General features: G+C 38.2%; 1 protein-coding gene and 1 long non-coding RNA gene across 3 annotated transcripts; one reads left to right on the top strand and one right to left on the bottom strand.

Moving 5' to 3' along the window:
* Positions 1–460: 460 nt before the first annotated feature.
* LOC127013662 (uncharacterized) lies at positions 461–23967 on the bottom strand. Its single transcript, XR_007766104.1, has 4 exons — positions 23664–23967; positions 3983–4171; positions 3315–3471; positions 461–756 (listed from the first exon to the last, which is right to left on the bottom strand). It is a non-coding gene; the product is annotated as an uncharacterized LOC127013662 (long non-coding RNA).
* A 203-nt stretch (positions 23968–24170) lies between these two features.
* On the top strand, positions 24171–50398 carry DYNC1LI1 (dynein cytoplasmic 1 light intermediate chain 1). 2 transcript variants are annotated; one of them, XM_050892314.1, is made up of 13 exons: positions 24171–24338; positions 24640–24713; positions 35829–35945; positions 37603–37833; positions 41186–41355; positions 42517–42610; positions 44289–44424; positions 44796–44907; positions 46343–46402; positions 46524–46568; positions 47580–47700; positions 47876–48034; positions 50240–50398. In XM_050892314.1, the coding sequence occupies exons 1-13, from the start codon at positions 24178–24180 to the stop codon at positions 50350–50352; spliced, it is 1593 nt and encodes a 530-aa protein (XP_050748271.1). In that variant the 5' UTR covers positions 24171–24177; the 3' UTR covers positions 50353–50398. The 2 variants fall into 2 exon arrangements, with proteins under 2 accessions (XP_050748271.1, XP_050748272.1); XM_050892315.1 differs by lacking the exons at positions 35829–35945; positions 37603–37833.
* Positions 50399–53741: the final 3343 nt, after the last annotated feature.

Below are 53741 nucleotides of genomic sequence, written 5' to 3' on the forward strand. Positions count from 1 at the left end.
GAATGTACGTCTCCCTCCCTCTTGGTACAGTGTTTATCACCAGTATCTAAGCAGTAGTCTGCTTGTTCTGGAGTATGCCGCATCAAGATGGGCACCACAATGAATTTACTATTCCCTACTGTAGCTTTTCTTTAACAATCTTGTCAAAGTTCATTTATGGCAGCCCTGGTATTCAGCTTCTCATCTCTTCTACATCATGACATCTAGAGGACAGTCGTAAGAGTTTGCTTTATCCATCATGCTATGATTTTACCACAGGGCTTGTTTACCTGAGGCGTACTTACAGCAATCTTTGGTATTTCTTCCAGCATCATTTTGCCATGTTTGTGGCTTGTAGTTCCAAAATAATTTTTTTTTTCATTTCTAAGGGACAGACAAAGCAGTTTTTGTCAGCTGGCCTTTTTTCTTTTTTCAGTATGGGTGATTTTAAAAAGGAACTTAACACAAATAAAATCAGGTCTTCTTCCCCTTAATAATCAAATCTTAATTGCTTATGAGCGTGGAGGGTACTGAAGGAAGCAAAGAGACACCTGCCGTTTATTACAGTTCAAGCATACAGTCACGCAATCAAAAATGTTGACATTTTTCCTTCAAAAATATTGTGATAGCATCACTACCTTCCTCTAAGGACAGGGGAGGGAGTTTCTTGACTACATGTATGTATCATTTGCACTCTGCCTGAGGTATAGTAGATTTTGCCAAGTGAGCAGATCACAGAAAGAGTCTCTAGTCTCAGTGAGGCAGGTACGCCATCTGCTGTGGAAGATACAGAATAAAATCAAATACCATTTGAGAGAATAAAAAAAGTATGTGAAAAAAACAGTTCCCCTAAAATATTACCTCTCCTGGAGTTCTGGTTTTTTCAGGAAAGAAATTACCACAATTCAGGCTTTTAGCCCAAAACTCAATTTGAAAAAACAAACATGGTACCGAGACGGGCAGATTTTTCTAGGTTTCTTTTGCCTATTTCTAGGCTAAATCAAAAGAAGCCAAAAGGAGCCAACTGTAATTTGTAATGTGCAAGGCAGGGGGGGAAGTTTCAGGAGGAATAAAGCATATCTGCTCACAGAGCGCAGTCCCAGCATCTCATTCCTCCCTTGTACAGTACCTTCCTTTAGTAGACTAGATTAAGTAGGTGTCCTGTTTTCAGCTGGGATAGAGTTAATTTTCTTTCTAGTAGCTCGTATAGTGTTATGTTTTGGATTTAGTATAAGAATAACGTTGATAACACACTGATGGTTTTAGTTGCTGCTAAGTAGTGTTTATACTAAGTCAAGGATTCTTCAGCTTCTCATGCCCAGCCAGCAAGAAGGCTGGAGGGGCACAAGAAGCTGGGAGGGGACACAGCTGGGACAGCTGACCCCAGCTGACCAAAGGAATATTCCATACCATATGACGTCATGCCCAGTACATAAACTGGGGGGAGTTGGCCAGGAGGGGCGGATCGCTGCTCGGGAACTAAGTGGGCATTGGTTGGCGAATGGTGAGCAATTGCATTGTGCATTACTTGTTTTGTATATTATAATTCTTTTATTATTATTGTTGTCATTTTAAAAATTATTATCATTATTTTCTTCCTTTTCTGTCCTATTAAACTGTCTTTATCTCATCCCACGAGTTTTACTTTTATCTCATCCCATGAGTTTTACTTTTTTCCAATTCTCTCCCCCATCCCACTGGGAGAGGGGAGGAGTGAGCAAGCAGCTGCGTGGTGCTTCGTTGCCGGCTGGGGTTAAGCCACAACAGTAGGCCAGGGTTTCCTCTCTCATTTTGGCCTCACAAAGCAAACTTTTCAAGGCTCTATTTTAAGTTCTTTCACACTCAAAACCAGCAAGACCGCAATCTGCTACCCGGCCTTGCAGCAGTAGGTGTAGATAACCTCTCCACTGATCATACGAGCAAGACCTGGCTAGTAGAGGAGAAAATGAGGATTTGTGACATCCCCAATCACTGCCAGACTATGGAAGAGAGAGAAGAGTATGGCCAGCTCCAAAGGTAACTGTGAAAGTTACAATTCTTTTGCCAGATACAACAGTATGGAAATCTTGGCCGCACTTTGTTTGCCTGGTAAATTCCAAAATACAAATGATTTAATGTAAGAAATACTTTCTCTGCTATTAATAGGGCTTCCTATCTTTTGCCACTCTCAAATTCAAAAGCTTTTAAGCCCTAGGTGGCACTATACAATAAAGGAAGGCATGTTTAAGTACTATTTTCCCCCTACAGATGGAGTTCTTATTTAAAATGTAAACTAGTGTAAATTTGAGTATGTTGAATGCAGCTATTAGTCTCAGCTTGGTAATCCTCTTTTTCTGAATCTGTCTCTCAAAGTCAATAAAATATACTGCTGTGAATGTCATTTAAATACAGTATTTTTGCTTTCAGAGTGCTATGGAATATATTTTCCTGGAAAATTATGGTGCATCACAAACTATTACAGTTTTCGTTCTGTCTGTGAGCAGTGAATAAACCAGCACAGGCTGTATTTACTTCAGCAATTCACTTGGAGTAGCAGGGTAGACGGACAGCTGTAAACAGCTGGTGCTGAGGTTCCTCACATCTCCAGTATATTCTCACACAGAGGTTATTTTGCATCAGGTGGGAACTGGCCCGGTACCACACATCTTCATTACACATTTTGAAACTCCCTGAAGTAAAGCTACTCACAAAACTTCCTCAACCACAGGACTTCTAGAAAGCAGCAAGTTCCCCTTTCACCTGTCTCATGCAGATGTGTTTCACACCAGCCTCCACTGTCTACATAAAAACTTCACAGGCGGAAGGAAGCCCCCTAATTTTTCTCACTCCTGCAGTTTCTGAGTGACACTGTTTTACTTGTTTCAGATCCTGCTCTTCGCTCTGATGCTGGAACGTGCAGTGCTTGGTGGCGCAGGGGAGGAACGTTAGCCTTCACCCTGCAGCCACGGTAGCAGTGCCAGGAAAATACCTTGAGTAAGGCCTTCTTACACCTTGCTTTCACAGACAAAAAAGAGAGGCAGAATATCTTTCTGACAGTGCTACCACTGTGACAGCTTTGCTCACAGTCAAATAGAGATGCTGAGCCTGGGAGACAAGCTTAGACAGACAGGACCTCATCAACATTGGGCTGTGAAAAGAGAACAAGTGGGTGCAAAACTTCTGAGAGCAGGGGCATACCACTGAGAAACATAGAGAACAATGGAGCATAAGGGACTTAGAGGAATGATGCCACAATATCCTCAATAAATTTCTGTGATTCCCCTTTTGAAAAGAGGTGCTCGTCTTTTCCTCACATTATAGTACCCGATAAATAACTCCTTCATGGCATCACTTACCTCCCCGTTCCCTCATTCTAGATCTGCTGTGATTTTGCTTGTATATGGTATTGTTATGTATTTTCCCTCCATTTGGCTCTCATAATAGCACCATTATCTTTTTCTGTTAATGGGCTTAAGTCCAGGGATCACGCCAATTGTGCCATGTAAGGCTTTCCTAGGATAAGAAACAAAAAATGGTTTCATATTGTCTTTGTTATTTTTCCCTTCTGGTGTCATCCAGAAGAAATTTGCTTACCCAATTACAATTACTCTGGAAATCAAGGTGGTTGTGGAAGGATAACTATACATACATCACTATACATTTTGGGTTGTTTACTTTCCTGTAGAGAAGTCTAGCCTAAAGCTTATGGAACTTTGGTTTCCACTTAAACACTCAAATTGACAGAAAGCCTTTATTTCAACAGAAGTATACTAAGGCCCAATCCTTAATTTGCAGAGGGGCAAAATTTCCAGTGTTACACAGTTAAGAGCAAAAGGATCAGGTCTCTCAAACATTTTGTGATTACATCAGTGCCTTTTAGCACAAGCAGGAACTGACATATTCAGAACAGTAGGATATCTGCATGACATATGTGTTTATGTCCAACGTATCAAGCACTACTTTATGCCCTTCTACATTGCAGAGCGCTTTGACCCTGAGATGCAGAAATAGAAAGCGAATGTACCTGTGTCGAATCAGAGGCTTTGAGTAAACGTCGGTTCTTTCAGACCAGTCTTAAGAATTCTTCCTGTGCCAGCCTAAGCTGATACATATACTTTGTAGGGAAGTCTAATGCTTGATGTCCTTGGTATTGCAACAGTTAGGAAGCTGGAGTTTATTGAGAAATTATGTTATGTCTCCAGGCAGGAATAATCTATAAATCAGAAAAGAAAAGTTCTTACTAATTACTTGTTTATGGTAGTTATTATTCTCAGCATTGCTCCAGACATTCAGAAAGAGATGGTTTCTCTCTTGAGAAGTATAAAGCAATTCTTTTTTCACTAAAGATACAAATGAAGTCTTTCGCTGATAAAGCCTATAAGAGATGCTGCAAAAGCCAAAGAATGTGTTCAGTACAGTTTTTCTACCTTCACACAGTGCAGTAGAATCTTTGTGTATGTTCTCATTATGCTTCCTTTTTTTTTTTTTTAAGTTCTTACAGGCATTTAAATAAATTTAAAGTATTTTTTCCTCCAGAACTTTTAGGAACTTAAGAACATAAGATTGAGTGTATTTTGTGTGTCACACAATTTGCTAAAAGATGTTAAGACTATTCTGATGGAGTTGTTTTTTTAAGAGATAGGAGGTTTATCTATTATTTGCCTAAAATAGTAGGCCTCTGTAAAACTTGCATCTAAATGCTTTCATACTGCACATCTGCAGATCATATGAAGATATCCAATTTTTTTGTTTGTTTGTTGTGAAAACCAACAGGAAATACCCTGTTGGCAGCTACAATTGTTCTCTGTGAGAGACTGTAAGGTTCTGACTCAGGCGGTCTCCAGTTCAAGTCGAAACCTCAGTATTTAATGATACATGATTAAATACAAAGGTTTTCTCTTTTTTTGGATTAGATTTTAACTTGTTGTGTTACATACCAGGAATAAAATATTGTATATAATCCTGCATGAATCCAAGACAAAAATCCCAATCCATAAAGTGTTTTCTTTACTTATAAAGATCAATGTAGGCTTTATTTTGTTTCAATAGTTCCTGTTGGCTCTTCAAGTTCCAAATATATTTGACTGCAGTAGTAATCTCTGAAAGCTATTTTAGCTTCTTTCTGTCAGTCCTTTCTGCCTAATCTAAGTCAGTTGTAAATGCATGTGGCTTCAAAGGAAGGAGAAAAAAAGCATAATGAAAATAGTCACATGTTCCAAAATGTTAAAAAGATGGAAAGCTATTTAAAGAACGAAACATGTCTCAGGAGCTAGAGAATCACTGTGGACTGACATATGGTAATCGTATGTCAGCATATGCCTGTGCTGCATCTACAGCATATATCCATTTGCTAAATTCTATTTGTGTCCAAATTTGTAGCAAGAAGATCAAGTTTCAATTCAGTTAGAAAAATGTAGAGGCATGATGATATGTTTAATTCTTAATTTTCTGTAGAAGCAATCTTGCACATTATTTATTCTTTCCTTGCTCCTTTCCCTGACCTCACAGACCATCCTGACAGTTAAAATAAATTTACCCATCTCACCCCATGTTAAATTCTCAGTGTCAGGAAAGGTGGGTCCAACACTAAGATTAACTAGAAAATAGGCACTACAGACTTTCTGAAGTTTTTACTTTTTTTGGCCTCTATGTGAGAACAAAACTCCGATCTCTTCAAGTTGCAGGGGAAAAAAATTCAAAAGATGCAGTGCATACAAAGATGTGGAATTAGGAGAGGGGAAACAGTTTCAGCTCCCTACTCCGAATCTAATCATTTAATAACCTAACCAGTGAGTCATTGTGTGTATTTGTTTCTGGTTTCTAGACCAGAAATCCCATCCTAAACCTGAGAAATCTCCCTTTGGAAAATTTTGCTGAGGTTAATATAATTTTAGTTTCAATGAAATAGAAATATTAGAAAAGCGCTGGGAAATTTCCAATGCTAGTCAGCTGCAGACTAGCTGCGAGATATGAGCTAACCCCAATTCTCATGTTGTTTCCCAAAGAAACATTCCTTCCTCCATCCCAAAGTTGAGGATAGCTGTTTGTTCCAGTTTTAGAGCCCATATTAGAGCTGATAAATTCATATGTTTGACTATTGTGGCAACTAGAAAAGTAGGTTATAATGAGCCGCAAATAACATCGACAATTAACAGTAATAATAGTGAATATTGTGTAATACTTGATGGGTCTAAAATTTCTTCCATTACTCAAGTGTAAATGGAAAGTAAACATTTTACTTGAGGGTACTGCATGATTGTGAAATGTCTGAGTGAGAAGAGAGACAAAGCTGTAGAGCTTCCAGTGTTGTTTCAGTTACATAGATAAAGTAAATGGAGTATGTATTTCCTTTCTATGCGGAAACATGCAGTGAAGAATTTATATTTCTAGTCAGAAGGTCAGGGAATGGATTCTCCTCTCAAGATAAATCCAAAATAATTTTGCCAAAGGAGTATCACTGGATTGACACGGCTATACTTGAGATGAGAAATTCACCCGCATTTTTGAGTCTCAAGCATGAATGAACGCAGCAGACCAGTGAAGCAATCATTTCATCGTTTGGTTTCATTAAATGGGACACAAGGTAACTACATGCGTCAAGAGCTAGAAAAAGGAAAGCTACTTTTAACATGCATAGGTCCTGGAATTAGACAATCGCCAGAATTTCTGCCCAAGAATTTCTGCACTGAAATCTACTTAAGATTATTATCATAACCAAACATGGTGGTGGTGATGGTTGAGGAGAGGCTGTGTGATGTTAACTGCAGTTTCTGCTTCACTGCATTACCTTGTAATGACATTAGCACATATTTTACATTCTGTGAAGGGAACGCTTCCCTCTTCCTCTCTGCCGCTTAGAAACAGTGAGGAGATGAGATCTGACACTTGAAAATGCTATAGTGCTGTGACCTTGTCAGGGTATAAGATCGTCTTAGTGGATGCAGAAAATTCAGCTGCCCGGAGAGTATTTTTGCTTTGTCCAGCTGGTGTCCTACCATCTCCAGCACGATCTAAAATACAAAGCTGCTTCCAGACAGCATTGCTTTGTTATTCACTTGACTTTACTAGCCTTGTCAGAGTTAATTGGATTTGTGACATGGTCAGATGTTTATTTCTTGATTCTGTTGTCCCTTGCCTTAGAGAAAACATATACCAGGGGAAACTACAGTACATCTAGCAAATACTAAAAATATGAAGAAATACATGGACATGCTGTCAAAATTTTTAGGAACTAAAATTTAAGGAAATGTGTGCTTAAAATATATTTTTTTATTCTAATCTATGCCAATATTGTCACTTAGCTCCTAATTTATCAAGACAATTAGAGCCCTTACAAATCTTTTTATTTAAATATATCCATAGCTCTCTAGACAGTCTAATATCACACTCATTAGTTTGGTCAGGCATAAATGCCCAACTAAATCTTATTGTAGATGAATGCTATTTTGGGGAAGAACGCACATAAATCACAGAAATATGAGGTTACACTTCTGCTAAAATCTCTTAGTTTATTAAGTATTAGAAAAACCTATATTTTTTTATTAAGCCGCTGTCTACAGCCATAACTTTTATGTTTTGTATATGAGATGACAGTCACAGGCTACAAAATAGCTCTTGTGCAATTCACTTTCTAAATCTTTGCTGCTATTACTAATGTAGTATTTTGCTGTAAACATTTTTAAATACAATGCAAAACAAGTATCAATAACTGTGATAAGCATTAAGTGATTTAAATCAAAAGCCACAAAAGAGGACTTCATTTACATCTACTGCAAAAAGCATGAGTGTGGGAGCAGATTCACTACAAAGGATTTATTCTGAAATGCAGTCTATCTGATTACAGAAGTTTTGGTTAGCCAAGAGGCCCATACACACTGCCCTTTGAGAACATATACACACACACACACACACACACTCACACCCAAAGCATACCACTATGGAAGTCACAGTGGATACAGTCTTTTCTTTGGGTTTGGAACAAGAGTAAATCAACCACATTTTGGGGTACAAAGAACGTATAGAAATAGCTGAACATTCATTCGTATGTTGGCATGAGCCAAATTTCATAGATTTTGTATTATATTAAGAGCAACAAGAGAGGGAGAGAGAGACAAATTGACAAAGCAGTTAAGCACGGGCTTAACTTTAAGTTTGTACCTAAATCCTCATGAAGTCAACAGCTATGCAGTTGGAGCTATGCCAGTATGTAGCTGAAGATACGACCATCATAGTCTATTTTATATAAGCATGTTGTTATTAAGTTTGTAAGCAGAAATGGAGTTAGGCAACTACTTTTAATCTGTAAATGTTGTGAAAAACATGTTAGCAAAATTTTTATATTGACTGGTGCAAAAAAAAAAAAAATCAAAGAGAAACTACTTGTCATCATTTCAGCAAGAAACAGTGTGTATGATTTATCTCTATTTCATTCTAATTTTATTATTAGCGTAGCTCCAATGCTTTCAATACACACAGAGCTGGAGTAGCACAGAGGCAAATCAATTGAGCTTGGTTTCATTTTGGACAGCTCATTGGAGCATCTGCTAAATGCACAACAAGGCCAACATTCTCCACTCAAACATATTGTATTAGCTGAGAAACAGGAGAGGAATTTTTTTTTTTTTTAATTATAGTGCTTCCATCCTTCGTACTGATTTTGATGAGCCATTGGCCGAATCAAAGAAGGCAACATTTGATTCTTCAGTTCTTGCGCTGCTAGATAACACTGTATAAGCAAACAGATTATCCACCTAGATTCTGAAACCATTATTCTACCTGACTAGGAGCTTCAGGAATGGACTTACTAACTTTAGTGGGGCAAGGTATGAAGTAAAGTTACTAAGAAAAGTTGCTGAAAAAGTTACTAAGCTGGAGAAAAATCTATCAGAATGTCACCTTTTATAGTATCATCGTTTCTATTTGACAAGTTAATGATAAGAAGCATTAATTATCTTATGCTCTAGTGTATTATGTTAATTAAAAATTCTTCATTAAATTTCCTTGAGGGTAATTATAAAAAAAAGTACCATTTCCAGCCAACAGTCTATAAAATATTTGGTGCATCACAGTTGCTTCATTACATTAACTCATCTCTTTCAATATCATTATTTAACTTCAGTAAAATAGAGATCTATTTATTTATATGGCATCTAGTAGCAATCTACAAGCAATAGCTGGAGCAGAAAAAGAAGTTCTTCTCCAACCATGCCTACTATTGTGGAATTGATTTATTTTTGGAGTAGAGCTCCGTTAGGAAAGATAAGTTTTCTAACAAGCTATTTAAAATGCAGTGAACTATTAAACAATAATCAGAAAAAGAAAGCAAAATTGCTTTGTATGCTTTTATTATTTATTAACCCGTTTGAGTAATGGTTAGCACGTACTTTTATACAAACATGAAGACTTACAATCCCCAAAATTTCACTAGCATTGCTCTGTGCTATTAAATTGTACTGTTCTCAGCACTAAAAGGATAGGAGAAAAACTGTTAAGGTCAACAACCATGTACACATCAACATAAAGCTTATCAGCTTTTATTTATTATTACAGTCCTTCCACAATATATTATTAACACCAAGGGTGTATTAACTACCATGAATATCTAACTAATTAGAAAATTGCATGTTAGTCTACAAGATACTGCTGAGGTCTGGCTGAATCAAAAATAAGATTAGATACTTGCAGGAGAAACAAGAATGTCTATTAAGATAAAAGGAAAAGCCAAAACCCTAACAAAACCTAATGCTCTGTCAGAAGCCAAATTCCAACTTAAAAAGCAACATTCCTCCAGACATGCTGTTGCGTTTTGTGTCATTTCTACATGAACCTTGGAAGCAGGACTGCTACAAAGTGATGTGTTAAATGCATACATCCCTCTTTTCAGATACAAGGTCTTCCTCAGTGACAGGATGTCCACTTATAAAACAATTTCTTAGAAAACTACTAAAAGCTGGCACAAGATAAAATATTTCCAGATCTGAAAGTTCCTTAGTTTACCACCCTGCCGGGAGGCTGTCTGCACAGCACATCACCCCACAACGATGGGGTCCCTTTGGGTGGTACCTCAGAGGAAGTCCATCTGGCCACCCGCTCTGGAGCCTGCAGCCCTGGAAGTGCTGCCACCCTTGACGTGCAGGCAGCTGCAGCTTTTGGAAGGCTGGGCAACCTGCCAAGTGGATGGGTAGATGAGCTGGCAGGGAACAAGCAAGTTTCTGGCAAAAATCTGACAAGCTTGGGTTCCACAAGATTTCTTATTTAAAACATAAGAATGCTAGTTTCTATTCATACCAAAGTACTAAACAGTTTATATTAGGAAGTGCGTTTTGTTAAAGTCCATTTTCTCCCTCCAAAATAGACATCGAATAGAATTTAACGACAGTTTTTCATGAAGTTCAGATAAAAACACACAGTAAGCAATATATGCCTAATTAGAAAAATTAGCATTGAAATAAGTAGAGCCATATAATCTACCTGGTAAGTCCATGTCATCTATTGCCTGCATAGTGCCATTGTAGAAATTCTGCAACTAGTTCTAAGAGACATTGCTGAAATATCACAAGCAATGTATCTGCTTAACCGTGGCACTTCCTCAGGTAGGCTAGGGCCATGCATGGGCAGACACTGACTATAAAAATGGTTTAAAGTGTTATCACTCTCCCAAGTTTGTTGACTTACCTTAGCTAGAACTAGTAAAAAGGATAATGTGATCTCCTGATTTAGCTCAGTATGAAGTTGCCTCAGCACAAACTTTAATCAGTCTCCAAAAGTATTTTAGACATAAAGTAGCACATCTTAATGTTAACAGTTATATTGCTTATTGTACCCGAGCTAGAACCTTCAGCTTGGATTGTGCAGAGTTTGCTTACATATTTAGAAGAGCAGGGAAATCTACAGCCCTTCCATTGCCAAACAGCATAATAATTAAGTAATTAAGTAACAACTACTTAGCTCTTGCCATAGCTAAACTCTAAAGAAGTTTAGCAGCCTTTCTGTGTAAAACATTATTTTGGGACTGAAGGTTGAATCCACACTGATGAATCCAATTTTCCTTCTGCACTTGTGTCAATGCTTTACCCTCTGACCAGGTGGCTGGCAAGCCATGACCCAAGTACGTATTGCTTTACAGTCAGGAGTTAATTATAAGGGATGCTGACAGAGTTGCCCCCTGTGAGTACCTACATCTCGCTGCATTTGGTTTTCAATATTCCTCCTTCATCATTTCGGAACAAATGCAGGATTCATGCACCCACATAAGTATTATTTAGCCTGAGGCCTATCGCTTGGGAGCCAAGTAGCTTTATGCCATGTTACGTTCCGTCAGCTCTTAAAACTGCTAGAACCAGTTTCAGCTGTTATGTACACTCTAACTTCTGCTTTTTTGCAGGAACCTAAAGAATCTGTTAAGGAAGGCAGGAATCACTGTAGCAAAGAAGGATCCACATCAGGTATTCTGTCCTTTGCCAACAAGAAAATACCAGCATGTATGATACCCTTTTGCAACCTGGAATTTCTGTTGTACCAGTATGAGACTTCAGAGAGAAAATATCTGGCAAAAGACAAAGAAAAGTGAAAAGCCTTGTCTCAAAGTTTCCGTTTTATATATTCCACATTTTAAATTCTTTGACCAAGGAAGAAGGTGAAGGCCAACTCTTTTTCCCTAATAGCCAGCAGGAATAATAGAGCATAGAGGTAGTCAGTAGACATTTTAATGTACTGTTGTCTCACGCGCTCTCTGGAGCACCAAGAGAAACTGTTCATTCCTTGTAAGGCTTCCACTATAGTGAATCTCATCTGTTTGGCTCCCTTCCTAATAATATCTAGCAGCATCCAGCATACATACTCATACTGTGTTAGAATATAACAATAACTCTGTAAATGTGGAAAAGATCCACATTTTCTGAAGTCAATGACTGCAGCTAGCAAAAGCCATATCATACATAAAGGACTGCACTGCAGGAACTGGTCAGACCACCTTGTGTAAGTCATGGCCTTTTCTACAGAGAAGGATACCTTTATTTTATGCATTGGTATTAAGCTGCATTTCTTTTTCCATCTTGTATGTCCTTGGTCACTGGCGTTTTTCATGAGACAAAGCAAATGCTGATTCTCTATGGGCTGTAAGGGAAAACAGCTGCTAGTTACAATGGGGGTTTCAAGAGCACTTGGTCAACCTGAATCTTCATAGAAGGTTTAAGTACCTCCAGACTGTATTACATCCGTCAAAGCAGCAGCAAATACAACATAAAATGTAGAGCAGGTCCAATTTTTAGTGTGTCAGTAGAATCAGCCTGCAGTTATTTTTAACTGCCTTGGAAAGCTTAGCAGGCAGATACAGTTAATCCTTTAAAGGATTTGCAGGTATTCATAGCTTAATAAGTAAGCATAGTGGATTAAGCCAATAGAAGATTGTAGACAAAGACAACCTTTACATGCTAACATTCAAAAAATAAAAAGAACAGTTTCTTTTATATACTTTTTCCTGACAATCACTCTCAATTGTCGGTATGTGCTAGAATCCCATACTCTGATGAAATAAAAATGTTAATTAGAGCCATTAAACTCAACATGTGTGATAATTAAATCATCAAATAGCAGTGAATTTCTGTTGTCTTGTTTTCCCATTATCCTATGAATCCTTTGAAAAGCAGAACTACATCGTGAAAATGAATTAAAAATGCATCTACTTATGCAATAAATAAACAATGAAACTAAAATGGTAAAAATTCATTTTAGGAAGAATTAAAAAAAGGATGAGTGATTTTTATAGGTCAGATTTTATATTGCTTGTATTCTTTTCTTCATAAAGAAATATTCACTCTAAGAAAGTATTAGGATTCACTGTCACAGGCTCAACTGAGAGATCTGGGCCCTTCAATATATTCATAAATGATGTGGAAAAGTACACACATAATAAGACAAAGAAAAAAAATCAGATGACACAAAACTATTAGGCTGAGGAAATCTAAAGCTGACTTTGAAAAGCTTCAGAGGACGGTTCAATACTGAATGGGTGATAAAATGCCAGAGGCTATTCAGTGTCAGTAAGTGTAATGCACATCAAGAGAGGAAGGGAAAATACACATATAGGTATATACATGGGGTGTTAGTCAGTATCACCAGGAAAGAAATCTGAAAACATCTGGTGCTTAAAGAAGCAAACAGAAAGTTCAGAATTATTTAAAAATTAACAGAGAACAAACGCAAAAAGTCTGCCCTGTATACATTCATGCCACAGACACATTATGAATACTATAGGCAATTTTAGTCATTCCATTATCAAAATGGTTATGGTAGCATTACAAAAATATCTTAAGAGTGATATGATAGCGACGTATTAAGTCATGAATTTTATGAAAAAGGTGAGCTGGGAACAGTTATTCACTAGTTTTCATAATATAAATATTGGAAGGCATGCAAATGTTGGGTAATAATAAACTAAACTCATTTTCATTAGATACTGCGAGGCCCAAACAGTACATGGATCAAAAAAATCATGACTTCATGAATTCAGCAATTCTATTCAGTAGGTCAGCAGTAACTGTTAAACAAAAGAGTCTTCCAGCCACTGAAGGCTAGAAGAGCATGATGGAAAAATCACTGTAAGCATGACTGCCTCCGTACAGTTTTTCCATAAGTATCCACTTACTAAGACAGGACACTAGGTTAGGTGGACTTTTCATCTGGCTGAATTCAGCAGTTCTCAAGTCCTCATGACTAGAATGACTGAAATCACAGTGTATATTGTTTGGCATATTTTTTACATGAAAATTGACCGGGACCTCCCTGGTTCTATCACTGTTATTCAAAAAGAATCAAGATTAAACAAAATTGTTTCATTAACTGTATAACTGAAGAAGCCTAATTCCCTACACATTTTTAAGGTTATATAGTCTGGCTACCAGAGAACCCACTCCTTTCACCCCTCAACTCTGTTAACTGAAATATATATATACACAATAGTTGAAATATATGTACAAAGATAAGAGCAGATTACTCCACAAGGTTATAATTAGGACCCTGCTCTTCCCAGATTATTCAATAAGTGGAATTTATTGTTGACTCTGCCACTTAAAGAGAATTGTGAGACACAGGAACACAGGACTAGAAGGGAACTCCTGAATCACTGCAAATGATCCACTCCTACACTTGCAGTTGTATCACTCAATCCCTTTCAGAAACTGACCAAATCCCCTTTTATAACTACTCAATCAGATGGCAGTTTCAAAGCATCTGTGCCCTGGCAGAAAATTCTTTTTGATTTTTAGACTCAACATATTCCTAGTTAGTCAATGACTTATGCTCTTCTACTAACACTGTCCCTTAGTTTAAACAGGGCTTTACCCCTCTGGTGGTACATTCAGAGAAAGAAATCGTATCTTCTGTTAATACTCATTTTGCCTGGCTAATCAAGTCAAGCTCTTTTACAGCACATCTATCTTACAACATGGTATGCAATGTGAAGAGGTTCAAGCCAATTGGGACACCATGCCAGTCAGTGCAGCACACTGCAGACACTCTATACCCGCATGTCCCTGGTTCTAAGAGCTGTATAGATATGTTAGCACATTCCTTTCAAGCCAATGTGCCCTGTCACCAAGACAGCCAGTCATCCTCAACATGTACTCAATGCCAAACTAATGTGGCTGTACTAATTCACTTCTGGAAATAGTTAAGTGGTGGTTAGATCAATTATTTCTATACCATACTTCACTGTGTAGTGTAATTATGCTCCTAATCTCACACTGTACACTTCTAATCCCATGGATCACCATGGTCTTTCTCCTCACTGACTCTATACTGATTTGCCTTTCTGGAATGCAGAATTTCCATGGAACAGACTCTAATTTTTTCATACATATCAAAGTCTATGATAATTTTTGACATGCAAACTGAAAAGATTTTCAGAGTTTGCACTGACAGCTTTGCTGGAATGCTTAGCCCTACGAGTCACCACAATGACTCTGAAGCTTAGTAACAACTCTATTATGAGAATGACATCACTTCGTATCATTTTGGAAGAAACAACTCCTTAATACAGTAGTGGCAGATAACTGGTATCATCACCACCAAGTTCCTAAGAGATGCCTGAGAAGGGAAGAAATGCAGTTAAAACAGTAGGAAATGAAGACTGACAGAACACTTGACAATGGTTCTGCAGGTTTTTTTTAATTTTTAAGAACAGTCTATCTTAATTTCTCGCAGATTCCAATCTTTCCCCTACACAATCCAATTTGCTTAGCCAGCCTGGACATCTTTCATTCTTCATGGCTTCTCTGGCTCTGTTCCACACTGCAGATTTGTTACTGCGAGTCACTCTTACTAACAGACACTACACAGAGAACGCAGTTTCAGAAGTCTACCACTTATCTGACTGAATGTTTCACTGTCATATTAGTTAGCACTTCTTTTGAATTGAGGAAGGGCAGGGGTCTAGGAATGGGAATGAGAGCAATTGCTTGGACAGTGGACTCTATCCTGACACAAGCATGAAGGGAAGACCAGCATAAAGATCAACATAAATCTTAAAAAAGGATTTGAGGGCAGAAAAGGGCTCCAAAACACAGGGACGTAGGAAGAGCTTTATCACAAAGCAAAGAAAACATGAGAAGCTCCAGGACCCTAATGGCCCAGCGTGACTTGGTGGATGAGAGGCATTCATGTTTTATAGATGAATTTGAAATGGTGAGAGGAAAAGGGCTGTGAAAGACACGGTAGATTAGGAGAAAGGACATACTGAAAAACATTTGAAAATGGAGATCTTTTAAAAAATGTGTGGCCTTCTGCACAAATCTAAATTTAGTTATTGAATATAACCATGTAACAATAACAGCTGTATATGCATATTTATTCTTATGAAAGCAAGGCAAAATACTACTAAAGTCAAATATGCAGACTATATGTATTTACCACAATAGAAAACCACAAAATGTTTATTTTAAAGTACTTTATAATGGTTACAACTTGCAGCCTTTAACATATATTTTGGAAATCTATAAGACATATCTGAAATCAGACTATGTAATTAGAGATCTGTATTTGCTTAGCAGAGCAATTTGCCCATTGCAGGGCAGTGGTACTTCCTCATTCCCTTTCTGCCATCACGATAGATGTCCTATTGGCACTGTACCTGGCTTCTGTGTTCCTCACATGTTGAAGCAATGAATGAATAAGAGGAAACAGTCTGCAGAAAGTCTCTGCGCTTGACTATCCTTTCACACTCATTTTGCATTGCTGCAATACCTCTGGCTTAAGAGAGGTTTCACTTGATTTAGTTCAAGTCAAGAGAAGAATCAGCCCCACGATGTACCTCACCACCACTGAATCCCTATACCTATGCAACAAGCCCTTAACGTTCCTGACTAGCATTTTGAATGTCTGTCCAAAGGCAAAACAAAGCAATCAGAGATTTCAGATGCAATCTGAATGTAATGTGATGTGAACCAGACAAATTCTTCAACTGAAGTGCCACTGTTAATCTCTTTCCAAAACATGGAACATTGCATTAATAAACATCAATACTAATTTCAAAGCCTTCAGAGTACCTAGCTAAAATACTTTTACTGTATTCCTACAGGCAAGGGTCAGCAAGTTTCCACCACAAATCATCATCTTAAAGACAGATGCCAAATTGGCAGTTTGCAAAGAATTTGGAGAAAAAAATTCAATCAAACCCAGCAACCCCCATTGAGAAACAGAATGCTGGACAACTATCAATAAACACTTTTTTTGACAAAGAAATCTGAATTTCTCATAAAATATGCCATGTTGAATAAAACAAGAATCTTTCTTTCCTTTATTTTCTTTGATACTTCTACTCACTCAGGTATTCTTGCTGTGAATCAGTTTCATAGCACAGTACTTCCCTGAAGAGTTGATCCTTTTTCTTCACGCTGGGAAGATTCTTACCAAAGTAATGAGAAATTGTTTTTATTGGCCATGAGATACGAGATTTATTCTTTTATTGTGAGTAAATAAATCTGTAAAATATTCTGGTTTGGTTTTTTTTTTATTTTATTTTTATATAAAAGCCTGAATCACATACTTTTAAATGCAGATAAAAGTAACATTATTTTAAAAGACCAGTTAATCCTCAGCTACATCCATAGACCTGCTCCCATCATATAGGGATTAAGAATTAAACAGAGGCGTTTCACTTGAGTGTAGCTTCACTGAGCGAAGGGCAGGGATAAAAACCTGGGAGGGTGCTGTGAAAGGGGCAAGAGCGGAGCATCTGTTCCTGTGCAGTTTTTTCTGTCCTCCCACACATTAAATGGAGAGATGCATATGAAGTGTGTACAGTGTTTATTTTTAGCCAGTCAGGCAAAGGGCCATCGCATGGCCCTGTCCCATTACTCCGTTTATCTCAAGGACAGCTACAAATGCCTGGTGCTGAGACCTGACTTTCTCCACTCATGACTTGATTTCCGCCCCTCCCCACCCCCCCTTACTTTTTAAATGTTGCCTTATATGTTAAAAATGCATCTAGACAATACATCTTCTTGGCACTCTGGGTGCAATTCTGCTAATTGTTTTTGCACATAACATCTCTTAATACAACATAAAGATAGACTTCTTCAGGACTTAAATAAAAGCCAAAAAAACCCTAAAACAACCAGGCCTCCTTCCACTCTAAAGAACCTTTATAATTCTGTTTACTGAATATATTATTTCTTTAAGGTTTGCTTTCAAGTGAGAACTCTTACTGCCAGTATTTCCCCTCTCATCACACTAATAACTTTAAAAAAAAAAAAAAAAAAACAAACAAAAAAAACCCCACATCCTAAGACACTGTGAGGCTATTCTAAGGCAATTCTCCATATTGCCAATTTTTGTTTATTTTCTATTTGGGCTACATTTTTCTATCAATTCACAGTGAGTAGAGTACAGGTTAGTCTTACATTCATAACTTGATTATACTAATCAAAGTCATCCATTTACGCAGTTCTGAGGATGAGAGTGATTTTAACAGGCAGTTTTATTGAAAAGGACATCATCCTTACCAGAGATATTATTCACAATTCACAGAAAGAGAAATATGGAAAAGAATATCTTCCTCCAACATATGAAACAACATATCACTTAGTTAAAATAGCAATTTCTAACCCAGTAGTTTTCAGAAATATATATATATATTTCTGAACTCTGTAGACCTTCAATTACTAGACTTTTAGAGGGAAAAATGGAGGGAATCACATAGGTTTGTGTAAATAAATAAAACATATTCCAAAGTTTTTGCTTTTTAATGGATAGCAAACTGAAAATAGAGATGTCCTTTGGCAAGTAACAAAACAAGTAATCTCTCCTGTGCAGAGGCAGGATAAAATGGGAGTAGGTCTCAAGATCATTAAGCCACTGAGATGATGAAAACCTAAACCCAATATATTTAATACAATACTCACATAACTAGAATATTTCTTTCCAAGCTAACCACTCTAGAATGCTTACTTAGGTGGCAGCTAAAAATGCTCAGTGTCTTCAAAGGAGGACTCTGAATTTTGAAACCTTAGCCCCTTTTAAGGGTTTTATAAATAGTTTTGGAAATACCACCCAAGGACTGGGCCAGAGAGAAATGACCAATTAGAAGCCAAGTCCTGTAGATGAGAGGTTCGCAGACCACACAACAGAGCAGTTAGGTGACAGTTTGGCAACCCCTGCTTAGAAGATCACGTTTACATAAATTATTGCAAGGTAGCCTGAGTACAGGTTTACACTTTTTTAGCTACTCTGCGGTAACTGTCTTTATGAACACTCTTATTTTGCAGTAAATGGAAGATATCTTACCTTATTCCTACTGAGGACAGAGCAAATACAAATTTCTTCACAGATATCTTGAGACAACATGCATGAAGTAGCTACCACACACCACAAACACACACCTTCCATGTTTTATGGTAACCTATCCAAGTAGCCATGCCATCTGACAAGCAAAAAGCCAGTATAAAGCAAACCAGCTACTTGAGAAGCAGTCACTCATCTCCCTGATGTAAAGAACTGACTAAAGGAGAAGAATTGTAAATAATGCACAAGGAAGTGCCTGCTGCTAACTGTCTCTACAGTAATCGGAGAAATTATTCATTTGTGTGTATTTTTTTCTGAATAAACAGTATTGCATTAAAAAAAATTAACTAAGACATTTCTCTCTTTGAAGAAACGATCCTGCTCAGACCAAAGGAACAATCATACTTGTATCATGTGGCCCTGAAAGAGCTGAATGTGCCTTGAGAGGGAATATACCTGGTCTTCCAATGGAAAGTAAGGGCATGCAGCTCTTGGCTGATTAGATCCTGCATAGTTATCTTGTATAAATTAATAGGCAAGCACATATTTTTAAGCATCAGCCAGACATGTAAAGCACGTTTTAAATCCCATTGATTCTAAGCAAATTCAAGGGTGTACTTAAACATATGTTTAAGGTCCTCTGCTGCATCTGCTGCAGAATGGTAACATATTTAGATTAAAGAAATAAAACATTGTCTCTGAAATAAAACAGTCTTTGTCTCCTTTGCAGCAGGCCATAATACTCTGCTTCATAAAATCAGTTAGCCCTGCACATTCTCAAAAATTTACAGTGCAGCATGCAGAAAATAAATTTAGAAGTGGTACACTGCTGCATGGTCTGCAGATCTTACATTACCAACCAGTAAAAAGCATTATTGGATGAATAACAAGACTTATACTTGGTCAAATGAAAAACAGAAATGTGATACACAAAACTGGTCATAGTCTAATATTTCTTACGGATTCATCCCATTAAGTCTCCTGATACGTGTTTGCTATTCCTAAGTAGTATCCATACAGTTTTTATTAACAAATTTCAGCATATAGATTGAAATATTAATTCTGTGTCGATGTAATCCATTTGCAATTTGTGCTATTGTCAACTATTCAGCTAAGTCATACAATATTTTTTCATTTCCTGACAGAATAACTTGAGCATTGTAAACAAGAAAATAACCAGTAACTCACTTTCAAGATTAAGTTTCAGATGACTAGCTGTTAATACTATAAAAAAAGGCACTTTCAAAAATCATTATCATCTTCATGAATGCTTTCTGAACATTAACTGCACACAAATTCAGATCAACAAATAATGACAAATTACACTTGTCTTTCTCTTTTTAAGGTTTAGTTTGGTACTTTTTAATAAACTACAGCCAAAGGCAACAAAACATCTTGTCGGAAATTCTACGTATTCTGCTTCTTCATTGCTGCCTTTTCAGAGAGATGCTTTCTGCACAGTGAACTACTAGTCGGTATTGAGCACTGTGACCTTTATGATTTTGGTTTCAACAAGGTCAACATTGCTAAGAAGCCAGTTTTGCCTTAAAGGCAAAATCTCTCTAACAACCCAAAATGGATCTTTTAAATGTAATTGAACTGTAACAATTCATTTCCACAGGCTTATGAAAAAAAGGCCTTCTAAATTTGCAACCAATTTCATAGTATTTCGCCACCGACAATACATGCAGACAGAGAAGCTGGCCCATTACTTTTTGGATTTCATACAACGCTAACTCAGACAAAAGTTTTTATGTGAAGAGAGACAGTCAACAAGGAGCCCTATGTTAAGAACAAGCAGAGGGGTACAGAATAATCAAAGCACTTCAGAAACCGAAAAGGCACAGAATATGAGAGAAACCAAGATTCCATTCCTGCAATTGCTAACCAGCTGCGCACAGGAGGTGTCTTTCCTTGTTGGTCCCTCCTTGGTCAGCATGGCATAGCTAGCTCACAACTGACTCCCTCTCAGGGTCTGCATTTTGGCAGCACCCCAGGGCAGCTCACAGAGGGATGCACATCATGCCTGTATTAGGAAATGATGTTATTCTGCCAATGAGATGTTGTCGTAGTTTGCCCTGACGTATGCTACATGCATACGTAAGCCATTGGCAATGCTTTTTCAAGTTAAAACTGTTGCTAACAATCAACAACTGAAACAATGTTATTTGTCATCACAGTTGATGGACCTGATTCTTCATTATCTTCCTATGTCTTGTATAGTCATACATACCTCTACCAGTGTAACAGTGACTGGGTATAAGATACTATCAAATCAGAATGGTAGTTTTAAATAAGAAAACATAGTTTAAACTTGTAACTTTAAAACTTACAATTTGATAGTCAGGGAAGACCTTATATTTAACGTGCCTGGATAAATAGCTACAGGTTGGGTGAGGTAGGATAAAATGAGCCTTTTATGTTTGCTGGGCATCATTAACGTCAGTTCCTGTTCACAGTTACCTTTTGGAAAAGGCTGCATGGAATGGTTGTTCCCATACATTCACAAGATCATTTTGCCAGACAGAAACTTATTTTACAGGGGAGGAAAGGAAATAATGTCTTACTGATTTTTTTTTTGTTTCCCCTTTTCTATGGTTGCTTCATCTTCACTAGAAGCTTTTCCTAAATTTCCTCTTCCTATCATGCTGCACAGCTAACTCTAGGAATAATTTAATTGAGATACTGTATCAGCATACTGCACAGTTGATGAAGACTTGATTCTCTCAACATTTTTGTTTCCATCTTGATATTTTTTTTAACCTAACCTGAGAGTATGATGACCAAGCATTTCCATATTCACCTCTTCTGCAGCTCCCGAGAGAGAAACAAAATGGAGAGGAGGCAGAACAGGAGGGAGGGATTGTTTCTGGTAAAGGTAGCAAATATACCACACAACCATGATCAGAACTGTCAGGTGTGACAATCTGGTAAGTGAATCCTCAGAAAATTTTGATTGTACACATCTCTGTCAAAGGCACACAGCAAAATCCTCCATTACAAGAGGATGAGACAGTGAAAGCCACCTTAAAAAGATGCCAGAGTGAATGGATGTCAGGGGAAGGAGGAAGGGAGAAAGAAAAGAGGTGGTCTCTCTTTCACTGTGAATAATCTTTGGTAGATTTACAATCACCAGATTTTTTTTTTTCCAGCTAGCAACATTAGCCTCTGTAAAAGCAGAAGAGCAGGAAAATTGCACCGTCTTTTCTCAACATCAATATGTTCCCTACTCAGCACAAAGCAATATGCTATTATTATAATTCTTCCATGTAGCCTTTTATTTTCTACTACTTTCACATATTTAAATATTACTTGCTGTCATACACATTCTGGTTTCAAAAAAGTCCTAGGGGAATATCATTTACATACCTCAGTTTAATATAGTTCACATGCAAACAATATCATATAGAACATCATTTACAATAATGAGCAACATGAAGTAGCTTAAAACTCTCGTTATTTTCACTGCCTTTGTGAGCGAGCTGTTAAAAGCTAATTCATTGAATTTTAGAGATTTTCTACTTTTTAGTAAAGCTTCACAAAAATCTCAAGACCACACACCCGGATAAATAGCAATCTATTTGTCAAATTGTGTTAAAACCAATGTTATCCCTTTTGATTGAAGTAGGTAGCTGAAGTTTGGACTCTTGGAAGTTGTTTCAGCCAGGAAATGTATTATAGAATCTGTTGGGGGGTTTTGCTTGTTTTTTTCCTTTCTCTAAGAACTGCAACTTGACCTGCAGCTGAGCTGACCTAACTGTTGGCTGTCACTTAAAGGGCATTCCCATCCCACTGCTTTTCAAATTCAAACTCCTTCTTCCTTCTGCTCTTCCTTCTCTCCTTACTCTCTGGTCAGCTCTGTTCCCCACCCTCTGTTCTGGCTCTGCCACTCGTCAAACCCTTTCCACAAGCTGATTCGACTCACTAAATTGGAAGAGTTCTTCCACCATTCTAGTAATCAGTTTTCTGCTATTTTAGTGATTTAAATCAGTTGACCCAACAGTGATGAAACCCAGAGATAACAGAAGGGAATTCATAGCAGGCCACAAGGAGGCCTTGTGGGATCATGCAGCAAGTGTTTTTTCTTGGTGGCTTTTCAGCAGCATTCTTCTATTTAGTGGTCACTGTTTACTGGATGACACATCTCCACCAAAACTTTGCTAGTTTTCTGCATCTGCATTCTGTCCACAACAAAATACTTCTGCATCTTTTATGACAAGTACCTGTAATTTAGTATATGGCTACCGTCATTTCACCTATTTTATACCTAAAGGACCTTACTGAAATTTACTTTCATGAATGGTGACCTACAAGTCCCAACACCTGATCTCTACTGAAACAACACATCAAAGGAATGTCCATAGTTTGGGTTGCAAAGCAACAGAAAGCCACTGAAACACATGGATAAAAAAAATGGATCTTTTTTTTCCTTTTTTAAAATACTACTTAAAAAGCAGTCTTTTCTGGGAAAAATAAACACAGCAGCAAGAAAAAAATTAAGTACAAACTGCTGGCATACGTAAGTTGCTAATAGTGCCACTACCTTTCTGTATATCCAGAAGCTTTGGGAACATGCATCCTTTGTTTGAAAGGGAGGTACAAAAGGAAACATCCCATGTTAGGTTTTGCCTGAATCGAAGGGACAAAACTCAGCCATTGAATTTTTACAGAATTTAAAGCCATTCATGTGTTACCCCAGCAAACATGTTACTGCTGTAAATTGAGGGAAAAGAGCTGACATGCTTGCTTGCTTCTTCTGGGACTTTCAGCAAGAGTTGATTTGTGAAAATGATGGTGGTTTGACCCCTCTTTTTCCAACTCTAAAGCAATACTTGTGAGAGAAGAACAAGTAACGGGTAGGCCTCTTGGAGAAGATAAGACCACCCTGTCCTCCCCAAAAGGCATGTCTTACCCCTAGCCGCACTTACTTTTCTTGGATGCAAGGTGCTTCCTTCAGGGCCGGGGCTGCCTAGGGAGCAAACGGCACTCTGCACACAGCAGCAGCTCCCTGCCCCACAGCAACACCTCGCAGCAGTAACCGGCACAAAGGCAGACGACGGCCGCTTCACCTCACTTCACCAGGGTGGCCCTGCCCTGCGGGGCTGGGACCTGCGCTGGAGACAGTCCGAACGAAAGCCACTTGCTCCCCCGCTCACGGCCTCCCTCTCCTCTCCCGGGGCGGCTGATAAAGACCAGAGAGGGCGGCGGACACCTCGGTACCCCCAGGCCTTCGCTGTGTGGGAAGTAGGGGCGACGCCCTCACAGGGAGCGGCTGAGGGGGGAAGCGCTCGCGCACGGGACCCCACCGGCTGCCTCCGCGCGCGCCCCCGCCCCGGGCCCCGCCCCCCGACCTCCCAACATCCGGGTTCCTGTCAGCCGCCGCGGCGCCGCCGCCCGCTCCGTGTCTCAGGGAGGCGGCGGGGCAGGGAGGAGGCAGCGAAGATGGCGGCGGCTGTGGGGAGAGCCGGTTCCTTCGGCTCCTCTTCCTCCGGGCTCGGTTCGGCTGCCGGTTTTTCTTCTCCTTCGTCCGCCGCTACGGCCACGACCAACAACAATGCGGAGCTGCGGGCAGGCGGCGATGAGGACGACGGGCAGAACCTCTGGTAACCGCCCGCCCCGCCCCGCGGCCGGGGGCCCGGGCGCGTGCTGACCGTTACCGCCCTCGCAGCGACTCCTTGCCCTGCAGGGGAGGCGAGAGGGGGCGGGGAGGGCTGGCTAATCCCCCCCTCCTGGCATTCAGTCCTTCTCAGTCAGTGAGCTAAGGGGGGGGGGCCACGACTCCTCCCCTTGGCGATGGCAACTCCTGCCCTGTCCCCCATACCTTCCTCCCCAGGAGGTGGCGAGGGTGGGGGGCCGGGAGGAAGTGGGAGCCCCGTCCTAAGCGTTGTCGTCTCTTCGCGCCAGGTCCTGCATCCTCAGTGAGGTGTCCACGCGCTCCCGCTCCAAGCTACCTTCGGGGAAGAACGTCCTCCTCTTGGGTGAGAAAAGCATCCTGATCCCTTTCCCCTCCCTGCCGCACACAGGCTTGCTTCTTAACCCTCTCTTGGGTGTCTGGAGCCTCTCTTGTTTAGTGCCCGGGGGGGGGGGGGCGGTTCATGGTGGCAAGGTGCTGGCTTAACCATCTCGTTTCTTCCCTTGCATGTTTTTGCTTCATTTTGGATATCTAATATCCAGAGATGCTTTAGATACCCCCCTCATCGTAGGTACCTCGCCATAATACCATTATTATCCTTCCCACTGCCTAGTTCCTTAGGTAGAGATGGCTTGGAAGGGTGGTTTTTATTGTCTTTCTCCCCCGATGAGTGTTGACTTCGGGGTGCGTGCGGGTACTTCAACCTTTTCTGCAACCTCCTTCGTTCGTGCAACCAGTGCTGCTTGCTGGTCCTTATGGTGTGTCATACAAACACAAAAATTGCTTTCGTGGCCCGAACAGTATCAATGACGGCTGCTCCCTGTTGGCCGGAGGGCGGGGTAGGCTGTATGGGCGTGTTGGTTGTGTCCTGCCCACATGCACCGAGCCTGTCAGCAGCAATATCATCAGCAAGTTGTGCAGCAGCGGCGGCATCGTTTACTGCTGCTGGCTTTCATTGTGCTCAGTTCTCTCCACCCAGTGCATTAGTCCAACCTTGCGTTTGGCAAAGATTAGAAGTTACGGAATGGGACTTTGATAGGGCGATAATGAGAGACCCAGCTATCATTCATTGTTGAGGGAAAGAAGAAAAATTGTATGTCAAGCAAAACTAAACACTTCAGGGGGGAGGGGGAGAAATGGATGCTCTCAACTGTGCGTGTGTGTATGTATATCATTGCTATTATTATTAGTGGGGGTTGAAAGACTGTTAAGTACTATTACCAGTAGACAATTTAATGAATCTGAGTGGATGGATGTGTTAACTAGCTCCTTCTTCCCTCCTTTGCCAACCTCCCTGTCCCCAGAAAGAAGTGTGTGTTAGTATATGGAAAAATGGTTAAAACCCAGTAAAGATATTCATGTGAACTCTATGCACACTATGATTCTATGTAGTCTTGTGGCTTGTACTGTCTTGAGGTTTTTCAAATTAGGGTTTTTCCCCTCCATAATCCTAAAGCAATCACTGTGACCCTTTTCTTCCTGTTTTGATAAGTTGAGTGGTGACTTAAAACTGACTAGGAAGGAGGAAACTGTGCAAGGATGATGGGATGGTCTACTGAACCTGTTACAAGACTTACTACCCTTTAATCTGTTGCTTTTTATGTTATGTAATTAAGTAGGATATTGAGATTGGAAGTTCTATTGATATTAAAAAAAGGAAAGATTTCATAATGATTGACACCTCTTTATGTGATATTTTGAAACTAAATTGGATGATTTTCCTTGTTGAAGTTGGAAGATTCTTCTTCAAGCTGTGATCCTTGTCAAGAAGATTACACTCTTGGTTCTCCTCTCTCTTCATAGTCAGGCAATCCTTAGTACTCAATAACTGGAGACTGTGCTTCCTTCAGAACCAGAGGGGGCACCATAGAATGTTTCCAAATGCTCATTTACTTTGTGATGTTTAATCTGTTGTACAGAAATTTTCTTTTTACCTGTTTATATAGAGCTTATAGAACGACTTAATGTAACACTTTTTTTTCCTTTTTTGATTGATGCATTTTTTTAAAAGATGTGCATATTTGTAGAAGAAATTCTAGTTCTTTCTTAGGAATTGTGTTTTCTAGAAGGCCATGGTCCAAGGGAAAAAAATGTTCAGCACATATTTAGGAAAAACAGCATCAGATCTGAGGACTTGCCAATGAGGGCCATGGCCATGTTCTTTGTGAGAATGCCTAATCCATGTATTACACTTTGCTGTTCACTTACAAGTCATGATGCTGCTCCTGAAGCACATTGGCACAGGAAAAGGAGAGGTCTTACGTAGTCTGTATTGGACGGATTCAGTATGTGAAGTTGTGTCTCTTCAGGTTCTTGAGCTGTGTGTTTGCAATTTCTCTGTTATCTCACATTTCCTCTATTTTTAAGCTTTGTTCCTTTAAATAGTTTTGTACTAGCTTTTTTTGTTAATACAGATCACTTCTTGCCATGACTATTTTCAGTTTCATCATTCTTTGAATACTTTTAAGCAGGAGTTGTAAAGCTGACCAGGGTCTTATGCTTTTCACTCGTTTTGTGGTAGGCAAATATTTGCAGTATAAACAGTTATATTGGTCAAAACTTCCCAGATGAAACATGATATCTAGTGACAAATGAATGCTTATTTTCAATACAAACTGTATTAAAAAAAAAATCCCCTAAGCCTCCAACCCACCCCCCGCCCCCAAAACCCCACAGAAAAATCAACCAGAAAAACTCACCACTTAATGTTCTTTTGTTTGCTAGGACAAGTTTTCTAATTTGCCTACAGCATTTATATTTTTTTCAAACACTGCATATACTTGTATGCCTGGTTGTTCTGGGAACCTGGCTGTGTCTGGCATGCTAATTCTTCTATTTCAGTATTTATTTTTAGCTGTGTTAACATCTCATTTTTAAGAACCTGGAAAGCAGTTCAGGACATCACAGAAATAACTAAAGGAAACTGGAATACCAAATGTTAATCTCTAGATATGGCACATAGTTTTGTGAAGTGAAGGTTAACATATAATACTGGTAATTCTCTGCTCAAAATCAGCCAAAAAAAATTAACTTATAGTTTCACTTCTGCAAAATTGTTTCACTTACAGACATTTTTTCAATAACTATTTTTGTGAAGACTTTAAACTTTGATTGGCATCACATGTAGCACAAAAGCATTTTTCTGTTCTTGTATGAACAAATAATAAAAATGCAAGTTTTCCTGAACGTTTCTGTAACGCAAGTATGCTCCGATTCCTAGGCAGTTCTGTCATAGTGACCATAGCTACCTCATTTAGCAAATCAGCAGCATTTACCAGCAGAAAACATAAGATGTCCCTGCTTTCTTAAGGAAATTGGGTGCTCTCAGTGACATTTCTAGCTACTTTTTGCAGAGAGCCAAGGGAGTGTGGCTTTTGTTGTTGTTGCTGGGATTTTTTTCTTTTTTCTTTTTTTTTCTCCTGGACTGTCTCTCCTGCTCACTTGTGTAGTAAAGATAGCTGATCAGAGGAGATGCTTTTTGTCAAGTGTGATGAGAAAACTGATGCTTATAACTGGGAGCTCTTGTTCATTTGCTTCCTGATACAATTATATCTGAACCAGCAAGTGGAATAGAGGGAACAGCTAAGAAGTCACCATTGCAGGTTACAGATGGAATCCATAGTGGTATAGAACGTGTGAAGGCTTGGATTCAGAGACCCGAGCTAATCATTTATCCAATAAACTGCAGCATGCATTCAAGCAGTAATGTTTATAGTCATTCCAGGATGCACAAGAAAACAGGCTCCGAGCTTGCAAGTGAACTGAATAGTTGCTTTCTGTCTGGCTTTGTATTTCATACGTTCCTCTGTCTCTGAAGCATAGTAGATTCTTTGCCTGCAATTCTAATGATGTCAAACCATCCAGTGACACATGTACACCTGACTCCAAGTGTCTGTATTGCACACTTTGCTTCTACTGAATCACTAGCATTTTGGTTTTCTTTATGCATTTTACCCTACTTGATGATAAAGGCTTTGAGTTCAGTGGGCAGTGAGTGTTCAGCTGCCTTGTGTCCACATTTTCTCTTTACCCCAGACATCTCACTTTTCAGGGCCAGGCCTGTTTGTTTGAATCTTTGAGCTCTGCTCCTGTCCCGTGGCTGTCAGGATGCTTGAGAAGTTTCCACAGTCTACAGCTAATTTACAGGTACACTTTTCTGTGTGTACATGTATTGGGACTGGCTGTTATTGTAGAAAATGGTACATCTTGAAGAGCAGTTTTAGCTTGCCACTTTCTTTTAGTGGACCCATGGAATATAGTGAACTTCAAAATTAAGTTCTGATACAGCAGATTGTCATGAGAGTATATAAAATCAATATAAAATCTGCTTACTTAATTTTGTACTCAACACTGTAAAAATTACTTTTCCACTTTATTTTTTCCTATTCAAATAGCTGAAAGTTTCACTGTGATAATTTCGTCATTACAGCTGATGAGATACTGCTTGTTGATACTGTCCATATTGTTAATCTCAAATGTTTCTTAATTGTCTAGTACTGTAGAAGTTAAGTCAGATAGCTTCTTTTCCTCCTCTTCTTGCAACTTCTTCACCTTCTACAGGCAATGAAAGCCTTCCAGATGTAGCCAAGTTTTGTTTCAATCAGCAGAGTTACACTTCTAAAAGTGTCAGTTGTTTTGATGGGGCATTGACCTGGATAAAACTCTAATGCTTGTTTTGCAGCTACATTTTTTTTTTAGAACTAAGTAGTACTTCTTCGTAGTGTCCTTCGTGCTACAATACCTTTCCAAAAACCCCCAATTACATGGATGCTGTGTAGTAAAACTTACTTAGCACAGCATGGGAAGTTCTGAAATTCTTGAATTGCTTTTATTTTAATTTGTCTCTGCTTTGCCAGAGGTGCTGCTGATTACTGGATCTATCTCTGAAACAGCTCCGAAGGTGAGGAACAGTGAAAGGAATTGTGCTTCTGTGTTCTCCAGGCAGGTTAGTGGCAGGAGTACCAATAAAGATGTCCCTTTGATAGTAACACGGAATTATTCTATTTTGGTAGTGAACCTGTGTAAAATACACTAGATTACTTACTGCTGTGTTAAAGGAGAAGGCTTGCATTAGTGATGTATGCTGTTCATATTCACTATAGAATTCTCTGCAATATTTGGCTTTCTCTGACTGGCTGTCTCCAAGCATAAGTAACACTGTTACTACTGTACGTGTTTCCACAGTCAGGCCCTATATTCTTGTGGTGCAGGACTTGACAAAAGGCATGCTGGAACAGTTGTCTACAGTCTGCTGTCATGCTGTAATGCAGAAGTGCAATTAAGGTGCTCCTCAGAAAAGTTATTTAATTTTTCAGTGCCACAAAGATACCAAATGAATCATATGTGAGGGGAAAGACTTATCTGGTGGAATAAAAGAAACTTAGAGGAGGAGAAGTTTTTTGTCCAGCGAGTAAATTGTAATTTAGTGGCAAGTTATTTGAAGACTTGATATGACCTACTTACTGTGAACTTCCATGTTGTTTTGAGGGATTCTAGAGAAGGATCTCATCAGCATAATTAATTTTGTTCTTCAGTTCTCTGAAAGCAAACTAAATTTGGCTTACTCTGATTATTTTGGTCTTGTTCTGCGAAAGGCATTCTTCAATTAGTATAGTATGTGTAAACAAGTCTCCCTCACTAATGGGAGGCTGTGGAAAAGGCAGTTATTAGCTTGTGAGAAGTATTTTATCTTGAAAGTAGCTATAGTACACATGTGCTTGGTTCTAGTAGGAGGAAGATTGTTACGTCTCCACTGTATTAGGATTCAGACATTGCACATGGTGTGGAATAGAGATCGGCCTGTGATTCTGGGAAGGCATCTTTGCCCTGTTTGATAACTCAGGTTTGATTTTGATGACTTTGTCCTATCATATTTAAGTGAGGTGGGTTTTTTCTATTAATAAAAATATTCAATATTTTATGTTAGAAATATTAGATGTTGTGAATTGTTCTACCCAGAAGCTGTCTTTTGTTTTGTAAAAAGTATAAAGCTAGTTCACAAAAATATGTCGGGGGGGGGGGGGGCAGAAGGGGTTAATTAGGACCATTATCTCTAGTTTTGCTTGGCCTTTCTTGAACATATTTTTTAGAGATGAGTTGTATAATTCCCATATCAAGCTGAATTTTAATGGATGGTTTTAAAAAGCAAACAAAAGAACTCCATCAAGGAACCAGCAGGATTATAGATTACACACAATTAAGTGCATCCAGGGCTTTTCAAAGAGCTGTTGAAAAAAAAATCAGAGCCCCGGATGGAAGGGGGGCAGACCAACAATACTGATGACAGAAAAGAAACATTCACCTCTTGCTTCTCTGCCTTGCCATGTTTTAAACACACTTGACACTTTACAGTGGAGAAACCATTTAAATAAAAAGTCAAAACTCATGTCTGTCCTGGAAATAACACATTGATTGCTCTTCCATGTACAGACTTCTGTGAGAATTAAGAAATGTCTTGTTTTAAGACAAGTGAAAATCTACTTCTGTTCTCATTTTCTAAACTGAAATAAATGTGGAAATAGCATGAGTAGTAAATATTCTTAATTTTAAAGTGTTTAATTGAAAGTTTAGAGAAGTTCTGTAATAGAGAGGCTAAGTTCTCTCTAATGTGATAGTTTATGGTTGAACAGTTTAAGTAGCAGTTCATAGATAAGTGCCTGCTTGCCTGCATTCACAGGAGGTGATTCATTCACCTCATTGCCCATCCTTCCCATCTATGGGTGACCGTTCTGCCAAATTGTAGCAGAACATTTGGTGATACTCCATTTTCTGCTCAGTAAGCATACTTTTTGCCTGGAGTGGTGAGAAGGGAGGAGGCTGGGCAGGGTTTTGTATTATGGCTTCCTAGATCTTTGAGGGCAGCAACAAGAAGGAGGTCATCAAACTCTGTTTTGTAGACAGAGTAGCACCTTGGACAGAGAAGCTTTGACGAGCAGAACCCCAAACTTGAGCTCATCGGAGGAGTGTAGTGGTGTGGGGATAAAAATGAAATGGCTTTTGTTTAGTTGAGTATAAGACTTTCCATTTTGTTAACAAGATGGTGAAATACTGTGTGTAAGCAGATTGGTTTGGCTTTGTTTCAACTGCTTCCTAGCCTGACTTTTCTGCAAAATTAAATCTGTTGTCCCTCTTTTACTTGTGTTCAGCTTTGGTGTGTAGCACTGCTTGCTAGAAGCATCACTTCTGTTTCTTCACTGTAGTATTAATGTGTAAGTGCAGTTTGATGTAATGGAGAATTTTAGTTCTTGAGGATTTACTCTGGAAAAGGAGGACCTTTTATGTTACTTGCAAAAGAAGGATGTGAAATCTTAAATTTTCGATGATCTACTTGATTTTTATTCTACCTTGCAATTCTATATCGAGAATTGTGTGTCAGAAATGTTTTGCTCTGTGAGCTTACGTACAGAAGTCAATTGTTAATTTGATTATCACACAGTTAGAAATAAAGAAGCAGCTAAAGGATTTTCCATCTCAAGATTTTGGAGGGAAGAGGAGGATGATAACTCTTTTTGATGGTGCATGAAGCTCTGTTTTATATATTGCTTCAGTAGCACTTTAAAAAAAAAAAAAAATTCTGTTCCATAATATTAATATGAATGATGTTTAAGTCTGAGGAATATGAAATTTCACTTTTGTCTGAAACTAAGCAGCATTACTTTTTCATATACTTTAGAGAGATCCAGAGACAACAAAAAAGATGAATATGCTTAAATGTCTCAGGGTTTGTAATTTCAAATGCCATATAGTGTGTATGTATTCTTATTGAGAAATTATTTTTCTTTTAAAAGCATATATACTTTTATATATGTCCCTGGTAGTACTTAATGCTAATCGCATTACTATGCTGTACATTAGCCATCAAATCTAAAATAGCTAATAGACTTTAACTTCCTCACAAATATTCCCCCCTCCTCTGGTGGAGAGAAGCTTTTATACATACTAAAGGCATTACAACAAAGTGTTTGAGTTTTGAGAAGTCTTAAAGGCTAGCATTGCATGCACTTAGAATTAATTTGCTAATGAGATTTGTAATAACTATTCAGGAGTTTTAGATAAGCACTGGTTTAAGATTGAATTGTATTTTGATATTCTTGCTGAAGAGTAACTACAAAGCAAAATTATGCTGCTGCTCTTTCCCAGCATAACTCAATATATTCAAAATGTGTTGACTTTTTCAGGTGTTTTATACTGAGGACTTTAGGTTGGAAAAATAAATTAATAACAAGGATACAAATACATTTGCAGCTGTCACAATTTTAAAAGGTATATGCAACATACTAAAAATGGAAAGTAGGGGTAGATGGAACCTCAAGTCTTAGCATGTTCTCTTGGCCGAAGCAGTCATCTTTACCTGAATTTTTATGATTAATTGCGTGGGCAAAAAGGAGGAGGTCCTTATGTCATATATGATGGTCCTGGATTTACTTTCTGACAGCTTTTTCCATAATATTGACTCTAATTTGGCTTAAATCTGTTGAGAACTCTGGATCTCCTGTGGAATAGGGCACATTCGGCTAGGCAGCTATCTTGCACCCTTGCAAGTGAATCGTCCTATTTGTAGACTAGTCGGTTTATGCGTTGCTAACTTGTTTTGAATCACTTGTCAGTATTGCTTCTAACCCTTTTCTCCACAGATCTTTTGGTTTCTCTTATATCATCTGCAAACTTTACTATTCTCTTCATTTACCTGAGTAATTAATGAAAGCAGTGCCAATCCCTTCAGGCTTCACTGATGCATCATTCTGGCTTTCTAGTGAATGATGAGCACTGCTCTGCATGCAGTAACTTGTATGTAAGTTATGTATGTCAGTGATCCACCTACCTCATCTTGGTGTTTTGAAATGGGTGGATATTTGATAAGGAGAAGGGAGCAGAGAATCTTCTTCACTGAACAGATTAAGTAATTCTGTGATGGAAGGCTGAAATGACTACTGTGTGTGCGTATGTGTCCAAAGGTACTAATTTTACATCAAATCAACTTGTCTTATGCTGTACTGATAAAATTTCTTTCTGTGTAGGGTCTGAATATAAATACGGGAAAACTTGAGGAGGGAAAATAAAATTCCAGCTCTTATTTTGCCATAAGATACTAACTTAACAGTATTGAACTTCAGTTTACTTCAGGCATTTGGAAATACAGGGGTGGGGAGGAAATGACACAACACACAGCTGTGATAAGTAAGGGGCTTGTGGGATGTATATTTCAAGTTTGCCCATATTGTTTAGCATGAGCACTTTCAAACAATAAAGTTGCATAGATACTAGTATTTGTATAAGTATGTTTTAGTTTAGACTGCTTAAGTGTATCTCTTATGTTTAGAACTCTTCATAACCACAGATGTTTCTTAGACTTAAGTTGCAGCCACTTTTGTTAAGAACTGGCAGATGTACTTTGCAGAAGATGCTAAACTTTACCAATGCAAACAAGTTGTAATCTTTATTGCCACCTATGTGAAACAAACTAGTATGCAAGAGAACTTAGCTAGAAGTCAGCTGTTCTGAGAAACTAAGAAAACTGTTAAGTGCAACCCCTCTTTAAAAGGAATAACAAATCTTGTTTTGTCTTACCTTTTGAGCCTTCTACTGGCACAAATTAATTGGAGCTGCCTGTTCAAAAAGGTAGAATAACAGAATGAATCAGACAGAAATTGTTGGCAAAAGTAATAGCAACTTCAGCAGCATAACATGTCAGTGCAGCAGCTTTTAACAAAGTCTCCGCAGTTATTTGTAGATGACAAATTTTAGAAGCTTGGATAAGTACTTGGGTGAGGGCAGAGGAGGAATTGTAATTCATCTCTGGTGATGAAGCTTGAACACTTCTTGGGCAGAATTTTTATTTAAAAGAATATTCTCACAAGAAGAGGAAAAACTTGATGTATGAATAGAAAATAGCTGTGCTTTCCAATGTTTATTTAAAACTAGCTATAATTGTTTTCTTAGGTGCGTCTTGATTTCATATAGTTAAGGAACTAGCAAACAGACTCTTACATGTTGAAAAAGTTAAACTGGTACAACATCATTTTTCACTTAACTTCTCTATACTTAACCAGATCTTAAACTTCAGTTCTCGTCTTATTTTTCTCTCTCTTTTTTTTTTCCAATTTATTTTTTTAAAACATAAAATTTCATTTCATTTTCATTCCATTGAGTTAAATCCCCTGGGCTACTTAAAGTAAAAAGTCTTATGCTTTCTGGTAGCTTCTAGACTCTTAGTGAAATCTGAAAATAAAGCTGAACTGTAAATTGAAGGCTTCATGCAGTAATCTTGGGAATCATATGTTGAGTAAATTCAAAATCAGTTTTTCAAAGTATGATTTTTCTGCTCTTCTCTGTGGCTATATCTCTAGTCTTTTTAATGTAGCCATAATATTGTCTATAAGGTCATGGTCAGTTCCCTTTAAAGGGAAAACTTCATTACGTTTAGCAGCGAAAATTACTGTCCTTGAACTCATCTCTCTGTTTTGTAGTTAAAAGCAAGTGTTTATACTCTCCCTGTATAGGAGAGACTTGGGAAAAAAATGTTCTGTTTGGCATAAAACTGATAAGATACTTTTTAGGAACCTGGGTTTAATCTTAATTTTACAACCTGTGAGTGAGTTGCAAGAATTTTCTAAGGTCTAACTGTTATGTACCCATCATGCTGCCAAATTAGAGTGGCAAAATCCCCCTTCATGTCCAAATTCAGCTTGGTTACTCTTTCAGAGTGGAAAAACTGTACGTGAAGTTTTCCAGCTCTGGGACATATGGTTAGAAATAGAAGTTTTTCAAGAAGAGTCTCTGGCAATAGCTGAGGTGTTCACACTGTGCTTATGCTGTAAGGTTCACTGGTTATCCAAGCTCCCTTTGGAGGGGAGGGAATAGGAGTGAATGGATCTGGATTGCAGGCTTGTCACTGTGTGTGTACCCAAATACACATGTATTATAAGGCAATGGGCTTACTGTTTGTCACCTCTTTTTAAGGTTTCTTTAGACCTGTAACAGAGAAAAGATTCAAAGAAACCAACCCATAAAAGCTAAGGAATCGGATTTGCCTTACTCAGCCTGGTGGTGCGTGTTGTTTGATATGAGAGAGTTCTAAATCGTATTCTTCTGATTGTAAGATGATCTTACTGTGACTTGAACTCTACTTTAGAAAGACTTTGTTGACACTTTGGTTGCAGTTGAAAGACTGAAATTGTTTTAGGTGTTTACTCCTTAAGGTATCTTTTTAAAGATATGTATAAGAGCCTATTTCAGATAGGATAGTTAGTGGCATAATTGCATTTATCAATAATTAGAAATAAGATTTGAAGCTGAGGCATGCACTTTGAACAGATGGATGAGTTGGGCAAAGCCCGCTATATTTCAAAACTTTAATGAGCTCAGTCACCCTGTTAGTATATGGTTTCCTTCTTGCCCCAGGTGGTTTTTAATATGTAACTGTGATTAAAGATTGAGTGGTATCTAACTTCTGTCTCTCCAGGTGAAGATGGAGCAGGTAAAACTAGCTTAATAGGAAAAATTCAAGGAATAGAGGAATACAAAAAAGGAAGAGGAATGGAGTATTTGTATTTAAATGTGCATGATGAAGATCGAGACGGTAAGTTTGCATTTCTAACAATATCTTAAACCAGTTTGAAAGCAATGGTTCAGTAGTGTGATATTTGGAATGACAGTGGGATGTTTTTCTTTCTTTATAATTTGCAGGAGTCCAGCTTAGGCCATGAGTGATTTGTATCATGAGGAAGTTTCTCAGTGTAATTCCTTTAGTAGATACCATAAATGACCACTTAAGTGGTAGAGGAGGAGATGAACCAGTCAAAAGAAAAGGCTGAAAAGAAAAGACCAGGGAAGCAGTCTTAGCTGCAACATTCTGAATGGATGTGCATTCCTCAGGCCTAGAGGAAAAGGTGCCTAGGCTCTTATCTTGCATCTCAATTATTGTAGCAAGTATTTATCTTTTTGAATATGCAGAGAAACCTTTGTCTTGGTGGTATCAGAATCTGCAAGACTACATATGTGTTGATGGGTAGGAAAATGTGCACAACGCTAAAGGAGATTTTAAAAACAAACAACAAAAAAACCCAAACCACCAACCCAAAAATTTGGAGGAAGGAGAAATAAAGTAGAAGCATGTTTCAACTGTCTTGAGTTGGCTTATGGCTAGAAGGTAAAAAAGATGTTTAAGATCCAGACCCCAAATACCTGCAGTTATGGAATGGATAATGGATGCTTATATATGGGGAAACAAGGGAAGGAGTATGACCAGGCACCGTAGAGGTGCGATGAATTATCTGGAGGCAATGCTTAGAAGGAGTGGGGTGTGAATAAGGACATACTGGGAGCTGTGGGGAAAAATGGCAACTCTTGTCTATACTATAAGAACACATATAGATAGAAGGAGAACCAGAAGAAGTTGGTCCCTTTTTTTTCCTGAAATCGCCTGCTTTCCTGACTTTCATGTCTGGCTATTGGTCTCAAAGATGACTTGACCAGGGTTAAGAAGATTGGGAGTTTGATCTAAATGTCTTTCTCAGAACTTCTGTAACAAGTAATTAAAAACTTACCTGAAGGCAAAATGTAATTATATTAAGCTATCTAATTTTGAATCAACAGCTCTTCATTTACTGCAGAAGTGTCTCTGAATATTGGAGTATGGTGTTTTGGGGGAAAAAAGCAGTGGGATGGTCTATTTGGTGATTGTCCTTTTGCAAATCTGAAGAATAACTTTCTTGTGTGTTAAATCCATCTAAATCATTAAAATCTTGCAGTTCTGCTCCAGTTTTCTGAAGGGCCAAGGTACATTCTGTACTTTTAAGAGTTATATAGGCATATCACATTGGGGTTTTGAAGGGGACATGGCAGTCCTTGAGAGCTGAGCAGACCAAGGGCTGAGAAGGGATGGCTGAATTTACCCAGTTCCCCCCTTCGAAGTTGCATCTTGAAGAAAACGTTTTCCTTCTCTAAAATGGTGAACACTAATTTTGGAAATGTTGAATGCTGTCTCTGGATTCTCACTTTCAGATAATGTATTTAAGATCTTCAGTTATCTGCCATTATACATCAGGGTTTGGAAGAGGAGGAGCTTGTCTCCACAAGCTGCAGTTTGCTATGTTGTTATATATGTTCACTTGACTGATTAAAACATGTCATCTGCTTTCTTCCTTGTATTTTACATGTCAAAAGAAGATTTAATAGCCATTACATAGTGGACTGTTTCAAGTAAGTCTCATAAAATGTTTTTCCTTTTTTTGTAGACCAAACAAGATGTAATGTATGGATTTTGGATGGTGACCTGTATCACAAAGGTCTTCTTAAATTTGCGATGGAGGCAAGCTCTCTAAAGGACACTCTAATTATGTTGGTAGTAGACATGTCTAGGCCTTGGACTGCACTGGATTCTTTACAAAAATGGGCAAGTGTTGTAAGAGAACATATTGACAAGTTAAAAATTCCTCCTGAAGAAATGAAAGAAATGGAACAAAAGTGTGAGTATTCTGCAAATACATAGGAACCCATTTAAATCAAATATGCTTAATGCTTTCTGCACCATTTAATCTCTCCATTTTTTATTCTTTGGAAATGTTACTTAAAATTAGGATTTATCAAGCAAGTCAAGCTTCAGATAAGTCTCAAGTAGCTATATGAAAAATACTAGTATTTTTTTCTAATGGAAGTAGCTTAATTTAGGGGGGGTTGGGTGGAGGGGGAAGCTTTCAGAATGAACACAGCTGGGTTGAATTTCATCTTGCTTCTCACAGATATTTCTAGATAAGATTCTCCCAATTGAAAAAACTTCTTAGCTTTCAATTTTTTATTTATTTATTTTAAAGGCAAATCACTGCATCAGCTTCTTAACTGTTCCTGTAAGTGGTCAGTCTAGAGAATCTGGGATGTGTTGTCTGCCTACCAAAAGTGTAAATGTTGAAAGAATTCATGACAGCATGGTAATGTCTGGGCCCTTTCTACTTGAACAGTTTTATCGTAACTATTATTGACACTAATGCAGCTATATGTTTGTGTTGGCATGGATATGATATAGCTCTGTCAGTGTCTTCTCTCTTTAGTTTTAAACATGCAGAACACAAAGATTTTGCAGGATTCCTTAAACTATCTGACTGAACTCACTAGCATCATAGCTCCGTATTACTTTTGGGCAGCCATTGTATTTCCCTTGGGGTACTAAAACATGAGTCTTTCCCATTCATCTCTCGGTGAATTACTGCAAGGAAGAGCATTTGAGAAAGCTGTGTGTTAAGATCAAATAGCATGATTAAACTTTGTTTATAAGTCTGCAGTTGCTCTCTGGAACTGGTATGTTCTTAAGCAATTGACTGCCAGATTGCTGAATAGCTTTTTCAGACATGCAGGTTGTAGCTGTGATAAAGTAGCCCGTAAGGTGACTGTTGTAGATACTCTGGAATGGGGGGTGGGGGTTGGGGTGTTTTGTTTATTCTTTTAAGAGAGAGATTCTTCTAAGGGAAGAAGCATCCTTGAGAATCATATCTTCCACAAGAACTTGTTTAGGAGGGAGGAGCTGAGCTTTTTTGGGTGTGGTGTTTGGTTTGGTTTTTGGGGAGTGGTGTTAGTGTGGTGTGTATTGAACACCCCCCTGAACAGTTTCAGGGTAGGATTTTACTGAATGAAAGTAGTAAGGACGCAATATCTCTGTTATCAAAAATGTGCAGGCTGATAGTTGTGCTTCTTTACTGACTGAGTGAGCAGAATAGTGAAACTCCATAAAATCCAGAATATTTAAGTGAAGTGAGTCAAGAAACACAGCTACTCATTTTATCTGCTCTCTTGTTCTTTTATCATCTGGTCTAATTCTTATAGATATTGATGGTCTGTGTGTTGGGTATAATAGAAGCCCTAGACACAATCCAGATATGACTGGAAGCTGTTTTTGTTTTGAACCTCCTGTGATGTGACTTCATGCATCGCTAGGTGGGCAGCAGCTTGACACTGCCAAAAGGAGGAGGGAGGAATCTTGCTTGCCTGACTTCTGGCTACATGGTCCTACTTTATTCTTGTGTCAGGCTCAGCGCTCCTGAGAGGGTCCTGCGAGCTGATTTAGCTTGAAAACAGGACTGAAATCTACTGAGGGTTTGTGTGTGTAGTTTTCTGGAGGTGTGCTGCTGTGTTTGTCTTCCAGTTCTAGCAACTTAACTCCACTCAAAAGACAGACCCTGTGAGGACTGAGACTGGTATGGGAAGGCATTAGGGGATACATAGCAGCTGTGTGTGAAGGGTTGGAGTAGCTCCTCCTGTTACTTCATCTGTGTCTAGTGAAGCCTTGTGGCCTGGTCATTTTAATTGTGTCTCTAAGGAAGACCTGAAATTGTACTCTACGGTCTTTGAGCTGTGATATGCTACATCAATCCTCCTTTTTACTGCTTTCTGTACTTGTATAAAGATTAGTATGTTATGATCATACAATGGGAATTTTAGGAATCCACTGGATGACTCCTAGCCCTGGAGTACTGTGATTTTTTATTTTAGCATGCAATTATCCCAGAACAGACAGGATGCTGTGTAGGAAAGACTCCCTTGAGTGGCTGGCATATCTTGCTGAGAACTCCGGATTTAAAACACGGTCAATTTGGGAGGCTCTCAGAAGCTCTCAGACCAGACTGAAGTAGCAGCATTCCCTGGATGAGAGCCCGAGTTGACTGTTCAAGTAGAGATGATAATCTGTGCATGTGCTTTTTGTTATTGTGAACTCCAAGATCTGTAAAAAAGTTGAATCATCTTGGCCTAGTACATCTTTTTCTCTAGAGTGCCGAAATAAGTCTTGCTCTGTTAATTCAACTAATGCTTTTCTAGGTATGAACTCAGAGGGCTTCAATCAGTTTAGTGAAAGTAGAGGTGGATTAACATAAATCAGGACAAAGCAGTGAGAATGTACTGGAGTAGTTAGCTGCTTATGTGCATGATGCAGCTGAATTGTCTTCCTGACTGATTTTTTGGCTGAATCAGGATGTGCTACTCATGGAAAAGTCATCAGTGGTGGGATTTGGTAGAATCCTGTTTCTGCTGTGTGAAACAGGACATGTGATGTGAAAGGTACAGACATTTTATGCCTAATATTGCATCTATGACTGTAGGAATAGTAATTGACCATGTAATCAGAGGCTTGGGTGTATACATCGGAACCTGACAAGAGTTACACTTGTAACTTTATAACACGAATTAGAAAAAAGATATTCTGACTTACCCTCCTTGCTAAATTTTAAAGTAGTATCTGATCTATTGTAAAAGCATACCAAATATTTAATATGCTATTAACTAATTATAAAGCTAGTTAATAACTAATGTTTGTGTATTCTATTCTTTTTGCTTATTAGTACTGTAGATTCACTGTACAGAGAGAGAGAAGTGTGGACAAAGGGGTTTTAGGTAAAACCTGGTATATGGTAGCAGCTAAGCAATATGTGTAAGGCTTAATTCTGTTTATTCTAACAAGCCGTTCCATTAATTTTGCCAAGAAGAATGCAAGAAAACTTATGTCCTTTAGGAAACATATCAAGCAATAATAGTTAATGACAACTGCCTAGTGGTTCCACAATGATAAAATAAAAATGGTTTAATGTTGTCCTTATGGACAGTTTTATCTGGTCATGTTCTTCTGGCTGCTGATCAAGCAGATCTCAGACTTACTAGTTCTCTCTTGTGCTGCGTAGAGCAAACATAGTCAGCACTTGGTGCATGCTCAATTTTTTTCAACATAAAGAAGCAGAAGTACTATACAATCAACAGTGCTAGAGATCAATGGCAGTGGAAATCATTGTTGAAATAATAAAGTAGCTGATCTTTTAATATAACTTTTTTTACTTTCAGTGGTAAGAGACTTCCAGGAATATATAGAACCAGGCGAGGATTTTCCAGCTTCTCCACAGAGAAGAAATACTTCATTACAGGAAGACAAAGATGACAGTGTGATTTTACCCCTGGGTGCAGATACACTAACATGTAACTTAGGCATTCCAGTAGTAGTAGTTTGTACAAAGGTTTGTTTCACATTTTAGGTTTTTTGCATATTTTATTTAAGCAACTCTGTCAATTTTGGATTTGGGTGGGAAGCACATGATTATTAAGTCATTCTGAATACCTTGCATAAGAATTCTTTAAAAATGTTTACTGTTGAAGGTTGATTATCTTCTGGAAGCCCTCACTGCATGTTATTTTGGGATTAGTTTTTCCTTTAGTTCTACCAGTTTTCAAGGAATTGAGGAATACCTCAGACCTGGTTTTGCTCACAGAAGTGAGCTAGTCAGTAAGCAACTAGAATTCCCCTTGATCTCCACAGTCCTCCTTATTCCGCAAATAGTGTTTTGGTAGGTTTTTTTAATATTTCTGATCTTTTTCTGAAGATGAATATATTTGAGGGTTCTAGTTAGTAAAGTGCTGCTCTATTAACTTTCCTCAGTTCTTAGGGTGTTTCTGTGATCTGTTTTGGTTTCTGTTAGATACGTAACCATATTCTTAGTCTAAAGAAAAAATGGTGTGGTTCTTGTGGCTGGCTTTTTGGTTTTGGTGTTTTTTCCCCCCTGACTCTTCGGTTCTCATTGGCATTAAGCATAATGCATCTGCAGCCCCTGCTGGCCCACAGTGAAAGAAGAAACCTTTTGATGCATATGCTGTTCCTTCACTGGAAGGCTAACCCTCTCATTTGAAAAGCACCTTTTTTCTCACCTGCTAGCTCTCTGTTATTCTTCTTCCCCCTCCCCCCCCCCTCCCCCCCCCCGCTTCCACATTTCTTGCTTTTGCCTCCCAGTTAGTAACTGGATAAAAAACACTATGTCCTGTAATACCACAGTGTGTAAAAATACACTGGGCAGAAAGTGGCGGTGTCATTCAGTGGGTCAGTCTTCAACAGAGACTTTGAGTTATTGCATTGGAGGGGGGGAGGGGGAGTGAATGAAAAATGGCAATCACTTTAACTCCCAAGTTAGTGCTGACCACAGTACATGCACATCAAGTTATATATTATTAAAAAAACAATAATGGTTCAATTATGCTTCTAAACTATCTTAGCAGGTTTTTGTTTTTCTCTGCTCCACCCACTGCACTCCATCCCCCCTGCCCAGTTTTGAACTGGATGTGTAGCAGCACTGCTGTTTCAACAGATGACTGAAAGAGGTATATTAATTCTGTGTTTATTTTGACAGTGTGATGCCATCAGCGTTCTGGAAAAAGAGCATGACTACAGAGATGAACACTTTGACTTCATTCAGTCACATATCAGACGGTTTTGCTTACAATGTATCCTTTAACATGTCATAAAGATGATAATGATGCAATTAAATCTTTGCATTAATTATGACAAGCTTAAAAGAATATCTGCATCTGTACCAAAGTAGGATGCAACTCCTTTACTGTAGCTGGCAGTCTGCTTCAGCTACCCCTATAGGCAATATTGAATTAAATTAAACTTCTCTGTTTGCTTTTCTTTTTTTTTTTTTTTTTTTTTTAAACAGAGCTGCAAGAGTCTAGCGTGTCCCTTTACCATGAATTTCTTTACTTGCCTTCATTTCCATATTTAGGAGTCAGTTCGTAAATCAGCACATCTTAGCTGACAAGCACCCTAAAATAATAACAAGATAATTCCTTTAAGTATGATCTTGCTTCAGATGCACATAAGGCATGTTATTCTTTTTGACCCAAATATGCAGTCTCTTCGGTGTTCAGTAATTCCACGGGATGAGGTGATGAGGGAAGGAAAGAAGTGTGAATTGCTGTAGGAAAGATCCACTGGCTTCTCTTGTGTTGGTACAGAGACAATGCACATAAGCTGTTGCTGTGCTATTATTATTTTTAAACATCATTTTTTAAAAGAAGTGTATAAAATACTGTTTAGTGTTGTTTAGTCAGCTAGACAAGCTGAGGTCGAGATTTTAGATGCCAGTAACATGCCTACATTGTGTCATCATCATTTGTGCTGTGGTAAAGGGAAGTTTAAATGCTATTGGAGAGACGGCAGTTAACAGATGAAAAAATTAGTTCAAGAACCTGAGACCTCAGTTGAGTACCAAGATGGATGGCACTTCCTTCAAAGGGCTTCCAAGACCTAATTTTTCAAAATGGAATTATGGGTAATTGGAGTAAGTCTTGTGAATGGAGGAAGAATACAAAATATTAGTAGGAAATAGTCTCTGTGATTGTATATGCCATGTACAGCTTGGAATTCTATTCTAAACTTCACTGAATGAGAATTGGATCCCATTATATAACTTTCTTCTAGAATTTGAATTGCATGCCTGTAGAAATAAATTTGGGGCGTTGGCATTTTTAGAATCCCAAAATAAAAATTACTCAAAACTTCCCTGGCTGCTTTTATTAATCCTGTGCATAAGCTTGATTATGTTAATTTGATACTGAACCATGCTGGAATACTAAGCACTCTCTTGGTCTTTTAGTAACTGATGCACAGCACAACTCATTTGCCTTCATTGCATTTGAAAGCAGATCTCTGTACAATGTAAGAACTTGCTTCCCTAATTTAAAAACCCAGGTGGGGAAGTGGAAGATCTTTGGCATTTTTGAAGCTACTAGTGTTAATGCTGTAGTGTCTGTGTTGCAGGGCGGGATAATGACAAGATATAAGGATATGGCATGAAAATTTTTGTTCACTAAAAGCAGAAGACAGTTGTGAAGGCATCATAGTGAAACCGTTGGTACTGTGGGCTTTGAAAGTGAGAAAAGCCTGTACTTTACTCTAAAAGCAATAGCTGAGTTGGCCTAAAACTAATGCAGAAAGAAAGATTTAAATTACTAAATAGCTTATTTCAAAAATTAAGTGTTGGAAGTTGTTTGACCTGTTTGATTTTGTATTCCTCCTCTAAATTCTGCAAAGTAGATAACCTTTAAACTAACAAAAAAGGGTCACTTTAGTATCTCTTACTAGCCACTAAACTGAGTTTTCTTTAACAAGTTTATTCAGATGGGGCAGCACTTATTTACACTTCAGTAAAGGAGAACAAAAACATTGATTTAGTGTATAAATATATAGTCCAGAAGTTGTATGGATTTCCTTTCAATGTTCCAGCTGTTGTTGTGGAAAAAGATGCAGTATTTATGTAAGTTATCTGCATTATTATATGTATATTACTACAAAATGTATTTGTGCAAGACTCTAAAAAGCATGAACAAAAAAGGTTCTAAATGTTGTTTAGTTTTTACATTCTCATGAGTTGGAGTTTGGTGAGTGCCAGTGGATTGAGATTACAAATACTCGCTGCCCCAAAGAGAAATGTTAAACCCAGAGATTTTGCTCCTCTGTTATGGTGAGCCAATCTCTTAACTAGTTGTACTAATCAATAACTAGCTTGCACAGGAGAATGGGAGCTATGACAACTTTCCTGGCTTTCAGTTCTGTGCAGTTCAGGATTGCATACAAGAATAACCTGAAGGAACAATAGAATTTAAAGCCAAATAATCTTTTATCTAGTCCTGCAGGTTGGGATAATGACAAGAAGATAGGAATATTGCATGAGAACTTTCAGACACTAAAAGCAGAAGACAGTTTTGAAGATATCATAACAAAACCACCAGTCAGAAAGGTAAATTGAGATGTTTTGGCATTCAACTTCTTATCTATTTATTTACCTGTCAGTTTTTTGACTGTTTCTCTTTCTTTGAGACTTTGCTTCCAGTTTATCAGAAGAGAGTGATAAACTGCATGGGTGTTTTTTCTTATTTTGTCTTTTTATTTTGTTCTTAAAGTTCTTCTTTAGTTATCAAAAAATCATTATTTTTGTTCTGTATAGCTCTTCTCCAGCTTACACTGGTTGTTTTTTTTTTCTGCTGCTGTTACATTGTTCAAGACTACAAATATACCTGTTTTGCTTTTAATATGTTTGGTATTGAAAAGTCTAAGTATCGTTTAACTGTTTTTCAGGTTGAGTTAGTATTTTTTAAGAACACTCCATTTTGCTCCGAGTTGCTCATAACTTCATAATGCTTTCTGTTTCTGTTGGAGTTTTTAAAATAAGAAAGCTTGAGACAGTGTAAAATCAAAAATAAACATGTGAAAACAGGTTCTACATATATTCAGTATATTTTCTCTCTCATACTATTTAACAAAAGACTTTGACAGAACTACCTGAAAACATATGTGAGGTTGTTGAACAAAATGCCAGCAGCAGTGGACCCCATGCATACAGACGTTACTGAAAGCAAATATTTCTATGGCTTTTTCTAACAAAGCTAAGAATTTGGGACTGATCATATTTCCAAGTGTGAATTATTTTAGCTGAGAAAACTAATGCTATGTCCATTCTAAAATCTTTAGGGAAAAAATCAAGACATATGTAGTAGTGTGTTATATATTCCTTGGACACTTATTTAACTGACAATTTTTGCAGGCATGCTTATAAACTTCAGGCCTGGATTATAAACTTTGATATTGATATTTGCCATGCTTGTTTTGGCAAAGTTTTTGTGGTGAGCTTATTTGGAGGGAGAGTGCTTGCGATTTGATGCATAGAACTGGGATCTGAGATGTCTTTGTCCAGTTCATATACCAGTCTAATGCAACGCAGGTGAAGAGTCACTTTTGCCATAGTTACCTATAAAATAATACCAAGGTGGGGCCTCGATAAATTGAGACGTGAGCATGCTGCAGAGTGCGTGCATCTGTGAATTTCTTACTGATCCTGAGATCAGTATGTGCCTCGTAGCAGTTTACTTCATTCCTCTTTTACTGAACACTTTAATGAACTTTTTAATGAGTCTTTCTACAAGTACATCTAGAGACTTATGCCTGCCAGGTCAAAGGAGTTAATGATACTTATATTTCACTTCTAATTAGCTTAGCTTAAATGGAATCATGAGGTGGCAATCTTAAATATAGAAAATGTGGTCTGCACTCAACATAGTATTTTACACGTTTACTTCATAATTGAATGCCTTGGTCATATTCACCAGGAGGTATAAAAGGAAATACATTTCTTTCTTTCTTTTATTCAAAATTATGTTAATGTTTTTGTATTGCAGTTTGTTCATGAAAAAGAAATTGTAGCAGAAGATGACCAAGTGTTTCTTATGAAGCAGCAGGTAATTTTCTGTCTATAAAACAAGCAGCCAGTGTTTCATTTAATAACATTCTCAATACAAATTTGGGGTTGTATTCTTAATCACTGTACTATCTAACACTACATGGGTTTGTTTTTTGCAGTCACAGTTGGCGAAACAACCACCTACTGCTGCAGGAAGGCCAGTGGTTAGTAATAAAAATTTTAAATATCATCACATGAAAATGATTCACTTTCACGTACTTAGAGGGTTGCTTGTTTTGATTGCACTATCAAATATTCTTTGATCTAATTTTTTTAAACTACATAGTATTTAAAGTCTACATCGTATGCTGCTCTAAAACTATGACACTTCACAGCTAGTCATGACAACTTGTATTGACAGCAAGGGCTAAATGTCATGGCTGTACGTTTCATATGTTAGAATGCATCTAAGCAGTTAGTTGACTCCCCTTTCTGTCCCAAGAGTGTGCCAGGGAGCAAACTATGTTGGCTGAACTGCCTTGGTGAGTTGTCTATCCTAAATTTGGCACTCTCTCTCTAGGAATATTAAGACTCTGGCATAAGATTAAGGTCAAATGAAAATGATGACCTCATCTACATTTTAAAATACATATAAAATAACTAAAAAGCAACACAAGTTTAATGGGGAGCATGTGATCTTATAAAGGTAGCTTTACCTCTTTAGATGAACTGCAAACATGACTTGTTATCCTTGAAGTAATGAATAATGCTTTTTCTCCTGGGCTGTGTTTAGTCCTTTCCACAGTATTAGTGGTATGTGTTGTCTTTCCAAGAAATCTGGTGTGGTTCCTCTATGATCTAATTGGTGCCGTTTTCATTACGGTCAGAGGCACTACTGAGTAACAGATAGATTTTCAAGTTTCTCTTTAGGATAAAATGAAAAGCTTCACTAGTGCTTTAGTTGCACTAAAGTTAATATTTTTAAGAATGTTACACAAGTGTGAAAAAACTCGTATACAATCAGCAAAATCTAATCCTGTGTCATTTCAGTTGCATGGGATACTACATTATTTAAAACAAAAAAAAAGATTAGGAGCTGTGAGAAATAACAGAATGCTTCATTTCATGTACTCTTGCACTGCATGATTTAATTCTGTAGAAGATGGACCAGTTCAGCTTTGGAATTTTTTTTTAATTGTTTGGTTTTTTTTTTTTTTTTTGCTGTTGTTGCATAGGATGCCTCTCCAAGAGTTCCTGGTGGATCTCCTAGGACACCAAATAGATCCGTAACATCAAACGTTGCCAGTGTTACACCTATCCCTACTGGGTCAAAAAAAATTGATCCCAATATGAAAGGTACCTTTTCTTATGAGGGCACAAATGCAGCTGGGGAAGTAAAATAGCTGCTTTGCCTGCTTTCTTTAATATGCTTATTTAGATTGATTAACACACTAAATCAGTATTTACTTAGAAAATCTGTTTTGTTTTGGTTTTGTGTTGTTGTGGGTTTTTTTCCTCCCTCCCCTTCTAGCTGGAGCTACTAGTGAAGGAGTCCTGGCTAACTTCTTCAATAGTCTCCTGAGCAAGAAAACTGGTTCCCCTGGTGGCCCTGGTGGTGTTGGTGGCAGTCCAGGAGGAGGTGGCACTGGAGGTGCTGGCAGCAACTTACCACCATCAGCAAAAAAGTCAGGTATGATTAATGATAAAAGATCAACTCAATCTAAACTGTGAGTGGTGGATCATTCCTATTAGTATAGTTTATCAGAAGTATGAACACTACTATATTTAACTGAATGCTTCATTGGATATGGTTTTTGTTTTCACAGCAGTTTAGTATTGCCTTTTTATTGCTCTCAGGATCAAAGAAAAACTTTTCATGTAGCTGTTTAAGCATGAATTGTGTCCACACGAGTTCTTCATTTTCTTCCTTTGTTCCCCACCATCCCAATAAAATGGCTTATGCTATAAGCCCCTTTTAATATTATTCAGATATATTGGGACTTAATTTCAAGTTGATTTTTTTTAACAATACCGTCAGTGTTAAAATAATTTTAAATTTTCTTTTGCTAGTGACCTAGCTCTGATGTGATGAAGGCTTTGAGTTTGGTGACAGCCTGTAAAAATACTTATGTATTTTCTGTTGATAGCCTTTTTTTTATATGATGTGATTAATAATTAGTATTAATCTAACAATGTCTAATAGTGACTGCTCTAAAGCTAGATGCAAGACTACTCTGGTGCTTCTTGCTATTCCAGATTAAAATGTTTCTGTATTACTTAAGAACATACCTATACAGACATCTTCCCTCCCTGCTTCCCCAGAGGGTAGTAATGCTGCGCTTAGGTGAGAATGCTGGTGTTTCATTGGTACTTGACATTAGTGTTTACTCTTATGTAGTAAGAGAAAAGAAAACACTTCCCACTAACATTTTGTGTAGACTGACTGAAAGATTTTTTACGTGTGTGCACTTCCCTTTTTTAAATGTGAAGCTCAGTTGGCTGAGCAAAGTTTACAAGTACTTCCTAACCTGCTGGAGGCAAAGTCAGCAGTGCTAGTTTGAACAGCATATGGAGATTGTTCAAACAAAGGCAGCTGACGCAATATGAGGTGCAGAGAGCACCCACTGAAAAATCCTGTGGGGAGTGCCTGGCAGCGGGTTTGGGTGATGCCAGGCAGATGGAGGCAGTGCTCCAGAGAAGTGGTGTGTCCAGGCCTGTGGCAGAAACTTCAAGAACAGAATTAAACTATTAAGGAGCAAAAATGTTCTCAGAAAGTTCCTAATATGCAACAAATGAAGGGTTAGGGTGTAGCCAGTTCAACGTCGCAAAGGACTAGGTTTTCAAGGAATTACCATAAATACAAATAAGTTTAGCTTAGATGTGGCCTCTTCACATTCCTCAGTATTTGCTGTCTCGTGTTTAATCTATGACACTCACTCTTCAAATCTGAAAACTGGCTGTTAAGACAGTAGTTTGGGATTTGAGAATTACTTTTCCCCTCAGCAGCTATGGGAAATTCCTCTGCTTATTAGTTGGAGTATTAGCTGCTTTGATTCTGATACAGTATTACCTTTTCTTAAATGAAGAGCAGCATAGTACATCTGGCAAAAATTAGCTTTGTGGATAGTTCCTGTTAATTTGCATCTTCAGAAAGGATGCCGGGACACTGCTAAAACTACGTGTGTGTCAGAATTTTCCTTTAGAGCCTGAGATACTGTGCACACTTGTCACAGCGTTAGACTCTAATATTCTGCACTGCCTTTTCCCATATTGTCTTCTCCATTCCTGTGATAGAACACGGCAGGATAGAAACCTAGACTGGGGAGTAAGAGTTAAGAGTAAAATGGTGGGGAAAAAATGGTGTGTTTTAAGCTTGGATCAGGTCTAAGTGTGACTGCACAAATGTTTGTGCCGTTACAAGGTAGGGAGGAGGTAAGCGGGTGAGGAGAGAAAGGGATTTGCCATCTGCAGGTCTGTGTGCACCCACGAGCAGCGGTGTCAGGTTTATGCTGACCAAGTACACAGGAATGACTTCACTGGTCTGTGGTGAAACCCCTGATTTACATTCAGAATTATTTAAAATACATATGATGCAGAAAACTGTGTAGAACTTTTAATGACTGCTAGTCTTAATAGACTTTTCTGTATTTTATACTTTACATGAACTCTTCATACACTGACAAATAATACATAATTATGGAAGTTTCTTTGAGGAATCGGAAATATAGAAGGATGTGACTTTCTCTCTACTGTTTTCTTTCTGTTTCCTTTACTCTGCATGGAAAGTGTGCAGTAACAATTTTTAGGATTTGTCTGATTTGAGAATTAAGGATACTATAGGCTTTCCCAAAACCGTTTCGTAAACGTGAGTGAATGATACGCATTTATTTTGTAGGTCAGAAGCCAGTTTTAACAGATGTTCAGGCAGAATTGGACAGAATTTCACGAAAACCTGAAATGGTCTCTCCTACAACACCTACATCTCCCACAGAAGGTGAAGCATCTTGAAGACACCAAATAAAACCAATTGTTCAGTTTTCTGGGATAATTCAAACTTGCCTCTGCCTCTTCCTTCAGTGACTGGAACTAAAGAACTGAAATATCTTTCAGAACACAAACAGTTGATGTCTGTCTTTCTTATGCGTTGCCCAACTTTACAAAAGGGAGCTGTACAGATGGAAAACGGTTATCACATCGTGTTAGGAGTACTGTTCACAGTGCAAGAATAGTAAATTAATTTTTTCTGGGTTTTGTTGAAAAGTCAGTGTAATTCTGTAAAATTGCAAGTATGTCCACTTAAGTGATAGGGGTTGCTTAGAGCAGGAAAACTGATACACACCACAGGCACTTAATTTATATTGATTTCCCAACCTGTTAGGCAAGTTTAATACTGTCTTAAATAGATTAACCTCTACAGGAGAGAACAACTACCAGTTTTTGGAAGAGAAAATTAATTGCACAAAGCTGTAACAACAAACTCTAATTATACTACTCATTTGGAGTATGGTTAAAAAAAATCGGTTTGATCTCCACTGAGATTTACACTGTGTTCAAAAACCCATGCAAAAATTCATTCCAGATATAAGACTAAATTAGTGGCCAGTTTTTTTGGTTTTTCTCTTTGACTAATTTCAGACACTGAATAAAAGATGTATAAAGAAAAAGCAGAGGTTTAATGTACAGATTATCAGTATCCAGATTTGTCTATATATATATGGCTCAGCCTTAATGTGCCCCACTGTTTCCCACATTAGTTATGGTTTAAAATTGGTCATCAAAACTGTAATCAGTTAATAAAGTATTCTCTGCATTCAAATTTAAATAACTTTCATTGAAGCCATGGTGTTCTTGTTTGTTTACAGTTAAATCTAAGGATGTGGTGTAAAACGTCTTAAAACATGCTTTTATATTTTACCTCTCAGTGAATAATATCGCTGGTAGATATTTAAACTTCCTTAAAACGTTGTTTCTGGAAGGAAGTGGGTAAGTCTGCAGTGTTTGTTCCTAGGAGTAAAACTAGCTTATCTGACTTGGGTGGTTTCTGCTGTAATGTGTTTTAAAAGCACGCTGGTTACACTAAGGATCCTGCTGACGACTCCAGTATATTGTCTCAGAAGTAGCTGACCGAGGTTAGGACTTTACTTAAGCTTTCACTACACAAATGCTGAGCATCACTTTACTGTTCTGTGTGAAGTTTGTGGTCGCTTTCTACTGACAGCCACAGAATAGGAAGTGTAAAAAGTATATCCTGATCAAATGATTGCCAAGAGAGTTCTTTAATGAGTTCAGGTTTTCTAGTTCTTTAAATCAACAAGTCTTAATTTGTCCAATTATTTGGAAAACTTCTGAAACACTGAAGAGGAGGGGGTAAGCCCTCTTTATTTTGAACATGGTGGTACTCTTCTCCAGTTCCTGCATTCTGTAGTGGTTCTAGTGAATTACCTCTGTATGTTCAAAATACCTACATTTACTTAAGAACAACATAAATTTTGTTGCGCGTTGAACTCCCTAAAGTTAAGCATACTTGTTAAAATTGACTCAGAATATTGAATTGTGGACTGACAAGTTTCAGTAGAGATTCTGAACTATGGATCAATTGTTCGAACTGGAGTCCTTTAGAATTTTGCTTATGGCAGTGATTCAGTAAAGGTGGCACATGAGAAATGCATGACCTGCGATGAACAACTGTATAGAATAAATTATGCCTTGAAGAAAAAAAATTAAGCTTCCAATCATGGATGCATGGCATGCATCAGTATGAGAACAGTTCTCTAGATTCTGTATGTAAACTTCTTGAAACAGAACTTGAAATGTGCTTGAGAGAATGGGTCCTGCTCGTATCATCACCAGTACGCTTCCTCGTACAACTGCAGTGGTATGTGTTGGTAGGGTGAAACTTTGGATTTTAGAGCAACATCTTAAACTAGTTGGTACTGTCCAGGTTTTGGAAAGAAAACTTTAGCTCCTGCAATCTTTAATTAGTTCACTTGAGCACCCGTCAAAGCACAACACCCTTTCCGAAGCTGGAAAACTAGACATGTAATATATTAAGAGCTATTGCACTAGGTGCCCTTTTTTGTGGAGCCTGAGACAGGGGAAAACCTTACTAATGACTCATTATAATTTCACGTCTTAAAACAAAGCTGGCAAAATGTCACTTCTGCATTTTTAAAGCTTCTAAATGTATTTCTTCCCTAAACCCTCATAGCTCTTTGGTTTTGGTTTTTGGAGGGGTTTTTTAAATTATTATTTACAAAAAGGCTGTCTCCCTACCATGCCTTTTCATTCTATAAGATTAAAGTAGTCTGCTTCCCTCCTCAAAGTTCAAATTCTCTTAACGCTGCTGTCACTATCTACAGCCTGCTCATGCTGTTTGGGGGAAAAGATGACTTTAAGGTATCTTTACCACAAAAGGAAAACATCTGAGAATGTGTTTCTGTGTAACCTGATTGCTTTGGCTGCTTCTTTCCCTCTGATGAGACCAAGACTACTGGGCTGGCTGCTTTGTCCTCTTGAGTTGCAATTCCCCTGACTACTGCTTTGATGAGAGTAGACAGTTAAGGTGGGATTTACCAGAACTATCCTGCAAAACGAGTCTCTGTGACAGAAGGCCCTTTTCACAAAATGTAGCGGCAGCGCATCCTTCTCCCTGTTCTTCTTCATTCACCATCAAGTCAAGCACCAAAACTAAATAAGAAATAGAGTAAAACAATGAAGCTAATTTGGCAACGGTACTTCTGCATAATCCTTTATTGTGCTTTCATGCCCTAAGCTGTAGATGGGTTAGGTTTGTGATGACGCAAATTTTAAAGAATAACAGCATGAATAACTTTAATTTTGCTTCTAATCTCTTTTGTGTGCCTTTAATACTTTAGTGTTGTTTGGTACAAAGTTTCAGTAGCACACGATGCAGAAAGCAAAGAGGTAATACAAGAACTACAGGGGATGATTTTTGATAAAGAACAATTAATACTTTTTAAATGCTTTGCAGTATGAATACTGCAAAAACATTGCAAAATAAATAAACCAAATAACTTCCTTTAGACTTTCAGGGCTAGTTCTGTGTAGACAAGGAGCTGATTAGCCTCAAACGAAACTGTTTCAGGGGAATTTTACAAATCTCCTCTTCCTCCTTCTCTCTACCATGTTCCTCCATCAGTTCTTTGAGTATACTGGTTGTAATAAAGCTGTTCTGCAGATTTTAAGCTTGAAAATTTTGAGTAAATGGCCACTTTATTTCCAGACAGTTCATATTTTTCAGCTGAAAATGGCAGTCTCTGAAATGTGCATGTGACTTTTAGGTTATATGGACTAGCTACCATACTATACTAACCTTAAATTTCTAGTGATACATCTGAAATGCAAGTACCAGCCTGCTGGGCTGCGGTCTCTTCTTG

Source organism: Gymnogyps californianus, chromosome 2, assembly GCF_018139145.2.
Source record: "Gymnogyps californianus isolate 813 chromosome 2, ASM1813914v2, whole genome shotgun sequence".
Classification (NCBI taxonomy): Eukaryota; Metazoa; Chordata; class Aves; order Accipitriformes; family Cathartidae; genus Gymnogyps; species Gymnogyps californianus.

Bases quoted from the DNA above. Each gene is read 5' to 3' on its own strand.
- DYNC1LI1 (XM_050892314.1), top strand. From the start codon at position 24,178: ATGGCGGCGGCTGTGGGGAGAGCCGGTTCCTTCGGCTCCTCTTCCTCC. The intron at 35,946-37,602 runs GTAAGTTTGCAT...CTTTTTTTGTAG, and splicing joins GCATGATGAAGATCGAGACG to ACCAAACAAGATGTAATGTA. The intron at 37,834-41,185 runs GTGAGTATTCTG...TTTTACTTTCAG, and splicing joins GAAAGAAATGGAACAAAAGT to TGGTAAGAGACTTCCAGGAA.